Raw genomic sequence first — 52,302 nt, forward strand, 5'->3', positions numbered from 1 at the left:
CTGACTAACAATCTGCTCCTCCAAGATAACCTCTTCTTAACTGGGTGTGGTGTGGCTTTTCTTTGGCCAGTGGCTTTAGTTGTCACTTTGCAGCCTGACTGGAAAAGGGCCTAGAACCTCTTAATGAGCACTTGTCTAGGCTTCCTGTCTCCTCTGTCACAGAATGACTAATTAGTAATTTCCAGCTATGAATAATTTACATTACATCCTACTTCTTAACCCCAAGGGTATCCTTGAATTTATGTGCTTCTGATTTCTGCAGACACCTTCATGCTCCTGCAAAGGCTTCAGTGAACACCTGCCTGCAATAAACAGCAATTTTCCAAACAAGTACTTTTAAATATTTTACATTAGTCATCGAAAAAAAGAAATTTATCTCTGAGTGCTCTGCTGAACCTAATGTGTCAGGTTGTTCTTTTCCTTATATAGGATTCCAAAAATTCCTAGTTTCCCAAGTAGCTGCACAGCTACACTTCCCCACGCTCTAGTTCTTGCCTAATCCTCTAGACTTCCTCCCCAAAATCTCTGCAGAGCATGGATTATGCTTATTGCAATAGATGTTCTGGCTGCTACCAGACATCCTGGTTATTTCATTATGCTTTTTATCATAACCATTTCTAGTGATCTGGGCCGACCAGGAACACCCAAGGGGATGTTTTTCCAAACATGTAATTATTCCCAGTTTGCCACTTTAGTTGCCAGGACTGAACCCCTGGCTAGGCTGGCTCTGGATTAGTTAGAATTAGAGCCTGTGGCTCTGTGCTGTTGCTCTCACTTCCCTGCCTGACCTACATTCCATTGTACACCTGCCATTCTGCATTTGCTCAAATCTGGAATGAGTTCTGGGACTTGATGTACTGCCAGTCTCAGGTTTTGATGTGGGGAGCTGACTGGGTATGGGAATTTGTATCTGCATCAACTTGTGGACCTGCCACAGAACTACTGGGCACGTGTCCCTGAGCCAACCCAGCTCCCTGGGATGGAGGGCATGGCCAAGGGCAGCCTTTGACCGCCATCCTCACGTGTGCAGCCCCCAGAGCTGCTTCCAACAGGGCTCCTGGTGGGGCTGCCCCTGCTCTCAGCTGGCACTCCCTGAGCAGGGAGCACAAAGTGAGCACAGACCTCAGAGAGAAGCTGTGCATTAAACCAACAAACCAAGATTAGCTCAGTTGGTTAAAACTTGGTTGTAACAATGCCAAGGTCATGGGTTCAATCCCCTGTGTGGGCCATTGACTTAAGAGTTGGACTCAATGATCCTTGTGGGTCCCTCCCAACTCAGCATAGTCTGTGAATACACCACCGTGGAACAAACACCTTCTGTAGAATTCATATGTAAAAGGGACCTGTGTAGCTCAAAGCAAAAAAAGTTTCTAGGAGAAATATGCTCACTGGCTTGATATAGTTGTGCCTGCAAACCCTGGAAGGGATTGATATCTTCATTACAATTTTTTTTCTAATGTATGATGCAATCAGTATTTTACTCTTATAAATAATAACTTAAACATTATTCTCTAAGATAAAAATAATCACATAAACCTTAATCTATAGATGGTGCTATGAAGGAGTGATGCACAGTTCTCACCACCTTCAGGTGAAGCTCTAGAAAGGTGGCTTTTCCTCTGATCTATCATTAGAGAAATTGGTCAGAAATCTGACACACCCAAAAAATTAGTGAACAGCAGGACATTTTGGTCCACAGAACTTTGCCAGAGCAATAACTGGAATTCAGCTGGAGAAGTCCACAGTGTACACCAGTCCTATCCAGGGTAACATAGACACTTTTGTTCTCTGAAACAGGATCTTCTGGCATGTTCTTGTAGCTCTACCACAGCTGATGGTGCATCACTGCTCCCAAGAAGGACAGAGCTCTACCCTTCATTGTCAACAGGATCAAAATAAAGAGCCAGATGCCAAAGTGTAAATAACTCTGGACACCTGGAAGTCCTTGAGAAAGGTGGAATATCCTATTCTTGAAATAATGCCAAAATCTCATTTGGAAGTCTAATCCTTGAGTGGATCTAACCAAGTTGAATGTGATCATCTGAGATGTCTAGAATTTAAAGACTTCTTTTATTCTTGGAATACCTTAAGCTCATCTCCTTTTCCCTTTCTGGTAAGAAATATCCAGATGATCTCCAGTATGAGATTTTATTTTAACAAAATCTACTGAAAGGTAAAAAATGGAACAGTTTAATTAAAATCAGGACAATGGGAAGATTTTCCAAGTAACTAGAAATTTTCATGGCTCAGACTGTATGAAACACATAGTAATTATTGCTGCAACATGTAAGGCCAAATAATAATCCAACCAGAAAGAAAAGTATTGACAGAAAAAATTAAGAAAAGTTATTAGGACAGATGGCAAAAAGAATTTTCGTGTCAGTGTGACATCAGTAGTTTCTCAGATGATTATAAATCTAAAATGCTTCCTTGTGCTTCATGAGGGTAGAATTAAACTGGGAAGTACATCTCGATACTGCTGACACTGGAGAATGGAATTAAATCCTCACTGTCTCCATTAGAATTTGTCACTGTTGTCAAAAGTACAGAGACAAGGAAATAAATTCTTTCCAGTTGTTTGCTCTTTGGGCAGGGAATTTATCTTTCTCCACGTGTGCACAGTGCAAAGCTCCTTTGGGGTGTGACTGTCCTTTAAAAGCTACAATGAACAATAAAGTAAACAAACTGTCAGCTATATTCTGAAGCAATTCTGTCCTAAGTTCTAGCTTTGGGCTCCTCACATCTCGGTAGCAATGCATGGATAAGACATTTTGAAAGACCTCCTGGTTTAGCTTATGCCATCTGAAGTATAAGAAGTGTCTGGGACTCATCTACTCTCCACAGAGGCACAGACTTTGGAGTAACTCACATCTGGGAAATTCTGGGATTAAACATTAGGCAGTAGGGGGATAATTGCCCCAGTGATAGATTTCCCCTTGTACATAATAGGAAGTGAAATCCTTTGACTACTATTTGGATACTCAACCATAAGGCTGTTTGGATTGGTTCCTTCTTTTGGATCTCTTTTACATTCTGTAAGTACTGACTTATGGAACAAAAGTCCCTCACCTTCATGACGAAACCAGGGGTAGTGTTGATTATTCTGCTATCTGTCACCACTAGTCAAAATCTCTACCCTGAGCTAAACATCCTTTTTATTCTCAGAAGAAGGTCCTCAAAAAACTTGTTTTTCATCCTCAAAATTTGAAAATTCCAAAATAGCTTTAAAATCCAGAAAGAATCATCAGCTAAATTACTGCAATGTTTGCAAACCTCAACCAGGGCACAAGGAGTCTAGACTGGATAAAAGATCTGTCCCACTGTTTTGGTTAATCCTGGTGCAAATTAAATACTAACAGTTGTTCCATTTGAGACTGTATTTTCCAGAGCAGCACAACATTCCTGCTGATGGTTGTTAGAAGAGTTTGACAATGTCCAAGTGTCCCTATTCCCACAGCTCAGGAGCACAGCAGGACTCATGAACAGCATCATGGCTCACCACAAGCTCTCTTAGACCTTTACAATCAGCCATGAAGTCCTTATGGCAAAATCTACATGAGATGAATGTAAATGTCAGGTTTTGCAAAGGAGATGAAGGGATTAGAGGAAGGTGGTGCCTCCAGCCCTTTATGGAAATCCCAGAAAACCAGATTTCTGCAAAATGACAAGCAGAATTAGGTTCTCCTCAGTGCTGGTCTTTCCAGTCAAGTACCCAACTGCTCTGGGACCTTTCAGCATTGTAGCCTTGGAGACAACTAGGAAAAAATCAATTACTGAATCAATGCCAAGTGGGAAAACAAGACAAAGAGCCTACCAAGAGCACAGAGAACTAAGATAAGACAGAAAAAAATAAAGGAGAATGATAGTCCTATTTCATTCTGAAGTGGTGCTTAGATAAAATAAGTGGTGATGAGATTGCTAAAATAAATGGTGATGAGATTGCTTTCCAAGTGGAACATGGGAGGGAGCAAGAGAGATTGCAAAAGAAACAGCATTATACACTAAATATCTGGAGGGAGCACTTTCAGTTGTGCTGGAAACTCCGAAATTTCCAAAGCATCTTGCAGTAGGCTGCACAAATGCCTAAGAAAGAGTAAAGGTGTCTTGGATCAGGCAGCACCCAATATGTTTTTGCAGCCTTGATGGGAAGGGACATGCTTATTCAAGCTGCCAGCCAAAGTTACATGTGCTGGAGGCTGTTAAGGAAGGGAAAGAATTTATTATTTGTAACAGTGCTATGTTATATATATAAGAAAACCCACTTAAGAAAAATGGATTCTAGGAAATTTCAAACTGGGCTTTCAAAAACTGGAGAAGGAATAGGGGAGAGGAAAAACAGGGTGGGGGACAGGGAAATACTTATAGTTGGACTTTTACTTCACAGAAAGTCTTCAGTGACTCAGTGTGAGCCATCAGTGAGGCACCACAGCACCCTGTGCTCCATGGAGGTGACACCACATCCCACCCTCCCTCTCCTCCCAACACTACCAGTACCTCCAGTCAAAACCTTAAATGTGCAGCAGGGATCAGAAATCCAGCCTAGCTGGACTCCAGGTATTGTTTCTGATCAATTAGATTTCACCCAGGTGAATTCCTTGAATCAACCAACCACAAGCTTGGAGGTGTTATGGAAAATAACATCCATTTCATTCAATTCCTCTAATGGAATAATACTTATATAACCCCATTTCTCTTAGAATGTGGCATCTCATCATTAAATCCAAAAAATACATAAGTGAAAACTCCGTGATCACCCATGTTTGAACAGTTGCAGAGCAATCCTTCTAGATTCTGCACACCCTGAAACCTACATTTTGCAGTCAGAGCCTCCTTGCTCTAAACACTGGAGCTGTATCTCCTCACTAGACCGAGTTGTATTTCACTATTGAAGTGTAACTCATGTACAAGGGCCTCAAATAACCTGCCTCAAGGAATTATTACTGTACTTAAAGTAAATTGCTTTGCAAGAGCTGGTTTGTAATAGATCTCATTTCTCTGTCTTGCTTTATTTTGTTGCAGTGCACAACATTCACTCACTGGCTTTTCTGCCCCAGATATTTGAATAATTATTATTCTTTTCAAAGCAAGAGGTTTTGTGTGGTTAAGTATAAATGCACTTGTATAAATTTGCATACCTCAAAATACACACAAAGGGAGGTGAGACAGCAAAGAGAAAATGAGGGCAGCAGATTAAAGGAGAAAAAAAGGGAAAATAAAAGTTTTCCCTCTTTGAGTCACTGCACCTCTTCAACTCGTATTTGTGATGTTTTCAAGGGAGCTTGAGGGTTCTCCAATTGTACTTGGGAAGATCCAGTTATGTAGCAGATGATTTTGTGGATACACCACCTGCCTCCCTCTGTCTCCCTCACCTGGTCACAGCCAGAGGCAAGCACAGAGGTAAAGTTTTGCAGAGTTAGCTGAGTTTGTTCTATCTTTTAATTAAGTAAGTGTGTAAATTCCCTTGGATATTGTTTTAACATAAAGAAGAAATCAAGCTTTTAACAGGAGCATTTATGTCACCTTATTGTCAAGCCAAACTAGGAAGGGAGGGAGTGATGAGAAAATCAATAATCCCGGCCAAAACCAGGACAAGGGGATAATTTTCTTTTGCCATTTTCCTAGGAATTCTCTCACAGGGTGATCCTAAACTGTTTGCTTATGTACCAGGGTCTGGATCCTTACCAGCTGTGCTGGTTTAAAGGTAAACCAGCAGGAGAAATTAACCCAACACCAAAGAGATTATAAGTCAGAGTTACAATTGAAAAACAATATTACAAGAAATGCAATGGCACAAAGAGAAATTCATTTTAACCCACAAAACCCAGACATGTAACCCAGCCCCCTGGGGCACAAACACAATGGGGTTTCTTGGCCCCTGTGCTGAGCCCCACATGGTTCCCTTGAGTCCAAAGTAAAAGGAAGTAAAAAACCTGTTGGTGCAGCTGACGGTTGCAGTCTGGTGAAGAGTGGTGGTGTCCTCCTGTCAAGGTTCTGATCCTCCTCTAGATCCAATGAGTGGTTCCCCAAGACCACAAACCCCTCAAGATTATATCCCCTCAGGTCCAGGTGGCAGCACCTGGTACCTCCCCCAGGGTGGGGAGTTACACAATGGGTGATCTGACTCTGTGAGTCATGGGGTATTTGGAATCATTGATGGCCCATTAGCAGACTTGACCCCTCAGGTGGGTGTGAAGGTGCCAACGACTCCCTGGAGGGGAGTTATCACAGCTCTTATCTCACAGGTGTCTTTCCCACCCAGCTCACACCCTGAGGGGTTGGGTGTGCCCTGGGCAGCTGCTGCAAATGGTCCATTGTTAACAGTTGATGGGAAATGAACAGAGGGTGTAGAATACACAGCTTTGGTCACACCCACACAGTGATAAACTGGTGCCACCTGCTGAACTAGGACATCAGCCTCATCCAGCCATATGATGGGAAAGCAACGTTCATGTTGGCCAAAGGGCTTTGGTTGCGCTCCCGTTGATGGAGGCTGAGGGTACCACAGTGAATGGCTATTCAGCAGGTATCAGCAATGTGAAGAAGCAAAGATTTTGATGCGGGCTGTGTCCAGATGTGCAGCTGTGGTGTGGGGAGTAGGTTGCTTCACACAGCAGTTTGCACTTTATCATATGGAAGCTGAATTCTTCAGGGGTTTTCCTTAGGCAAACCAAATATTGCTGTGCTATTAAACCAGCAGTTCCTCCCACTGGAAAAGCTCAGGCACCTCAGCTTTAATTCTTGTGATCTAACCACTTGGCTTCCCCACTCAAGCAATGCATTTGTTTGATACTGTGACTCAGTGAAAACAGAAATTGCATTAAAATCTTCAAAGTATTTGACAGAGTGGATCTTGGAGTTCTATAGACAGAGATCTAGGGAGTTCTTTACCCTGTGGCTTCATTGGAATACTTTGAAACCGAAAAAACTTTAAAACTGATCAATGAAAGGATTTGGTCTTCCATTATTTAAGCTTAAAGAACATTCAGCATTTATTATCTCTGTCCTTTGTGTAAGTGCATTAGCTGTTGCCAATCTGTAATCTGTATCTGCATTACCTTGTATTTACCATCTGTTCCTTGAATGCAACTGCTGTACTAGATTATGTTCAACATTAAATTAATGAAGAAAAATGGACTAGCAATTATGTTTCATACCAAACTGTTGTCTCAGCTCTATCCTTAGTGTCATTTACAGCAGGTGGGCAATGGCAAGGGATTTGGTGATGGCGCCTCAGCAAAGTGGGTCATGGTTAGGCCCTCTGGAAGGTCACCCTGAACTTGTCAGGGTCATCCAGGGCACTGTTGGGGGCAGCTGCTTCTACTTCCACTGTGAGGAAAATTCAGTAGAATAGGGCATACTGGAATGTGGAATAGTCATTCTGAAAACATCAAATATACTGGTAAGTCAGCATTTTCAGGTGATGCATTTATTAAGATTTTTCAGCTTGCAATAGTTGTCTTGGAAAGGTTTTGGCAAAGAAAGTGCTAAAGACGTGAATAGTTGATGTGCCATTTGTATGGAATGGGACACCCCTAACTCATGACCCCTGAGTCTGTGGCTGCTTCCAAGGAATGCCAGCTTAGGAGTACAGTCCCAAGTGCACAGAGATGAGAGTCCTTTAAAGACCAGCATGTCACATTTAGAAGGAAAAGCCTGGTTCTTACACTGTTTGGAAGTTTCTTCCGTACCTCCTAGAGAGCATACAAACAAAAAGAAAGTAAAAATATACAAAGAATCTTCCAAGAAAATGTTGCAATGAAAGAAAATTACAAAGAATTTCCTTTGTTTGGAACAGCAAATATAAAGAAAATCTCTACAAACAAACTTCTTTCAGTAACGATATGAGTTGAGTTCACAGTGCAGGTCATGAGGTCCTGAACCGTTACTTCCATTTCAGGAGGAATTACTGGAAGAAGTTCTTCATAGCCCTGGTGAAGTCTGTTGTGTTTGATATCATGGCCAGGCCTCCAGCTGACTGGAGGACTAACACACACCACCACTATATCTGTTTGTTGTAGTTTCTTCAGGAGAAAACAAGCTCAACACAGAGGATGAATGGGAAGTCTGTGTTATTGCAGATACTGCCCCTGCTACATGGACACTGCCACCTCCAGGTCACCAGTTTAACACCAGATCATGAGCTGGATCTGCTGCTTGTTGTGCAACCAACTGAGGGTCATCTCCCCGTGTCCAGCAGTGGCCTCAGCAGGAGGTTCAGCCCACAGCTGGGAAGGTCAAGTCCATCTGGAAGATTCCTTTATGCCCACAGTAGTTTTTTCCTATGCTTCAATATCCTCCAGTTCACTGATTTAATCTTGGAACTCTGGCCAAGAGCACATGATTATTAAACACCCTTTTCATGAATTTGTTGAAGCAGGATCTAGCAGAAAAACAGTTTTCTCTCAGCCTTTTATCTGTGATAAGTAGGGTTGATATCGATAAGGATGATGGATGTGAAAAGGAGCTCCCTGGAAGGAGCAGGCACTGCTGCAGTGCCTGTGCCAAGGTGCCAAGGTGCCTGCTGTGGGAACCAGCACAGCAATTAACAGGCAGAGGAGATTCCCCCCTCCAAAATACCTGCAGAGAAAGGCACCCTGTACTTAATGCCTCAGCTGAAAAATGAAACCCAACATCTAAACCCTGATTTTAACAAAAAGGGCACAGGAAGTGACTTTCAGTGCCTTCTGTGCAAACCTGTGAACATTTTCTATACAAAGGTGTCCTAACAATGATTTGATTTCTTTGCACATGTAATTGGAAGTGCTTTGCTTTTTCCAGCCCTTTCTTTGAGTCCCGCAGCTGTAGCCCTGCTGATGTGCTACCCATTTATTCTTTGTGGCTGGTATTTCACTATGGCACTGTGAAGAGAAGACTGGAAACCCAGGGAGTACATGGCAAATGTCAAAAGAGGGAATTAACCTGCTAAAAATGCCCAGAACTGCTTATTTTAATTTCTCTCCCCCTCTTTTGGTTTTTTTTTAGTCATTTAGGGAAGATCCAAACCCCACCACTATTAAGAGGAACATGCAAAGGGCCCTTTGAACCTGGAGCTTTTTTAATCTTCATATTTTGTTATATAAAATGAAATGTTTGAGTGTTTACTTTCTCACCTGTTTGTTTATTTTCTTAACTTATTTAAAATTAAAGGTATCACCATGTTCTTTCCCTTGAGTTTCCATGAGGGGATCTGGTACCACAGGCACTGTGAGCACTGAATAAAAGAGGTGAAAATAATAAACAAAGTTGCTTTAGAAGCAGTTTCAACTGGTTAGCTTCAAATCCTGGGCCTGCTAGCCAAGAACATGGATGCTTTTTGAATTTAGTGGAAATATCTAATTTTAACAGATGAAATAAATGGAACTAAGGATGTAATAAGGGGACTATTCAGTATAAATGCAGCAGAGATGGTCCAATAAATATTACCTAATGAGCATCAGCTTGGCCTGCACTAGTTATGAACTGAAAACAAACAGCTCCCAACATTCTGCATGAGTAAGAGGCCCTCAGGAAATGCCCAAACCCAAACATCAATCTCCAGTGCAGAAAATTTAATCTTTTATTTACTAGCAATGATGCTACTTGGTCTTCCTTGTCTGAATCTCAAGAAATCATACAGCCTAATTTTTCACTGTCCTGAAAGCAAGTGAAGACAGCCACGAGAGTACTTCCAGATGTTAAATGAACCCACCACATTTCACAGATTCAGGGCTTTCTTTTTAAGACCATTTATAGAATTTTGGAAAGAGCACAGGGTATCGTTATTAAATGCTAGGGAGGAATATTTTATTTTTACAACAAATTAAAGACATGACTTAAAGGGGTTTTTTGCAATCACTATTAACATCTGTTTACCAAAAAGGAATTAGCTTTAGGTACCTAAAACTAAATAAGTTTTTACCATTTATTAATGGATTTGTAGCAAAGAATGTGTCCTAAACTTGGATACAGAAAGGCATCCAAATGTCCAAAGTGGGTCTGATGTTACTGTGAAGTTCATAGTTAGGTTGCCATGTTCAGTGCAATGAAAATTGTGATCCTTTTAATTGCCAAACAGCAGTAAGAATAAAATAATTACTTCTCAGCAGCATTTCAGAGGAGGGAATCCCTGTGCAGTTTTGGGGAAACACACTGAGATCACACAACTTGTTTGGAGCAGGTTTTGTTATGATGCTTTGTACATCATAACAGCATTCCTGTCTCACACAGAATGGAAGACTACATACAAATGATAAAAGGGAGAGGGGAATATTAGGAATACCAACACAATAAAATAGGAGTATCTTCTGTTAAGATGAAGTTGAATTAATTCCTTTACTCCAACTGAAGTTGAATTTAGTTTGATGAGAATTGGAAAGAATGACTGGTATATTTAACAATTAACATGGTCTGCATTTTGCATTAGCAGGCTGTCAATAAGCCAAGTCAGCCTGGTAGCCTTGAGCTTGCCTAGTTCTGACTAATTTATATCTTTTATGCAAACAGTAACTCACCCCTGGCATGTGCTTCTCTGGCAAATACTATCATGCCATAGATTAGATGAATGTGACAGAGCTTTAGCATATCGAGTTCTGCTAAATCTGTAGGTGTGCAGGCAGCAGCAAAGCACTTGCCAAAGGCAACAGACCAGGGAAAACAGGGCAAACAAACCCTGGTCTGCTGAGTTGCACAGCACCACAGTCCCACTGTGGGGCAAAGAACCTCTGGGGCAACTGGGAAGGGATCAGGAGCTGTATGATCCCTCTGGGAGAAGGTTCCATGGAATGATGATGGTTATTCGAAGCAGGTTTTGCTTCCTGTAGCTGATGACTCTATAATAAAATCATCTACAGATCCTGATCTATAAATTAGTCTTGTTAGGTGATGAAAGCAGCTGCATTGTTTATGCACATCTTGGTTCTGCTGTGCAGGAGCAGGGGATAGTGCAGGTGCTTACAGTGAGGTCAGTAAATTATGCTTTTCAAAGCCTCACAAGCAGCAGGTTGAAGATGCATCTGAAGCTGAGCTTTAGTTCTCTTTTTTTAGCCATGATAACTTTAAAAAAAGAGCCTTCTGTCAACCCATCTGGCCACAAGCCCAATCTTACAGCTTCCACAGTTGCACTGCCTTCATGAGTCCCTCCTGAAACTTTACATAATTGTGACCTTTGGGAAGCTCTGAAACAACCCAGAACACAAGGATAGGAATCTATCATTCTAGTTATTAATAGCTGTGCAAAAAATATTAAATTGTGCTAAGGAAAAATGATAACACCTGTTCTTACCTTCCAGGTGTTTGAAACAACAACGTTGCTGAGCTTCAGGGATTAAGAGAAGAAATTGGTTTTGCCTGATGCAGTTAGATAGAGACTCTTCAGGGATTCCAAAACCTGCACAAGAACATGGAGGGAAGAGGAAAGAAATAACTTTTAAGGAAATAAAATCAGACGGACCATCTTTATTGTTTTCTACTCAAACAAGACAGCATGTGAGTTCAGGTTTTTTCATACAGAATATTACCAGTAGAGGTGATTTTTCAGCCAAGTATTAATATTGTTTTAAGAGACAGAAATCAACATGATTTACAGGATAGAACCCAGGGATCTTTATTGTATAATTTCTGACAGATAGAAGGGCAGCTGGTGCTGGGAAGGGCAGTGCAGGACTCGAAGGAATCTCTCATACCTCCTCAAAAGTTGCAAAATCTAGCCATTCGTGTTGATCATAACAAAATGAATTTTATCACCTATTTTTATCCTGTTCATCAGTGATCATGACAGTTCACCTGAGCAGTGAACATGTTAACAGTCTCTGCACTGGAGAGTTGTTACCTAAAGTGAGTGAAATCCTTCACTGAGACACAAGAACCCTTCGTGAATGGGAAAGGTTATTTTCTCAGCAGAGCAGTGGGAATTTGGCATGCTACTCCCTTAAACAATATGAAAACTCTCAACCAGAAATTAGCTCAGATATAAATCAAACAGCACCCAAACCTTTCTCATGGTGGAAAGCCTTTGAGATCCCAGCATGGACAGTGGCAGAGGAAGCAGATGGACTATCATTGTAACCAGTCAGTGACATGGGCACAAAAGTCTTGCATTTACACAATGCTTTAATCAAGAGAAGTTTTACACCACGAAGTTGTGCACAAAGAAAGGCTGTGTGTTTTCCTTCTGCAAAGGGAAAACAGCTCAGGAGTTAAATAGATAGCCTTAGGCTTCTTGCCACAGTAAATCTCTCCTAAATCTTTTCACCCCACTCCAAGGGTGGGAGTGGGAGGTGCAGGACACAGTAGGGTTAGCCAAGACTTCCATTGCTCCCAAGAGAACTGGGATTGCTACAGCTGCTAAAACGAGGAGCAGGATTTATGCTGCATGTTTGGAATAGTGCTTGTGTTAAGTAATATATACTACTTAAACTATATATTTTTTTTCTTTAGTATATATGACATGGCTTTTTCCTTACTATTTCTGGAGTAAGGAAAAAAAACCCTCTACACTTTGAGTTGTTTAAGATAAAGTCACCCAAAATTTCTGTATCGTGTCCATGATGCTGTTCCACTAAATTTACAGAGTTAGTTGTGTCTGGCTGATTCCTTGTTTTCCCTTTTGATAACAATGCCAGGCACTTCCTACAGTTACACTGCATCAAGAAAGGAATCAATGGGAATCTGTTGATTGGCACCAGCTGTGAAATCAGGCAGGAACTTAGTGGAAATATTACATGTTTCTTGTAGTGGAAAAAATAACCTCAGCATTGAAATTTATCTGTATTATTCAGGTAGTCTGTCTGTGCATGGAGTAACTGTTGCTTTTTACAGTTTTAAGAAATTAAGAGGTGGCTTCAAGGGCAAAAAGTCCTTTCTGCCCCTTCAAAAAAGCCATGGTTAGTCAACTGGTGTGTTCTCCCTAGAAACACCTTTAGACTAATGGATCAAGTGATACAGAATCCATAGGTGAATTCAAGTTTGCAGCCATTTTGATGTAAGTCAGGTGATTTAGATCAAGTTTAATATAGCCACAGTTTCAGTCACTGTTATTTTAACATATCAATTTAAAAATTAAAGAATGCCTTAGGTTGCCTGCCAGCTGTATCACAGCCACATCAGTGATCAGTCTTTTCAATTCAGTGCATGACAAAGTGTAGGAGATGGAAATATTCCCACAAATGCAAACATTATGAGGAAAGTGCTTTCTATGTTGTAAGCCACAAAGTCAGCTGGTTGTTTTAACTGAGACATTCACTTCTCTCTCCATGTTTATAAATAGCATTATGAAGGGTGTATTATATGCTCTAAACTACCCCATGAACATAATTTTAATATTCCACGACTCATATGTTCGTTTACACATGGTGAGAGAATATAATCTTAACCTTCAGATTTGGAAGCCTCTAAACCCCACATTGTCTTGATGGAAACAATTATGATGGAAGCAAAGCAACAGCAAAACCGATTCCCAGAATGGTGGGTGACACAGGAAGCCACTGAGCTCCAGCCTGCACCAAACAACAAACTTTATCCTGTTTGCTCCACTTGCTCAGGAAGGTTTGTGTGTGCAGAATGAACTCATACCTTAGTTCCTGTGACAGGTCACTTTGGTTTTAGTGTGAGACTGCTGGGGAGTTGCTGTTCAGGCAGATCAGGGGAGACAGGAGGAAATGGTGAGAGAGACTAAGGAGACACAATCCAATTAGTCAGGAGGGAGGTGATGTCAAAGGCAAGTTCCAATTACAGCAAGATTATGAACTGGGACCATGTTAGCCTAAGATAAACACAGTCTAATTCCAGACATGCAAATACACTCAGTCTAAGCCTAGACATGCTAATTTAAGCCTGGTGAGGAGTCACTGCAGCAAAGTGTTAGGGACACAGTGCCCAGAGGAAGCAATTGGAGCTGTTGGCTGTGGCTGAGATGCTCATGGTAGAGAGCAGTGAAGCCAACACAGTTTTGGCCTCTTCCACAGCCCTGGGGGCGTCACTCCAGGGATGAGCCAGGAGCCAACCAGTCCTTTTTGGCCTGGCAATGATTCCTATGCATTAAAAAAGAGTGGGCACAAGGCTGTGGTCTGTCTAGAAACAGAATCATGGAATGGGTTGGGTTGGAAAGGACCTTGAAGATCATCTCATTCCAACCCCTTGACATGGGCAGGGACACTTTCCACCAGCCCAAGTTGCTCCAAGCCCCATCCAGCATGGCCTTGGACACTTCTGGGGATGGGGCAGTCACAGCTTCTCTGGGCACCCTGTGCCAGGGCCTGCCCACCCTCACAGGAAGGATTTCAGTCTCACAAAACACAGGCAAAGTTTTGACTGAAGGAATCCAGAAAGCTGAAAACACTGCCAACAAAAGTGGATCCACTGACATAAACTATGGCTATCTGTTTTTCTCATTGCTTCTTGAAATGTATTTATTCTCTATTTGACAAAATCTGATCATCTGAGGAAATTGTCATTAACCAAACATCCAGTTATTTTCTGGAGACTTCATGATTCTTCCTTTTTGCTGATCCCTAAGAATTCCATTTTGTCTGCACAGAACTTGAACCTAAAAGTCTGTAATTCCTTGTGTATCCCAGAACTAATCATTGCAAAACCAAAGTAGTTATTTGAGAAATACAGAGTGTTAAAAGGTTCTTTGAGAAATACTGTGTGTTCAAAAGACACAAAGAGTTATTTAGAGCAAGAAGGTTCCCCTCACATGTTAAGGGCTATTGTTGTACAAAATTATATATAAAACCAGGTGAAGGTCTAAAGAACTGACATTACCAGTTTTGGTAAACTGGTTGAAAAGGACATTTGTGAGACTGAGACACATAAAAAAATGTTGACATCCTTCAACTGAAATATGTGTCTTGGACCCTGTCTAAAATGTAGGAATTTCACTGATATAATTTTATTGGTTCAGAGGACAGAAAAGAAATCCACACCTAACCAGCAAAGCTTAGTTGAGTAACAACCTGAAACCAGTGTAATAATTGCATAAAAGCCACACTTCTGACACTTTAATTTATATCCTTTTAGTATTAACAGAGGTTCTCTTTGTTTTAGGGATGTCTCCATTTTACTATTTGTATCTGTTTCAGACTTCTAAACAAACAGCAGCACGTCACATAAATTAAGAAGGTTAAATAGAGGCATCACTAGAAAGGCAAGACAGGCTTAACCCTGGTGTAAAGGATGAATTGAGTGCCATGACATCAAACAGGAACAGGAAACTTGGAGAACCAGTAGGTGATTACTGTCTCCTAATTTATGAGAAGGATTAGAGTGTAAAGGCTGGAGGAGAGCACACAGAATAGAATAGGTGCTTTTCACTGCAGAATAATTATGCAGTGTAAGACAAGGACATCCTCTACCTGCTCATCTTACTGCAAAGCTCTCCTCTCTAGCCATAGAAAGCCTAAAAACTTCTGCATTGAATAGTAATGAGAAATTCAGCCTTCTCAATAAATCACATCACCCTACCCCTTTTGTTCAGCACTGCGTCCCCTTGTCCCTCTCTTGATTATTAACTTCTACTCCACAGGGCATCACCATGTTTGACACCAAGGACTCCCACCCTGTGCTCCATCACCCCCAGAGCTGCCAAGGGAAAGCTGGGCATGGCTGGTGCCAGCCCTTGGTGATTGTCCTCTGTAGGTTAAAGCTGGAACCAGTGATGGTTGGGATCCAGCCTGTCTGAGCAGCTTCCCTCTTGGTGTGGCCCCTCTGGCACTTCTTGCTTTAAATACTTAGACTGTTTTCTCTTCCCTCTCTCAAAAAGATTAAAGCATGACTGAGGGGAGAATGATCATTTATAGGCATATCTGTGATGTTTTGAGACACACCAGAACATTAGAAAATCACTAGGAATTTGAGATTATCATTGCAGAGCTTTCCACAGTCAGGAATTTCCAAAGGACCCACCACAAGAGCTGTTGCAAAAAGCAGCCATAGCCCTATCACTGGGAACACACTTTTTAAAATCCTTTTTAAAAAAAAAATAAATGTATATCCACCTTTGAGAAACAAGCTGCCTTGAAACTTTCCATAGGATCTTGGAGGTCCCAAACTAAACTTTCTGGTAACTGCTAGCAGAAAATTCTGAAGGCAGAAGGTATAACATCTTGATTTGTCTGTGGCTGTAGTTGGCCCCAAACTAAAGTTTCTCCTGTGAGAAAATGACAAGTGTCATAGAAATTCTTTGTCTTGATCAAAAATGCTGATAGCTGCTTTAATTCTATTCTGGGAATGTATTATATTGTATTAAAATCACTTTTCTACCTATTAATTGCAAAGAACATTTCCTTTTCTTCTATTTTTTTTTCGGATTGTCCTTCTTGAGGCTTCTGGGAGTACTTCAAGAAATAAAGAGAATTTGATTTTTCACTTTACTTATATCAGCCTTCAGTTTTCAAGAACACATTTAGACCAGTAACTGCAATGGGGTTTTTTGACCACACCAAGTTCATGCATTCTGATAAAGTACTGCACATATCTTGCTCTTGTCTCAGCATGCCTGGAACAGTGTGTGTAAAGATACCCTTAAAAGAGGGAAAGTCTCAGCAAGAGGCAAAAAAAGGAAGACAGAAGTGACACATTAAGAATGAAAAATGCTACTAAAAAGAAATATATCTTTTCTTGGCACAAATCAGAGGCTTGTTTTTCATTGCCAAAGTCGAGTCAGATTACTTTTCAGAGTTATGCAAACCTCAAAGTTTTGCCTGGAGGAGATCCTGAAAGAGAATTTGAGGAAGGTTCATTCCAATTCCTGCTATTTGATCCCCAAAGGAGAAATGCTGCTGGCATTAGCTCAGCACAGCCTGGGCTTGCTGGTGGGGAGGGGCAGGTGGTCCCCATGCAGGGCTTCAGGGAGCCCCAGACACAGGTTTTTACAGAACTGGCCTTCACCAAACAGGATTCAAAACGCAGTGGGAAGTTATTTGGCTATTTTACATCAGTGCTGTTGTCATCTTCAGGGTTTTGTTTGTATTCCAGCTCTAGTTCCTCATCAGGGTCCTTTTATACATTTGATAAACATAACAAACCCATCAGTTGCTGTGGAAAAGGATTGAAATGACCTTTTCTTTCATAGTCCCACATGATGTTACCAGCATGACAGGCTTTTGACTGCAATGGGATGTGTTTTGTTTGTTTGGCATTCCAGTGTGTGACACCAAGAAAGATGGAAAAGATGCTTTTGGCACTTTGCATACTTGTATCGTGCTACAACTTGCCAGCAGGAAAGGAGCAAAACCTGAGCCTGCAGGGACCTCCTGGAGTAATGGGCCATTAATCCAAAAAGAGTAATCATTTACCTGTCAGACTAAAGGAATTTAGAAAACATTTTAAATAGCTTCTCTGCTCATCAGTAGCATAATGAGCACAAATCTGCCATTTTCTGCAGTCTCCTAAACCAAGTTAAATTCACTGCACTTATAGATGAGAGCAGCTCCTACACTTTGAGGAACACTTTGATTAAGCAAAGGATTTCCCCGGAGCAAGTCTCCTGAAACATTTTCTCCTCCCTGACAGAGCAGATCTTTATCATCTCACTGACCTCAACTTGAGAACAATTTGCAGAGTGTAAAAAGACAAAGAAGTTGTTGAATATTCTTATTTATTTTTCATTTTATTTCAGAATTGTAATTCTTTTCTGCTCTGCCTCTGCTGTGGTGCACAGCACCAACTGTGGTCACGTCATCCCAGGAGCAACAGCAGGACCAGAGTAACGTCCTGTTACTGTTGGGATGTTTGATTTGGCTCTGCCAGCTGAGAGATTGGACCTTGGACTGCAAATTCAATGGTGTTTTACAGGACACAGAGAATAGAATTACACACCTTTCTGCAGTATAACAGAAGGATACCTGAGAGGCAACTTTGAAAAGAAAAATTCCCTGACTCCTGTAGGACACTGAAAATACTTGAACAGATCACAAAAGATGACCTGAACCCAACTCTCAGAATAGGAGACAGACCCATACCCCATCTTTTCTCTCCTACAATGAAATATCAATATTGACCTACATAAAGCCATTTTCTCAAGTCAAAGAAAACTTCAAATGACCAGACATTAGATCTTCATTTTTTAAACTTGTCAAAATCCCACGAATTGTAAATGCCTCCTCAGCCTCAGATTATCTCTTTAGAATTTTTAATTTTGTATTATTGATGTTATTCAATTTTTTTCTGAGAAAACAGAGGTAAAACAGCAGAGGCTTGATGATGTGTGTCACAATGCTCTTCTGCAAAAAGCAAACTTGCAAAAATTGCATCCTGGGATAACCTATTTATTACCTTGCAATTATTTCTTGATCAATTCTACCCAGTTCAGCACTGGGAGGATGAGTTTGCTCCTTCCTGACACTGAGAGCTCAGTAAAGGTAAAGCCTGATATTTTCTGGGTCATGCTCTCTGAAAAGACCTTAAAAAAGAATGTTGAAAACTCTCACTCACAGTATGTGAGCCAGAACCCCAGTTACCTTCCACTTCTACAGGACTGAGAAAGTCCCCTAAAGAGCAGCCATAGGTTATTTAAAGACCAAAGGAAATAGATCTGAGTGTAAGTAGATATAGGAAACAAATCCAGATGTCTCTTGATTGTACCAGGGCAGATTTAGGTTGAATATTGGGAGAAATTCTTCAGGGAAAGGGTTGCCAAGCACTGGAACAGTTGCCCAGGGTTTTGGAGATGTGTAGATGTGACGTTTGGGAACATGGTTTTGTGGTGGCCTTGGCAGTTGGACTTGACAATCTTAGAAGTATTTTCTAACCTTTAACAATTCTAAGAGTCTCTGAAGATGAAATCTGGACAGGAAGCTTTTGACAATAGCCCCAAATTGGTGTCTTCCAACTATTCTTTCCCACAGGTGTTTGTTTAGTCCTATAAAGATGTAGGTTACCTTCAGCCAACACAGGATAATGATGTCTCTTTTATATCCTATAAGCTTTTACTGTTGGGGGACACGACTACACAGTGTGTTTGTAGGCAAATAAAACCCAGTACCACACCCATCCCGGGCTCTGCATTCTTTTTTCCCCTGGAATTACTCCCCTACCAACCAAGCCTCCAGTTTGCTTGGCTCATGGGGAGAGAGGGGCCAGTAAAATATGACTCAAATACGTTTTAGATCCTGCAGCTAGAATCCAGGAAAAGCCTTTTGACAAAAATAACACACTCTGTGGTCTGAGACCTCCACAGCTCCAAGCTGAATCCCTGCCATGAGCTGAGGCCACTGTTGGGATGGGTTTTATAGGGGTGCAGTGACATTAACTAGTCCTGGACGTAACTGTGGTATTTTCCTAAGTTGTTACAGATGCAGATGAATGAATTCCAACCTTCTCACAGCACTGAACCCCCTCTGTGGGCACAGGGCTCCCCCAGTGCAATGCTATTTATTCTAATTTACTGTACTCTTGGCTGTGTTCGTGAGGATCAGGACACCCAGGGAGAAGGGGCTGTTTGCCTTTCATCTCTCCTGGAGCCTGGGGCTGCAGCAGTAGCTCCTGTGCCTCACCAAGTGTGCTGCTCCTCATGGCAGCTCCTCAGCTGGGAAGGTGTCAACCATGCTACCACCAAAGAAATGTAGAGGGAAGGAGAAATTAAAAGACCTAATCTGGAAGAAATGTATGTACTGTCTGTTACTGAAACGCTGCAGACAGGCCAAAACACAGATGAAAGAATAATATGAGCCCTAGAGAATTCAGAATAATTTTAGAGGCTGGATCTCTTTAAGCTTCCGAAGGTGACTTGCCACTATTTTGACCCTAATCTAGAGTGAAATGTACCCAAAAAATCTGATAGTAGAGGATTTTAAAAATACATATCAAACAAAGACATACTAAAACTGAAAGACTGGAAGCTGAAGCTACGTAAATTCAGAGTGGAAAAAGGGTGATGCCTTTTAATTAGTAGCTGTTGGTCACTGCAGGAACTTCTCACGCATGGTTTTTCCATCAGTTAAAATTTTTAAACAAAAGTGAATGTCTCTAAAATATATCCTTTTGTGGAAAAGTGCAATCTGCTCTGTATTACATAGGAAGTCCAATATTCCCTTCTGGCCTTAATCTACAAAAGGTTATATACATGTTATAGGAAGTTACTTGTTCCCATAGGACAAGCTTTTCTCTCGCCACTCAAGGTGATGATATTTTCAAGACATCAAATGAAATTAGCCAAGAAAAGATGTGTTTGACAAACAAATGCTGTTAGCTGTGACTCACAGCAGTACCTGCAGGTTATCAGCAAGCACATCTTGAGAGCAAGATCTCAAAACACACCAGATAAACAGCCAGTGCAGTGTCCCACCCCGGGATGCAGGTGTGCCATCTTGGGTTATGCTGGATGGGACAACCACCCTCTTTGCCCTCTCTCTACCCTGCTAATGTTGGGGAGGGTATTTTCACTCACATTCACAGTGATTGGTGTGGGCACGGGTTCATTTCCACAAATAAAACACGCCCCAATAAAGAGGTGCATTTTTTTTCCTGCCTTACAGATGTTGTTGCAACAGCTCTGCAGAGGAGTTGCAGGTGGGCTTTGGGCTCCCTTTGGGTCCCACCGTGGAGACTCCCATGAAGCAAAGGCTTGCAGGTGTTTCCCACATCTTTGTGGTTATTCCCTTTGAGAGGCATCTTGCCTACTGCTAAAAACACATTGCTTGGCAAAGCAGGTTGTTTGCCTTGGGATTAACTGCCCACCCACACCGAACCAGAGTGAGTTCTGTGTTATTGAGAGAGGCCAAGGGTATACAATGCAAGGCTTTGAACAGTGAGGCTTCCCTGCAGAGTGGGAGGCTCGGAGGGGAAAGGGGACCCAGGGATGTGATAACATCTTTCACCTCACCTTCACTCTCCAGAGCAGTACTGTAATGGTTGGCATCAGCTGCTGTGCCACCTGCTGCCTCCTCAGCATCCCAGCAGAGCTGCACAAACCCCAGCCTGTCCTCAGGCAATTGCACTTGGAAATAGAAGCAGGTCACTCCAACATTACTTATTAAGCACCTCTTGATATCCAAAATCAAGGCAAATGAAAGAAAATTTCCTGAAACCCTTGAGTGATCACAGGCTGTGTAAATGATTGGAATTTGGTGAGGTTTACCAGTCTAGGAGTCCACACTTCCTATAACTTGCTAGAAAAACTTTGACTTGTTTTCATTGCACTTCCCTAATAATTATGGATATCCCATGAAGTCAAAATAAAAGCAGCAATCAAAGCAGGGCACAGGAAAACAGATCCAAAATACACCTGGCCTAATATAGATGGAGGTTGCACCCAATTTTCTTCAGAATTCTTAAAAATTAAATTGAACTTTCAAAGTGTTCTGAAAGTCAGAGGATTCTATTGGACAGTACTATCAACTCGACTCTGTTTAATTTTATCATAGTAGTAGCATAGGGTTGCTTTTTTTCTTCAAGATAGGGTTTAGAAACCACAGAGAGGTATTTGGACACTGCCTTGCAAAATTTATACTTCTATTTGTTAGTATAGTCATTCAGTGACTAGGCCAGCACTTGCCAAATTCTAGCCAATACCTTTAGAAGCAGTGCCCAAACCAGACAGGACCTCACTCACACCTAATTGCTTTTGGAAAATAAACATTTTACTTCATGTTTCCAAAGTTCTGTCTGACAGCATGGTGGGTCCTCTGCTCCTCAAGCATGAAGAGAGAATAATGAGGACTTGAGCACCCACTCCCTGATTGGGCATCCAGATACAGACCCACTGGAAGAGCTACCAGTTGTCTCTGCCTGAACTAGACAATCACCTTGGGATGGGATCCTGACTTTTAAACAGCTAATGATTAGAGAAATAAATCCTACCTCTCCTGTGAAGCTTGCAGTGTTTTTTCCCAGCAAAGTTTTGCCCAGATGGTAACTGTAGAACACGACCAGAGTGCTCCTGACCTTCAGCAATCCTCTGAAGTTTTCACAGGACACCAATCTGCACGTTTTTTTCCACCTTGCCTGCTAAAGGAAGGAAAGTCTTTACGGTTTTGGTACAATAGATTCCTTGAAGTGCACATCTTTGTAGCCAAATACTCTGTAGAGCACATTCCTGCTATTCTGTGCAAAAATGGGATGTCATTCGCTTCCAGTTGGGTAAATTCTAAGCAGCAGTGAGAGCTAAGAATGATGAATTTTAGTGTACTGATGTGTTACACATAAGAGCCCTGAATTCCCCAAGTCTTTTATGATTTCCAGCATTGTAGTGGCAATAATAGAAGTTTCAGAAGAGTTGCATATGATCAACTCAGAGCAGACAAAATCCTTCCAGTCATGTTAAATTGATCAAGCTGCTGAGTCTAGTCCATATTCTTGAAATTAGGCTACTAACTAAATATATTTACTTAATTACATTATGTACCTGAAAGGCAAACATTTCTATCTATTTTAGTATTTTGTGTCTCCTCAGAAAATTTAAGTAATTTGAGTCAAAAAAAAAGGACATCTGGTGACCCATTAATGAGTAACTATTTTCAAATCCCTCTTGTTCATTTTTCCCCTTGGATCCCTTGGTCTTCATACCACAGGTACCCAAGCAGTTTTCATCTTTCTTCTATTTTTTTTTAATCTCACGTGGCAGGTGTTTTAATGATCAAATACACTGTTCTAATACCTTATTTAGATTTTTTTAAACATGCACTTTTACCCACAAAGCAGAGGTGAACCACATTTGAAATAATTGCCTTTAAACAAATCCAGCCATTCCACTTCCTTCACAAAGATGTTTTGTATCCCTGTTAAGGAAATTCTGGAGGGGCAGCGAGAAATAAAGAACTCCATAAAATGCTGAGCTACAGAACCACAGACCTGATGCCTCCACCCATAAACATGTCACCTCAATTCTGACAAGGGGTGACACCAAACGCTGTGTGGGGCCCTTGGGTGCCTGTTCCAGCAAATCAAAGGTGCTGCTCTTGACCTGGTGATGAACCTCTCCCTCTACTTAAGAGACTTCTGTGAGGAAAAAACCCACACCAGAGAGGTTGCTTGGGTAGTTTTCAGCGGAGAGGCAATCTTGTTAACCTGGAAAGGCATTTACTGATTTTAAGAAAGGCTTTTGTATTTAAACAAACCAGAACAGCTTACAAATGCCCGCACAGTCGTTTATGTACAATTAGGATGCACTAAAAATGTGGGGTGGCTCTTTCTACAGCATGAAAGCAAACATAACGCTGAGGAGGTGAAGGTGAACAGAGAAACTCTTGGAACAATATAACCTTGGTGTTACCTCAGCCATCTGAAATATTTCAAAATGTCCTTTTGATGTCAGTAGTCAGAAAAAAGAGCAGGAGAGAGAGAGTCTAAAGAACTACCAGTGGGAAGGCTAACCCGGGTAACAACAAATTTAGTAGGAGAAGATGGAAGTGACTTCATTCTAAAGCCTGAGGATTTAAATCTCCTGCTTTAAACTCCAGATGTAACTGGTGGAACAACAAATAAAAGGCATGAAAAAGCTGAATGGGGAATTGACAAGCTAATGCTGTTCAAATAGAAAGTGAAATCAGGTGTCCAAAGGTGGTGGTGTCCTTGAAAAGAGCGTTTCTACACACATGTCACCTCAGAGGAAATCCTGTTGTTATTGCTGCCTGAGGCACCCACGATTTGCTCCACAGGATGAACATGGACCTTGTAGAAACCCTGGAAACAGAGCAAAGTGCCCCACCAAAGGTGCCCCAGCTGAGGACCACCATACACAAAGCAGCTTCTGCTCTGGGCTGTGCCACACTGACCCATCTGCACTCAGGAGCCACTTGGGCTGATTGGTTTTGTCTGAGATTTAAAGTTTGATTGATGGGCTCCACAAACAGGAGGTCTATAGTAAGGAAAGTGGGAGATGGAAAAGCAATGAAGCAAAAATGTAAGAACATTATGGGTATACAGTAAAGATATAGTACATGAAAGGTGGGGGTGAACAGAAAGACAAGAAACCACCTTAATACATTAAAACATATCAAAGTATCTACATAAAAAAATGTGGAGCCATTGGATGGCTTATAAGTTGGCACTGTGTTCCAGCTTTGGTAAAAATTATATTGCTTAAATAATATAAAAACTATATTCTCTAATGCTATTGGAATTAGCCCAGATGAAACTTCATGTTCAGGTTTGAGAAACTGTGAATGAAGTTATAGAGATATAAATAACAACAGAACTGGACTTTGGGTTCATGCTTATCACTACAAGAGAATAACATAATTTGGAGGTTATTAGCTTGAAATAAATTTATTCCATGCAATTTCACTTCAGACAACTTTGTTGTCTTTTAATTGGGCTTAAATTTCATGGACATCTCTGGTATAGACATCAAATTTGTCTCCAAAATGCTAAAATCATTAATAGAGTACTTTGAAAGCAGTTTTTTTAAAGAGTAGGGACAGGAAAAGATGATTTTTAATCAGATAGTACAAAACCCAAATAGAATAGGTAGCATCATCTCCCTTTTCCCAAAGAGCTTTTAATTAGTTCTCCCTGTAGCATTACTGCCTAGTCACCCAATCAATGCCAACTTTGATAACCAACTAATTAACAAATCAAAGCCCTTTGACTTTGTGAAGAATCCATTTCACATTAAGTCCTCTGTTCCAATTCTGTTGCATTGGAACTGGAGCAGCACTTTGCCTTCTCTCCATTCCTCACCTCTGGATCTGCAGCCTCCCACCCTCCCACAAGCTCTGGCCTCCTCAGCAAATTCCTGCTGCTGTCTGGTCTGCAGGGAAAGCCTCAGATGTACAGGCTTATCTCAGTGATTTAAACACAGCTACCTAAGGAGGTGATGGATTTCCTCTCTTTGCAGCCTCCCAGTCAAGCCTAGATGGATATCTTGGCGACATGTTGGAGCTCAAACAGAGGCAGAGGTGCCTGATGCAGAAATTACAGGGTCAGACTCAGACCTGTGTTGTGTAGGAGGTCAGGCAAGGTGAGCTTGTGCTTCAGACCAGCTCTGCACTATAAATTGCAAAGATGTCTGTAGAAGTATGACATGCACAAGGAACTAATGGAAAGCATTTACCTTTTCCTTTTGTCTGAGCTATAACCCAAGGCTTTGCCTTTCCACCACATACTTTGAAAGGAAATTAATTTCCCTGCTCACCAGTTTTACTGAAATTATTTAAAGTAATTTCTCAGCCACCACTTACTTGAGCATAAAAACTTTCTTAACCCCAAGGGTCTCTCATTTCAACACTTCCCTCCAACAAGAGCTCAAAAATAATTTCTCTCTCTACCTTTCAACTCAGGACTCCCTGTTCAGCTTTAAATGTAACTGTAGGGAAGAGGATTTCCCTCTCATTTTTCTTCATATTAGATATTTACTCACTTAACTGTTTTCATCTAGTTTTTCCTCAGACCCTGATCTTGACAGGAGCTGAGGACACTCACAGAGCATCAGTGACAGATAAGAAGGGTCTACCTGTGGGGAAGCTCCTTCAAAGGTAGGTCTCCATCAAGACTTGACATATTCAAAGGTGATAACCAAAGGCTGAATTAACTTGTCTGTCACTGTCCCCACCTAGAGCCAAAGGCTGCATTTGGTCACTTCTTTCCTCATCTAGAACCAGTCTTTGCTCTACAAGCAAGAGTGCCAGCCCAGGGGTAACACTGCCAGTGTCCCATTAACCCAAGAGTTTCTTATGCCCCAACATCTTCTGCAGATCAGGCAAGGACAGCATGTGGCACATTTAACTTCTGCACAGGATTCTGGGAGGGAAGAGTAGGGATGGAGCAGGCTGGAACTCTCTGTGAGGTCATTTCTGGAACTTGGGGAAGCTCAAAAAGAGAGGGAAACAACTAAAAAAACAGGTCTCCTGCTTTATAACAAAACAAGGCAAGGAAGTGCCAGGATATCATGGTACGGAAACAGCTGGAAAATAGTCAAAGAAATGATACTTGCAGCATGGAGAAAAGAGCTCACCCTAAATACAGTGCTGGGGGGAGACTGAAGTCATGTAACTCTAAACTGAAATGGGATCATGTTGGCTACCTGCAAAATTACAACTGCAATGCAGGTCTGGAGAGTGGGAGTTGTGAGCTGAGAGAGCCTCAGTGGGGTGGCAGCAGCTGCCCAGATTTCTTAGCACTGGGCCTTTATGAGCTGAGCACTCTAATGACCAAGTTTTCTTTAATATTTATTTTCACAGTCAGACTGATCTCATGTTCCAAAAATGAAATCCTGGCATGGAAGTGGCATATCTGCTTGTTAATGTCAACAGTTGATGTGCAATCAAAGAGCAAACAGGATTGTGGTAAAAGCCTAGTTACTACTTGCTTTAATTCTATTTTCTTTGTGTCAGATACATTCAGAGTCTTGTAAAATAGTAAGAGAATTTCACTCTTACTTAGGAAAAAGAAAAAACCCTCTAAATCTACAAGTTCAAGAAAAATGTTATACTATCCATCTAGCAATGAATAGCTTCAAAGATGCTTTGCAGAAAATATCATAATAAAAGGCCCTAGTGATTTGCACTATTAAGGAGGGAAAGAACACACTTAACTGTGAATGAACTACCCTGCAGTGGAATGAAAATCCTCCCTGACTTAAATATAGGCAAGGCCAGATTAGGTTATCACCCTGAGTGGGTACAGCGAGCTGCCTAAATGTCACCAGCTACAGAAACTACTCCCTGTGTGAACAACCCAATCCATCCATGGGCTTGATCGAGGGGTGACCACAGGAGATCATGTTTCAAACCATGGGGTCCTGAGTTGGGAAGAACTGGGCTGTTGGGACTCCCATACTATAAGGTGGTGGTGCTCAGAACTCCCAGGATTTAGTCTTAGGTCACAAACACAGTAATTAATGACACTTGTGTACATCTTAGAGCTGAAACAGCTGTCACACATCCCACCCTGGCAGGGAAGTGGAGCCCGTGATCCAACAGCCTTTTCCACCTCTCACTGCTGGGGTTTTATGGATTGTCACTCACACCTAAGGGTGATATGGCTATAAAACCTCAGCCATGTAAGAAAACTGGCAAAAGCCTTTGGCTGTGCAGCTCTGTGGTTTTATGCTTAACTGTGTCTGAAAGAGTGAAAGGAGGTAGAAGACTTATAAAGATCAGTGTTGACAGTTGCTTTCAAGGATATGCAAAGACACAAAATCCAGTTTCATAGATGGCAAACTCACCTGCAGGTTGGGCTGGAGAACAAATGCAACTGAAAAAAAGCCAATAAAAGATAAAGAAAAATCAAGAAAATTCCCTTTAACCACCATCTGTATGGAGGAGAGACTGATACAAAGAGAGTTCAAAAGGTTGGCAAAGGCTTCTCTGTGTTGCAGGAGGTCCCCAGGGTAAGGCAAGGGAGCTTAGGCAGATCCTACACCCTCTGATGGCTCTCAGTTCAGTGGAAGTCATTGAACATGGGTTGTCCACCTGACACTGGGACAGAGGTCACTCTTTAGTGCATTTTTCTGCATGAGAAACCTGTTTTGCTTCAAGCAACAACAATGTGTATGAAACAGAGAGGCAGAACTGGTTTCATCTCTCTCTCCAAAATCCTGTAACGGGAAAGGAAAATGCTGGAAACCAGGACTTCAAATTATACACCAATGCCCTAAACCTCTTACTGTCCTTCACATGTATAACCACCAAACAGATTTGGCATGTTGCCTTTATGTACATGCCACCTGTATTGTCCCTGAATTTGGAAGTGGTTGTTCCACAGCATGTTTTAAATCACGGTGTAGACAAGGGCCTCTCAAAATGCAGAGCTGGGAAGCGGAGCTGCTGAGACATCTGAAGTACTTTAAATGAGATTTCAGTCCAGGTCCCTCTTCACCATGTCCTCATGCTGGGAAAGCATATTCAGAGCTGACATGGCTTTGCCAGGTGTTTTCTACTGGGACAGAGTGTGGAGTGTGCAGTTAATCATGAGTGCAGTCGAGTGTCCTGAGGTCTTTGGGTGAAAGCTGTTCCAGACATTGAAAGAGTGTTTAATAACCAGAGCCCCCTGTCCTGAGCACAGAGCTGAGTTCACAGGAGTTCACACACCTCTGAAGGGGTTTGGACCAAAATGTGAAGAGGCCAGAGTGAAGCTGCACGTTCAGATGGCAGCAGGGAATGCACAGTGCTGGGACTCCCTCCCAGGAAAAATCATGACAAGCATGTCCAAACTGCCCTTTGAGTGACCCACACACTGCGCTTGAGAAGAAAACAGGTCTCAGAAGGTGCCCACAGTTGACAAAATAAGACTTTTGACTTTTGACCACAACTAATTCACATTTAAATAATTTTCTTTGAGAATACACACAATGACCATCCTCATGAGAAGGCAGCTTAGGGGCTTTCATCTCTCTGGCAACGGACTGGCAAAGTCAAAATACCTTTTTCTCCCTCATTTGCAGTATGCTCTCATAAAAGGAAACTGGACATATGAAGGCATTTTTCCAGTGGAGGAGGAGTGAAGATGAAGAGTTTGCCTCTATTTTAATCTGAGAGGGGAACATACTCAGCAGGTTCTTCTCACAAAGACAGATTGGGTTTGGGTTGGAAGGGACCTGAAAGATCACCCAGTTCCAACACCCAGGCCATGGGCAGGGACAACTTCCACTAGCCCAGGCTGCTCCAAGCCCCATCCAGCCTGGTCTTGGACACTTCCAGGAATGGGAAAGCCACATTTTGTCTGGGTAACCTGTGTCAGGGCCTCCTCATCCTCATAGGTAAGGATTTCTTCACAATAGCTTATCTAAACTTTCCTCTTTCAGACTACACCTTCATTTCAGTGATGGTATTTCAGTGATGATCTGCCTCCACTGCTCTCTCCTGCAGGCTGGAGGCTCCCTGCTGCACTCCTCATCCGCCTGTTTTAAAGGCTTTAGAGTATTACTTGCATGTTGGGGTTTTTTTTTAAGTCTACCATATAATCTTGCCCACCTGTCCACAGGTTTCATACCACTTTAGACAGTGCAGCAAACTCCTTCACACAACACTGAACCACACTGTGGCACTGGGCTTGGTGGGTTTTTCTTGCCATAAACCTATTAAGTATTAGGAGAAGTTAATCATTAGCTGGCTGGTTGTACATTAAGACAGCCTCCCTTTTTTGTCTCTCAGCATTATTAAATCCCTTCTTCTTTGAAATGCCACATAAAAGTGATAGATGCTCTTTCTTTAAAAGCCAGGAATCCAGTCAGGTTATGTTTTCTATTAGTTCAACGACAAAGAGCCCTCCTTGTTTAAATATAGAAGCTCCAAGCAGATAAGGTTAAGCAATCTGGCTGCTGTGCCAGTGCCAGGGCTGTGCCCAGCTGCCCTGAGCAGCTGCAGGGACAGGGGAGTGTTCCCATCCCACCAGGTGAGTTATGGCACTGGGCGAGCACACAGGAATCCGAGGCCAAAGATGCAAATGGGCAAAGATAATCTGGGATAACACCATGGAAGGCTGTTGGCATTTCCTAAGGGTATCGAAATGGATTTTGAAAGATAGTTTAGCCTGCAAGCTGCTTCTTAAAGCAGCTTCTGGAACAGCAAACTCCACCTGAGTAGACTGAACAGGGGTGTGAGTGTGGATGTGTGAGGGGTTTATCCTTCTTGCTGAGTTTATCCTTCTAGTTAACATTTGTGTTCAGAGAGCTCCAGGAGTGCTTGCAGAAGTAATGCCACCTCCTCAAAACACACACACCTGGCCCTGAACAAGAACTGAATGAACAGTGAGGCAGGAGAGCAAGCAAAGCCCCTTCCCAAATCACCACGAAAAATGTTTCTCCCTAGTGAAATGATAAATTATATTTTTGCCTACCAGATTTTACAAGGTGAAACTGTTGCTCAGGAGGATAAATGCCTGTTTTGTGTGGCCCCCATAGAACCAGGGGTAAGTCAAGTCTGGGCTCAGCTAATGTATAATCTATATTTACATGTCAAAATCCCCCCTTATTTAGGTCCTTGATTTACAATCCCTAGTTTTCATAAAAGTCAGTCATTCCTAGTAGAAGAATGCAGAGTAGATTTATAGGATCTACATTATGCCTTAAGTCTTAACAGCATTTTTAAAGCATTGTTATGATTCATCCTAAGTAATGTTTTCCCTCTTTTTTTTCCCTCATGTTTTTTTTTCAGGGCATTGCTATGTAAAACCAAACACAAATCTTTACCTTAAAACCAAAATCATTTTAACCAACCACGCTGGCATCAACTCTACTGCAACACCAAACTCTGTCAGCAATGTCCTTATAAGCCTCTGTTTTCCAGCATTCACAGCTTGAATGCAAAATGTGCTTTGCACTAAAGTTTGTCTGATAAGATCTCAACCTGCATGTGCAGTGAATGGTTTCACCAGCACAGTCAAAATAAAATAAATCTCTGGAGCATTCTGTGAGGTGGGTGGAGGTGAAGGGTCTGATCCTGAGCCTCTCCCCCACTCCAGGCTCCTCTTTGCTTTGATAAGTCTGCTTGATATATATATGTCAGCTCAGGTTCAGTCTAGTTTAGAGCAGAAATATCCCAAGCACATTAATCACATTTATAGACAAAAACATACTGGCTGGACATGTGTTTGCATTCGTGCATGGACCCAGCACTGTGCTGCTCTCTCAAGAACCATTGAGCTTTAGAGAGAATTTTAAATATTACCAATGAAAGAATAGTTCAGTGAAGCATCTTAAAATGGGTTTGTAAGGAAGGAGTTTCTTAAACAATTTTTTTATGAAGACAAGCACCAAGTAGGTTGCGTTAATATGCTATTAGAAAATATAAATATATAGGTTTTACTCACCAATAAGACCTTTCAGTGGGACTGCCGAGGACAAGCACAATGTTTAGGAGCTACATCTGCAGAAATGAGTGTCTTAGTTAGTGATTGCAGAGCACAGAGATCTCCATATTGTACCTAAACTGTTGTTACCAAAATCACCTAATTCACAAATCACCTATTGGTTGCATCTTTTGGAAGAATCCTGGGAGAGCTGACATGGACCTCCTGGAGCAAATCCACAGGAGACCACAAAGATGATCATAGGGTTGAAGCATCTTTGCTATGGAGTTTGGATGGGACAGCTGGGGGTGTTCAGCCTGGAGAAGAGAAGGTTTTGGGGAGACCTGAGAGCCCCTTCCAGTGCCTAAAGGTGTTCCAGGAGAGCTGGAGAGGGACTTGGGACAAGGGCCTGGAGTGACAGGACAAGAGGGAATGGCTTCAAACAAAAAGAGGGTCAATTTAGATTAGATATTAGGAAAAAATTCTTCCCTGTGAGTGTGGGCAGGCCCTGGCACAGGTGCCCAGAGGAACTGTGGCTGCCCCATCGCTGGAAGTGTCCAAGGCCAGGTTGGACAGGGCTTGGAGCAACCTGGGCCGGTGCAAGGTGTCCCTGCCCATGGCTAGGGTGGAATAAGATGATCTTTAAGTTCTCTTCCAACCCAAATCATTCTGTGATTCCAAGGCTTCACCTGACAGAAACAACCGTGATGGGCACCAAACAAGAATCCTCAAAGTCTCACTGCCCACAGCCCCAACTGCCTCCCCCTTTCAGCTGTATGAGGTTTGTGTTCCTGGCTGCACAATAACTCACCTTCCACAAGGGAGATGGGTGATACCTCAGCACAGGAAAGTCAGGAGCCTGGAGTGATCTGCACAGTTCTGGGACAACTGGGAACTGTGGAGGAAAGAAATCCTGGTTCACCTCCCTCTCAGCTGGAGCAGTGATGATGAGTCAGCCATGGAGAGCTGAGCATTGGTGACTGTTCCCAGCTTTAGGAGACATTGTGCCATCCCAGAAGGAGGTCAGAGCTCCATGGAGGCAGCCTGGAAGGAGCTGGGCAGTTAATTTTCAAAACCTGGGCAAGCAGCATAGACAGAAACATGCTCTCCTACCCCTCTCTTGGCACAGGTGTCTAGTTTCCAGTGACATGCCATTTCCCCCCAGAGAGCCTTCAGGAGGCTTCAGAATGACTGCTTGGAAACACAGTCACAAACATATTAGAACCCATTCCATGGCTCAGACTACACTTCAGTATTTTTTATTTTACATTTCAGCTTGAGATCTTAGCCTTCTCTTTAGGATCAAAGAAACTGAAAAAGTTTGGGGTTTGTTTCCATTTTTATTTTTTTATAAAAAGAATATATTCTAACCTATGGCTACTTAAGCTGACAGTGTTCAAAGGAAATGGAAAATACCTGTTCTACAGCTGGAGTAAGTATACCTCAAATACTACCAAGAGAGAAAGAAAAATAAGCTGAGAACAGCAAACATTTCCAGTAAATTATAAATATACTTTAGGATATCTTGAATAACATTTCAAAGCACTCAGAATACTCTGATGCTAAATCAAGTATTTACTCTGGATCCAGTCTTGCAACCTTCAGTCATAGGAAAGGTCTCATCCATAGTAACTGGAATGGGAAGGTAAAGACCACTCAGTTGAATAAACATTTTTTGAGAACCTGCTGTTATTTCCTTAAAAGCTTTAAAATTAAATTTTTCCATTTACAATAGCATTTCATATGGAAAACAGGTTCTAAAACATCAGTCTCCATTCCTACCTGGTCAAACTTGACAGAGAAAAATCAATCAGAAATCCAGCTTTTAGCTTGATAAGTATTTAGATTTTTCAACAGACTTTTTCAAAGCATTTGAAAAAAAAATCAGTTTTTGTATAATCAGTCATTAAAATCAGTTTATATGTATAGAAAAGAGCATCAAAATAAACCATCATATTGTGACCCTTTATGTTAAGAATACCTCCTCAAAGAATTTATTTAATGGCCATAAAATCTAATGACTGGTAGGTATTAAAAAGAAAATATATGCTGCTTCTAAAGCCCCAAGACATCAGTATCAACAAGTAAATAAATTCAAAATTCCTACCTCCTACATTCCCATGGACAAGTAAACATTGATATTTGTATACAATCTGTTAAGCTGAATTCTAAGAGAGGCATAAATAAATAGAGAAAAAAAAAGAAAACCCTGGGGGACTTATCAACACAGCTCAAGTTACGTCCAGATATCAGGATTAATAACACACACACACGTATTTTAACAGGTATCAGCATGAGATGTGATTATACAATATTCTGAGTTCTTGGCTTTGGTCAGCCAAATGGTTACACAGATGCTTAAACTGGAGTGTGTGAGGAGTTGTGCTGGAACACCCTGTAACTGAGTTGTGTTGGAACACCCTGTGACTGTGTCAGGAGTTGTGCTGGAACACCCTATAACTGTGTGCCAAAGACTTGAGATTGCTACTCCATAATTTTCCTGCTCTTCAGCTCTTTTCTGTGTTTAACTTGAAAACTGGGTGCAGGTTCTGAGCTTTGCTGTATTCTTGTAGTGTGGGAGGTGAAACAAATAGGGAATGTCTTCTCTGCTGTGCCCTGTAAGGTCCAGCACTCAGCTAGAAAACTCCCAGCTCATGGAAGGCCCAGATCTAAAGCCTCTGACAGGCTGATCAGCTGCTCTGTGGTGGTGAAGGCACCTGAAACCCCTCAGAAAGCTCCTTGAGTCTAGACAGGGACTAGACTGAAAAAGCTCCATCTGGCACTCTGAGCCAGCTCCTGTTTCTCCCTTCCCTACCTGGTGGACTCCATCTCACAGGCAGTAGCACCCCTGCCAGCTCAGACACCACATGACATACTGCAAAGAAAACCACCAGTGAGAATTCCTGTCTGCAGTCTTCCCGCAAGGGTCCAATCAACACAATCCCTCCTGCTTTGCCTCCCAGAGATATCCTACATTAGCTGGAGTAGCTCCCTCAGGACAGGTCAGATAAATTCTCTCCCAAAACACAGTGGTCTGGTGACAAAGTTTTGCTCCCAAAACCCAAAGGTGTATCTTCCTCTCTCTTACCTGAAAGAGAATTGTCTCAAAGAGTGGTCACATTGTCCAGTGGTTTCAAATATCTGGAGTCAAGTGGCTTAACATGCTGACAGGAATCTTTCCCTCATAAAGCCAATGGAGCAGGTTGCCCCAAGAGGCTGTGAGCCTCCATCCTTTGTGGTTTCCAGCCCAGCCCAGGAAGCCCTGCACAACCCGGTGTGATCCCAGAGCTGACCTTCTCAAAGAAGAAGGTTGGAGTAGAGCTCTCCTGAGGTCCCTTCCAGCCCCAATACTCTGGAAATCATTCTCCCTCCCTCCCTTGTACTCCTTCTGTCCCAAAATCAATTTTTATCCAGACATATTTTCATTTGTGCCTTAATATTTTCTTCAGAAAGTCCGCTGACACCAAATTAAAGCTCACTTTAAGGGAGAACCACATCTTTATGAACACTGTCAGCTCTCTCACATGTTCATTCACTGCTACTTCACTACTGTCAAAGCCACAACCATTTTTCCTCCAAGGTGAGAGCTGCCAGCTGCAGCTTCCAAATGACCATTGTAATGAAACACTTGATTTTCAGACGTGTCGTTTATAGAAGAAGGAAATGTTTTTCACCTCCTGAACTTTCCAATGGCTCAGGAGCATACTTTTTTCCCCTTTTAACAAAAGCTTTTAATAGTTCAGACGTGTGATCTGTGTGGAGGAGTTTATGGCTGAACATGTTGGAATACCTGGATGCCAATTGAAACTCAAAAGGCAATGTCTCTTAAGATAAACTAGAGAGTGTAATTTATACAGGCAGTGAAAATATATTTTGCAGACACAAAACTAGAGTGTAAGAGACCATGAGATGCCAGTCATTTTAACCTCTGCCCTTGGATGATCGACCTGTGCTGTTCCTTGCATAAATGTACCTTGGTTTCCTTAAAAATAAAACTTCTCTGGTATAGGTTCAAAAACCTCCTTTAGAAATTCTTGGTTCAAGATATTAAGGGACAAGGACATTATAACATGCTTTGATGGTTTTGGTGCTTGCTATTTGAAATGTGTCTTGCTTCTGCTCTAATTTTGTTTTTTTTCTGTCACATGTACACTCTCCAACAGGAGCTTGGACACCAACCAACCCTGTGTGTTTACATGCCACCTCCCTGGCCCATGGGTGTAAGGAAACCTATTCTCTGACAAGTTCAGTTGGTTAAATCTTGGTTGTAATAACACCAAGGTCATGGGTTCAATCCCCTGTGTGGGCCATTGACTTAAGAGTTGGACTCGATGACCCTTGTGGGTCCCTCCCAACTCAGAATGGTGTGTGATTCTGTAAACTTGGGAATTGTCCATTGAACTGTTGAATATCTTGACCACTAAGAGCTGAACATTCATTTAGCAGGAGATCATTAGCATTGACAAGCAGGGGCAAGGAATCAGCCACAGCCCCAAAAATGCACCTAACTTGTTGAAGCCTGAGTTACTGTTGCTCTAGGCCTGCATTAGCTCACACATTCCTCTCTTGAAAGCCTCTCTTTAATGAGTACACACTGTGTATGCCTTCAAGCCAGCACTCCCTTTTGGCTTCCTCTGATCTGGAGTGAGAATAAACCACTTCAGAGAAAATGTTTTTGGAGCTGATGGCAGTGGTATTGGCCAGTGCCTTGTGCTCCCTCCCTTACCTTGCTGGCCCAAGGCTGGCTCGGGGTCTGGTGAGTGGTTACCTTGTTGCACAACCAGGCACTGCAAAGGTCTTGGGTGAGATGCTGCGTCAGCAAAGATGTAGCAGGGCTTGAGCCTGAGTCACGTCCCAGCTGCAGAGAGGCTGTTGGGGAAATGGGAGAGAGGGGTCAGGGAGGAATTTTGAGTTGGGAGTGACAAGACAACAGGAATTAATTCTGCAATAGCTTGGAAAAACAAAAGGTTACCTGGAGATTTTTGCCCTCCCAAATGCAATGGGAAAGCAAATACTTCTGCAGATTTAACAGCTTGGTGGCCAGTGGCCCACAGGTACGTGTTACCTTCAGGCTCCTGACTTGAGTCTGATGTCCTTGTTGACCAAGTTCCTTCCCAGAAAAGACAATGTTAACTGTAAGACTGGGTTTTGGAATCAGATGCTGAAGGAAGCCTTCCGGAAAGACAGAGAGGGACTTTTTACAAGGGCATGTAGTGACAGGACCAGGGGGAATGGCTTCAAACTGAGAGACAGCAGGTTTAGATTGAATATCAGGGAAAAATTCTTCCTTGTGGAAGTGGTGAGGCCCTTGCACAGGTTGCCCAGAGAAGCTGTGGCTGCCCCATCCCTGGAAAGTGTCCAAGGCCAGGTTGGATGGGGCTTGGAGCACCCTGGGCTGGTGGGAGGTGTCCCTGCCCATGGCAGGGGGTGGAACAAGATGATCTTTCAGGTCCCTTCCAACCCAGGCTCTTCTATGATTCCATGAAAATTTCAGGAATTTCTAGGGAAAATAAAAACCTTTCTTCAGCTTTCACTTTCTCAGACTGACTCCAGGTGAGGTTTGGCTACAGGAAAGACACTTCTTTGTCTGGTCCACAGCATCAAACAAGCACCTGCCCACAGAATGCAGGCTCATGGACTGATGGGAGATTAGGAATATTTTCAGGACAGAGTGTAAGAGGTAAACTTCTTTTCAGAAGACGATAAATTTGCAGGACTTTCCAAACTGATAAGTCTCCTTTTGGTCAAACAGACCTCTACAAAACTCTCAGTGTGCTGTGGGCCAGAAACTGCTGAAGGTCATGCAACTTCTGTGCTACCTAAATGTAGAAGATGAAGTATAAAACAACACTGCAAATCAAACACCTGCAGAAGGCAACATCATTCCTCAGTATTGAAGCTCCCATAGTGAATGGAAACCAGGGGAGATTGTTTGTGTTTCCCCGTGTGACAGGGCAGGCTGGCACAACACAAAGTTTCACTCTCACTTCTACCATCAACCTGGGCAGCCAGTTCCAATGCCTGACCACTTTTTCAGTGAAGTAAATTTTCCTAATATCCAATCTAAACCTCCCATGGTGCAACTTGAGGCCATTTCTTCTAATTAATATTTTCTGCCTGTTAATTTTGTGCCACTGCTGTATATATGAATGGATTTATAAGGAAAAAAAGTTGCAGCATGGCTTCTTTTTTTTTCCTATTTTTTAATTATTTTTAATTCCAGTTTTTTACCTTTTTAGTCAAACAAAAAAGCAACAAAGAATTGAAATAGATGAACAGAATCTTTAAATTAGGCCTGGGTCTGCAGAAGGATCAAAAGGAATCTAAGGCAATCACCAGCTTAGTTAGCTCATGGTTTGATTTTGTTCAGAGGATTTTAAATTTGGGATCAAAATGCTACCAGAGGGAAATTATAAGCAGTAATCCCTAAATTCTATAAAGATCATCTATGACAATTGTAATATATTCTACTCACATTTTTTCTGTATGAGTACAGTTTCACATACAGCAGGCAAAATTGGAAGTTAATGGAGGAAACCACATTCTGTTCAGAACAAGGTGTTTTACTAAATGCAATCTCTGAGTTTCATCCATTTAAAAATAAATATCATTGCCCTGCTGTGCATTTGTGTATGTCTGAACCAGTGATGATGAGCACAGTCTGACTCCCTGCACTTAAACAAAACCCTCAAGGGTTTGAGAGGGGTAGTTCATCTCTGAATAGCAATGCTGACATTATTCACTGTAGTTATAAATCATCAGCACCAAAATACTCCCCAGGCCCTGCTGACCCACCTACCTGAATTTTTTTTCCTGGAAAATTGTTTTGCTTCTTTCACACCACAGAAAATTTTGGTGAATTTTGTGTATTTTTCTAACCAAGGTTGAGCCAGACAACACTGGAAGAATCGGGATGAGGACAGTTTTATGGGTACAAGTTCTTCCAACTACTTAACTTGCCTCGTCCTAAGATGATCCCTGTTGCTTATTTTTAGTGAAATCCTGTTTTTCAGGAAACCAGCCTACCTTATGTCTGTTTGGAAGAGCCTGTTCCCAGAAGATCTCTCCTGCTTTGGAAAGCTCATGCGAGCTGCTTTGGGCACTTGAGGCACAGGAACCTTCTCTGCCATTAATGAGTCGTATATTTGGAGACTGTTGATATTTGTTATTATGTTATTAAGTTACAGTCTGTTATGAAACCTGAATTCCTTCCCCTTGGGATGTTTCAGGCAGAATGAAGTGTCTACTTTGCCACTTGTGAGTGAATCACTGGCAGCAAACACATCATGTCCACAAGAGATGTCACTGAAGGATTCAACAAAGGTTCTCTAAGTGCAACCACTTCTCATTGCATGATATTGCAATAATACAAACTGAATATACAATAAAATACATTATATGGTTTTCCACCTGCTTGGTGTGTCTTTTCAGTGCTGAATCTGCACTAGGATTCTGTAAACTCTGAGTCTGTTATGCAGCACTTTTTAACCCACTGGCTTCAGACAATTTGTTACAGGAAGACAGAAATCATCTTCACTTTTTTCTCTTGCACAGCAGGAAAGAAAACAAGTGACCTGCCCACAGGGGAGCTCAGGGGCAGAGAAAGGTGTGGGATCCAAACCTCCTGCCAGCAAAGGCTGGGGCATCCCTTTTGAGATTATACAGTCAACAGTCCTAAGGAGAAGCCTTCCTATGGTAAATTTTTTATTCTTATTGGCTCAATTTCCCCTTACTTTAAGTCCTCTACTCTTACACATAATGCAGTGAGGTCAGACCAGCTTTCAGGTGAAATTGTTCTGTGCTGTGGCAGGAACCAAGCACTGCACCAGGAGTGTTCCTCTCCTCTCAGAGCTTCATATCTGACTGACTTAAACCACGTGTTACAACTTTCCTGTAATAATCAAGTTTAATTTGCAAAATGGTCACGGTAAAAAGATTTTGCTGGGCACATAATGGGAAAATATGATAGCTAATAAAAGTGGCTGATTTACCAGCTAGAAAAGATGACAGCTTCTGCTTTAAAATAAACAAACAAACCAACCAACCGAGCAAATCCATCAACAAACACTAATGATCATACAATGTGTCCACTCAATTTGAATTCATGCCTGGATTTCACTTGACAGTGTGGGACAAAGTGAGTCCTTGCAGCATCACACCAAATATGCTTTATACTCTGTAAACAATATTTAACATGAATCATATTCCTTATGGATATCAGTCACAGCTGCCACTGGGAGTTTTGTTTTATTCTGTGACCCAGTGGTGTTGAATATCATATTTGTTGCCTCATAGAAGGGAGTAGTGAAAGTTGCTGTTCCTAAACATCGTTCTAGGAGACCATGCAGAAACAGCAACATTATAGACAAGAATTTAGCTTAATTATAAGCACTGATACCCATTAAAGAACAGCTCAATCTATTATTTTTGTATAGAAATGTCACTGGAACATGTGACTAGGGATCCATTAGCAGCATGGGAAATAATTTTAGCACATCCATGTCTGGGTTTTATCTACCTTGGGAAGGTAACTTGCCTGGTATTGCAAACGACTGCTTGATGAAAGTCTTTACTGAAGGAGTCATTACCACTGGGAAGTTCAGAAGGGGTTTTTCAGACACTGAAATGTCATCACAAGAAGCCCTGTGCTCAGCTCACATACAGGCAGCAGGGAAAGGATGCCTTGGGAAGGCACTTCCAAGCGGGAAGGAGCCCAGGAAGCCGCTTGGCAGAGCTCCCACGCAGCTCTCCAGCAGGATCTGCAAAGAAATGGGAATAACTGGGACAAAGGCACCACAAATGCTGCATTTCACTGCCTCTGCAAACAGCTCTTTGAAAAGAGCTGCAGTGGCAAATGATTAAACTGTGTAAGCAGGGGGAGAGCAGAGAAAACCTTGGGGGAGGATCCATCCCGCTGTGCCCACACGATCCGCAGGTCTGCTCAGAGTCAGGAGCTGGGGGACCCTGGCAGTGCCAGGCACTGTCCCAGTCAATGCTCCTGGCCCAGGGGTCAGACCTGGCTGGCACCCAGCAGCTCTCCCCTGGCTTTGGCACACAGAAACATCCCTCATGATGAATGGCTGAAAGCAGAATTCAGGCCAGTTCAGTGTGCAAATACAGCACACAGGTTTCTAGCAGGAGCTGGAATTTGAAATGAGCCTCAGAATCTGGAGAGGGCATCTAAGAGCTGACCTCCTGCCTCGCCAGAAACCGTGGGGCACATCACATGGCACTCTGGGAGACAAGCTGGCTTCTCTGCCTTAAGAATTCATGTATATCAAATAGGAACTTCATTTTTATCCTCTCCCACTGTCCAGAGATGTCAAAAATCAGTATAATTGCAGAGACTGTCAAGACTCCCTGGGAATTATGTGTATTTTCTCTCTCTCTCATAGAGAATCCATCTCTCCTCTGAATAATTACTGCCAGAGCTGAATCAGAACCTGCTAAACGTACAGAAAAGAATCCAACCCCTTTCTAAAAACTTTCAAAGCAAATATGACTTCTCTTTGCTGATCTTATTATTATTTTTTTCTTCCATCCACTGTCATTTGATTCTCTTTGATAACTTGAATGAATTTAGTGAAGGCGTGGTAGATGAGGAATCTTTGGGCAGACCCTCAGCTGGTGTGCAATTGGCTTCAGAAAAGCTCTGCTCAGTTACATCCTGAAGATGCATCACAGCGAATTTGAAAAGCTCTCTTGGAGATTATTCACCTCATGTGAATGCAACTGTTCCCATCAGCCATGTCATTTTAAGGATTTTAGCTATTAAGTCAGAGGACAGACAATAGGATGGGATAGAGCCCAAGCAATTAACTCTTCACTCAGTTTTATTACTGAATCCTGAACTGGACTCTCACAGGGAACCTGCAACACTGTTAGTCAAAGAGAACAGAGCAAAACTTTAAAGAATTAAAAGTTTGGAAGACAGAATTAAACAGCGGCCCATGATTTGCACACAGAAACTTAAAAAAACCCAACCAAACAAAAGCCAACAAACAAAAATCCAAAAGGACATTAATTGAAATCTTATTCATTCTGAGCTAATTATTGCCATAAAACCCTCTGCCACAGAGACACTGACAAGAAAACTGCTTTCCAAAGTTCCACACATAAGCAGCATGGAACTGGAGAGAAGAGCTGGCAAGGATGAAATCCTACAGGGAGGTGAAAAGAAGGAGAGATGTTGGAGGGAATTGAGGCTTTCAGTGTAAGTCATTCCTCTGTGAAAACAGTTATCATTTATAAGGGACTGAAAGAGGAAAAGGATGGGGAAGATTTGCTAGAGGAAAGCCAGTTCCTCTTATAAATAAGAAAACAGTAGGTAAAAAAAGTTAATAGTGACAAACTGGATCTTGAAAAGCAGCTGAGGCATTGTCAGCAATACAGGTGGTTAAATCACACCATTTGTTGCTCACAGTGCATGGAGTGCTGTCATCTAAAACCCTCCTGTTGAGGTTCCTCCATTCTTCCCAGCCACCAGAGTTTCTGGGATGTACCACAGGAAAACTGTCACTGTCCCTTGCTCCAGCCATGCTTATTTTGGCCCTTGCCCAAGGACGACAGCAGCTCTTGGAGCACAGCAGTGCTCAGCCCCTGCCATAGCTGTGCTCCAGAAGTGCTGGCTTTGGTTTGTGTTAGTGGGGAAACAACACGTGCTTTTAATACAAACAAGGTCGGCCAATATCGTCAATCACTTTCTCACCCTCTATACACTGGCTAAGAAGCTTGAGGCTGACAAATAAATACACTTGCAGGAATTCCAAGTCTCTTTTCCTCACTAGAAATATTGTGACAGGCCCCCCCCGAGTGGTGTCCATCAGTTCTGTGTGTTGAGCCAACAGCTGTCCCAGGAAAACACTGCAGTCCATGCTCTATGCTCCTTCCCTGCTGATGAGTTACTCCTATATGTGTTCAGATAAAGATGGCTTGGACGTGTGTTTACTGAAGATTCTATATGGCACAAGGATATTCTCATCAAGGATCATTTTGTTGATATATTTGTAAATGTTTTTAAGAGCTGTTTAGTTAGTCAAACATCTCTATAACAAATGCAATTGTTGAAAAATTGAAATAAAAAAATTTGGATCCCCCCCCCCCCCTTTTTTCTCATTTAGTTACTCTGGAAAATATTCGTACTCTACTAAGGCAAAACTTACATACAATAGAGACAAGATAGATGATTTTTTTTTCATTTTGTTAACCTCTAGAAGGTTATCTCAAGGTATAATTTGGGAGTCATTCCCACGATTTCAGTGCCATGCACCACATGATTGCACTGCACATTGTAACAAAGAAATTGCACACATCTTCCATGCACAGACTCTTTCTGAAACTTCCCTACAGAAACAGGATGTTTGACTATCAGCATGTCCCATCCCTGGAAGTGTCCAAGGCCAGGCTGGATGGGGCTTGGAGTCACCTGGAAGGAGCTGCAGTCCCACCTGGTGTGTTCATGCCTCAGACACTGTTCTAGCAGTGCCCATGCATCAAAGCATTAGATACATTGTTCAAGCTTGGTTTAATTAGTTTGTGGAAGTGTCAGTAGCTGATTTCAATCAGGCTGCTTGTCTTTATAAGCCTTCTGGCCTTTCCATCAGTCAAGGCTGAACCATGGCATTTTTGCTTACCTGTTAAGGAATCTACCATAAGGTCTCTTTAGGAGTTCCTACCAACAGAGCAAGAAGCCCTGAGAAACTGATATTTTAAAAAGAAAATGGAATGGACCATTTCAGAGCAGATATTCCTGATTCACGAGAGGGAGGATAAATGACCAAACCTCAGAAACAGCCAGACCTGTAAGCACAGACCAGGGGAACTGGTGTAGCCCTGCCTGCAGTGGCTCAACTTTGCTGCTGGGAGAGGGAGATCCACTTCTCAGGCTTTTATAACAGGAGAGCTAAGCAAAGCCTGCATCAGTGACCTCAGAATTGCTTTTGGGTGGGAGCTCCCCTGGCATTGCCAGTGCTTGCATCATCTTCATTTCTGTAAGCAATTTATCCTGGGGTGCAGCTCTGTCAGTCTGAGCTGGCTCCAAGGCAGACCTGCAAGTGAGACTCAGGAACACTCATTATTCAGAGCACTTCACTCCCTGCTCAGACTCCTGGAGAACAAGCCCAAAGGGAGAACAGCTCCCAAGAGCCAAGACAAAGCAGCCCCCACACCCACGGGGATGGGAGCACCTTTTGGTGCCACAGAAGGCAGCCCTTCACCCACCACCACCCACTGCCAACCCTCAGTGCTTGGGCAGACACCAAACAGGAGCCCAGAGCCTGTTAAGAATTGGGAGGGGGCCAATTCCATAAGGACTAAGAGCTCCTTATATATAATCACTTTTTAAATCCCTAGATTCTGAGTCTGAGCATGAGCAGGTTTGTGCTTTAAAACTAAATTACTTGCTTCATAAAATACATCATCTATGCTTGAAGAAAGAATCAGCCAGTACTTACCTTTTTGTTTGTCACAAACCCTCCTTTTGTAAAGACATTGCACAGTACCTGTCCTGAGGATTTTTGGTGCATTTTCTTTCCTTTTTTTTGTGAGAAATGGTGTAAATAATGTGCAAGGTACAAATACACCTACCTGGTCCTCAAGCTCTTATAATTCATAAGCCTGCAATACATAAAGGGTAAGGAAATGAGGAGGTTCTGAAGAGGTAGGAGGATCATAGGATCATGGAATGGTTTGGGTTGGAAGAGACCCTAAAAACCACACTGTTCCACCCTCTGCCACAGCAGAGACACCTTTCACTAGCCCTGGTTGCTCTAAGTCCCATCCAACCTGGTCTTGGACACTTCCAGGGATGGGGCACCCACAGATTCTCTGGGCAAAATGTTCCAATGTCTCACTCCTTGGAGGTGCTATCAGAGTAAAAGTCAGGGTCCTTTTAATATCAGATCCACTGCTCTGCCATTTCTGCTGTTCTGACCATGCTGGCTGAAGAACTGGATGCAGCAAGTGAGATGCTTTCTGTAAGCACCAGATCAAACCTCCTTGTCCCTGTCCTCCACTTAAAGCTCCACAGGGAGACACAAACAGTTTGAATAAAACCAGAGCTGGACCTCAGAACTGGGACCACTCTGGACTCTTGTCTCTAGTTGCAAATATTAGATGCTTCTAATAAAAACATGAAACATTTTCTGTGTTTGTTTTCCAGATGGAAATGCAGAGATTGCTTCATGCAGAACTGAAACTGCTCTAGGCTCAGAGGTATCTCATGTAGCACTTTAAGCACCATGACAAGTACAAGAAAGAGAAATTATTCGGTTTGGTATCCCCTCAGAGGGGATGCTGTGAAGCTGATATAGGAGAGTTTAGTGTCAATCAAGAGCTACAAGCTTTAAGAACAATAATAAAGATTATTCCAGCATATCTGTTGCCCAAAACACACTGGTGTCTTCGGCCTGTTGTGCTCCCAGTACTTTTTAGTTTACTTAAATATGCCAAATTCATACTGAAATTCACAAACCACCTGCTGCTCACCATAAACACCCATACCAGAACTTGAAAACCATCAGAGAGAATCATAGAATCGATTGGGTTGGAAAAGACCTCCGAGATCATCAAGTCCAACCCTTGGTCCAACTCCAGTCCCTTTACCAGATAATGGCACTCAGTGCCACGGCCAAGCTCAGTTGAAAACCCTCCAGGGATGGGGAATCCATCCCCTCTCTGGGCAGCCCATTCCAATGCCTGAGCACTCTCTCTGGAAAGAATTTTTTTCTCCTGACATAAATTTGCTCTGCTCCTTTCTTCTTCCTACACAGACACAAAGAAGAAGGCACTGTGGTCTCTGCTGGCTCACAGCAATGCTGCCAGCAGCTTACTGGGCATCTTGGCACAGGCATGCCCTGACCCTCCAGGTAAATGCAGGAACAGTTTACTTCTGCTGATGGCACATAGGACACACTTTGCAATTTCTGTGTGCATTAGATCTACTCTCAACACTTTTTAGGAATCAAATCTCCCCTTCACTGTAAATAATGAAGAGGAAATCCTTCAGGACAGAAATAAACTGAACTACACCTGACCACAACCAGACACCAAGTTCTAAAGCAATCCCTGCCCTTCCAGCATTAGATGCAAAATAATGTTTTAAATCATACTTATTAATGCATTTTCAAGCACTTTTCACTTGCTAAATCAGAACAGATTTTGAATTATTGTGTTTAATAATGACCTGAGCTCCTACTTGTAAGAAAACAGAACAGCCTCAATGCCCTTCTTTCCTTTTCCACAACCTTGCAGCTATTTATAGCTGACTCCAAAATCCATATCTGAGACTGCTTCTGCTTGGCTGGTGCCTGGAAGATGCCACTCCTTAAGAACTTAAAATAAGGAAAGGGAAAACTCGAGCCCTTGGTTCAATGTGTTTCACAGTGCAAGTGGTGGTGCCCAAACCTCCCCATTTGCTGAGCTCTGCTGCCCTCTCCTGCAGGAGCTGCAAACTGCCAGGATTTTAATGAAATAACACCTTATTAAGGCTCTTCATGATAAGATGTTTAAACCTCAAAGGTTGGCACAAGAGTCTTAGGAAAAACTGAAGCTAAAAGGGAAGGTGCTCATGATAGATGACTGAGGGCAGTAACAGACAAAATAATGATAATAATAATTATAATGAAAATAATAAGGATAAGAAAGTAAATAATCGTATAATATCATTAAGGTTGAGAAAAGACCTCCAAGATCATCAAGTCCAGCCTTTGACCTGATACCACCATGCCCAATAAACCATATTGTGAAGTGCCACATCCACTAGTTTTTTGAACACTTCCAGGGACGGTGACTCCACCCCTTGACTGAGGAGACTGTTCCAATGCTTAACCATTCTTTCAGTGCAGAAATTTTTCTTCAAATCCAATCTGACCCTCCCCTGGTACAGCTTGAAGCTGATTGCCCTCGTCCTATCCCTTGCTACCTGGGAGCAGAGCTAGACCTCACCTGGCCACAACCTCCTGGCAGGGAGTTGTAGGAGGTCACAAAGTCTCCCCTGAGCCTCCTTTTCTCGAGACTGAACAGCCCCAGCTCCCTCAGCTGCTCCTCACAGGACTTGTGTTCCTGAAGTCACATAAGATATTATCACCAACCACGGGAATTTTACAGAAACACAAACACTTTAAAAGTTCATCAAACATGAAAATGTGGTGGAACAGGAAAGAGGAAAAAGTACTTTAGAAATAATCCTCTGGCTGAGGAATTTGCCTGCAAAGCAGTTAGAAAGGATAAACAGATTATTTCAGTTAAGTTCAAAGAATGTGTCTTGGCTTTTTGATGGGATAGTTGTGGCACAGAATAATAATAAACTCCATGGACATTGGCGTAGTCCTACTGGGAGAAAAAGCTGCTACCAGAAAACATCACATCCAGGACCAGGTGAACCCTGACAAATTACCTTCCTGCTCTCTTTTCATATTAGCAAGGCTGCTTTTCCTTGCAAAGCATTAATCTGCCTTTCAGCTGGCTTTTAATCAAAGCCAGGCTTGACTTTGCAGTGGAAAAAGAAAGCAGATGCTGAGGGAAACCACAGAACAGAACTGGAAGAAACAGTCAGAAAGTCTCCTTGGCTTGATAAGTATTTAAGAACTATTTTTCTAGAGGGAAGAGAGAAAGAAAATACACCATTTTGTCCCAGTTTGGAGAGGCAGACTATGCCTGTCCTCTTTGCACAAATGTAGCTGGCTTGTATAGTATTTTGCATGCAGCAGTTCCTATTTAGGTGTGCAATAGAGAGAAAACAAAAAACCAGTGCTGATAATTTGCAAATCAATCCCCTCAGACTGTAGAAAAAGAATTTCTGGTCTGTCAGGTATTAAGAAACAAGCAAGCAAGTACTACAGACCCATCAGCTGTTCTGTGTGCCAGGGAGGGACTGCATGCAAGGGGCAGATGCCAAGATACAGCATTGCCATTACTGGAGGTATCAGTTAAAATTTCAGATGCAAGAAAAGTCTCAGAGATTTGCAAATTTGTACCCTTTTTTTGGTTGTTGTTTGGTTTGCTTTCTTGGTTGGTTTGTGTGTGTGTTTTGGGATTGTGTTTTTCCTTTTAATGATTTCCAGCTACTGGTGACACACACCATCTACCTTGTTAACTTCAAATACACATTCTGCAAGTCACATTTTGTAATTCCAAGTAAAACCCAACCCAAGCCCCTCACATATTTCTCTCTCCCCAGGTTTCAGGCCAAGAGTGTGGTTTTGTGGCTGCACAGGCAGCCTGAAGTTGGAGTGCCCACCTCCCTGTGCCTGGGGAAGCACGTGGGCAACCAGGCCAGAGAACTGAGCCAGCACAACCCACAAAGCCTTTAAAACACAGCCCAGCCTGTTCCAGCCAGGTCAGCCTCTCTCATGGCTCTGCCCTACAAGCACCAGCACAACGTGAGTTAGGATGTGTGGAGAGGACTGTGGGTGTAAAGGGAAGGAGTGAGGGCAGGAGAGCACATCCCACATGGATCCAGCTCCACAGGGGCTGGAGGAGCCCTGTGCCTGTGCCACCACATAGCTCCCAGCTCAGAGGGTGGACAGGACATGCTCCTTTATTTAAAAAAAGACATTAGATACAGCCAAAAAGCTAAAAAGATGTGCCAGGTGACTCAAAGAATTAAGAGCAGAAAAGGTATTTGGGCAAACTCTCCTATTAGTCAAGAGTAAAAAAATAATCAATAGTGTTCATATTTGAAAGAACTGGCTCATCTCAAGCTGTTCAGAAGAAACTGCAGAGTGATGACGGGGTGATCTTGGCTCAGCAGAGATGTGGATGCTCAGAGGAACCTTCCCTCAGCACGTGGCTTCGGCTTTAGGTTGAACCCCTTCCAAGCAGGGCAGTTCAGCCAAGTCTGCTCTCTCCAGCCAAAAACACATGTGCCAACAGCACAGCTCAGCCCTCTCTGTCTGCAGCCCCAAAACAGGGAGCAGAGCAGCAGATACACAGCAAGAGAAGCATCAAAAGCCACTGACCTCTTCAATTAGAAAAACCCCTGCCTGGTCATCCTGAGAGGCCAAGAAAAGGCTTTCTGATTTTGTTCTCAGTCAGCGAAGGCCAAAAATAATGCAGAAGTTCTAAGGGTCCTTCTGATTATGAGGAAAGATCAAATTATTCTTAAAATATGAACTTATGTTCATATGACTTTCAACATTCATAATTCTCTGGTTACAAAGACACTTTATCTGGCAGGAAAAGGAGTGGAATTCTTGTGCAACAAGGAGTCTCTAAACTGCTGCATTAATTGCTGCATACCAGGGGCCAGGATGCCCTTATCCCCCAGAAATTCATTTGGAATAGCTACTCTGCAAGGATTTCCTCAGGCAAAAGGAATTCTGTTAAAGAGGACAGTAATAACAACTACTACTACTATTACTGCTATTATCATCATTATTAAATAAACCGTATTTTCCACCCCCAAAGATCCCCAGTTGTTCTCCAAATATTCATTCCATTGCTTCAATACACATTATCTTGTTCCCAAGGCAATTTTATTCTGCAAAAGAAAAGCAGTTGGTTACCAAACCACCAAGTAGTACAACAGGAAAAGGTTCATGTAGGAGACAAGAAGATCAAAAGCTGGTCTTGGAAAACGACATCTGCAGCAGCAATCTTGCTTGTTTTCCCTAGCACAAGGAAATGCTAGAGCTGAAGCAACAGAAAAGAATGACACAATAAATTCAGATGAGACACAGAGCCTAGGGAAGATGCATTTATGGAAACTATCACCAAAACATTCTGATACAGCTTGGATATAAAGAATACATGCTAGTTCTTCAAGTTCCAGAATCATGCAATCACCTAGGTTGGAAAAGACCTCTGAGATCACGGAGTCCAACCTATGACCCAAACCCACCTCATATACTACACCATGGCACTCAGTGCCACATCCAGCCTTTCCTTAAACACCTTCAGGGATGGTGACTCCACCACCTCCCTGGGGAGCCCATTCCAATGGCCAACCACTCACTCTGTAAAGAATTTCCTCCTAATGTCCAACCTAAATCTTCCTCAGCACAGCCTAAGACTGTGCCCTCTTGTGCTGTCACTGGTTGCCTGGGAGAAAGAGCCCAACCCACCCCCTGGCTACACCCTCCTGTCAGGGGTTGTGGGGAGTGACAGGGTCACAGCTGAGCCTCCTCCTGCCCAGGCTGAGCACCCCCAGCTCCCTCAGCCGCTCCCCACAGCACTGGTGCTCCAGACCCTTCTCCAGCCTCACTGCCCTTCGCTGGACTTCAACCCCTCAATGTCCCTCCTGAAGTGTCAGCCTTGGTGCTGTGATATTTTCAAAGGGTCACCAAAATACACTATTACTCATGAGCCTGTGGTTGGATTCATGAAGCACTATCACAGCAAAAAAACCTTGACTCACGAGGGCCATAACTATGAAACAAGTGTTGGAAAAAAGTGACCACTCACAAAAAAAAAAAGAAGTACAAAGACGACCTTCTTGCAACTGAAATTTGTTGCCTGTAGCTTTTTATTAGTTGCAGCAAGTGAAATAGGAGCCAGACAAGTCCAATATAACTCTATTATCTCCTGCTACACTGCAGTGAAAAGTAATAACACTGCCTTTTTTTTTTAAACACCTGTTGGCATCTGGTTTGAACAATGTATAATATTATCACTCAATAACTCTCTGGAAAGCAGCCACTGAAATGGAGTTTGCCAGTGGGAACAGCTCTGATCTGGAGTCAGCGTTTGCTAAATGAAGGAACAGTGACAATGACATGGAAAAAAAGGATTTTCAACTTGGGGATCTGATTCCCAGAATGAAAACCATTAGGTTGGGCCAATGAAGTTGCACCGAAGAAGTATTTGACATCCCTCTGCCTTTACCACCTGCTGAGTTTGTCTGACAGACAACCCTCCCTTTCCTGCAGCATCTGCTGCCCTGTCCAGGAGCTGCTCCTCTCCATCAGCCCTGACCCCACATTCTGCTGCAGAATTCACAGGGAAGGAGGAGTAACAAGGAGGGTGGAGGGGGAAGTTTAGCCTATGAAAGGGGGCCACCAATTTCAGTGAATAGCATGGAAATAAACCCAGTATCACATAGTCGTAATTGTTTATCTAAAATTATCAAGACTGAAATCAGTGGAAACATAACACAGCAAGATGTGCCACAGTAAGGAAACTGTTACATGGCAGAACTCCCTAATCTCAGCTCTGCTTAACATTGCTGCCTTCAGATGAGATCCTTAGAAATTGAAACTCTCTCCTACCTTCACTTTTTAAGTAGAAACTGAACAACATACTACCAAGAAGTCCCAATTCAAAAATCCTAGTGGCTCTGTATAAGTCTCATTAAAGAAGTGTACGACATTACTTAGATCTATGGATACAAAATTTTTTACTCTGAACTTATTAATGAATATTCTCACCAGGTTCACATTAATATCAAAGCTGTGATGAATTATTCTGAGAAAGTAATAGAATAATTATTAAAAAACCCCCAAACCCTACACTATTCCAAGCTTTTATAATGCTGCTTCTCACCAGCAATTAAATTTTTAGCTCAGCATTTAAAATACAATTTTAGGCATCCAGTGAACCCTCAAACCAAACTGGTTTCCCATGAAAGAACCTGTGATTGTCCTTGTTTTCCATCTCTAGAGCCAACTACGGCAAAACAACACCTAAACCATCTCTCAGACACTGAACACATCCACATTCTGGGCCAGGTTTCTCGACGTGTAATACATGCCTGTATCTGGCTGCAGTGTCTCGAAACTGGCAGATTGCATCTTAATGTAAGAAATTATAAATAATTTGCAATACAGTACAATCATTTAGACACTGCAATAACTCCTGTTGTCATTTTCAATGGATTATTCCCCCTGAATCAATTACATGTGTTATGTAAATATACACATACACAGACATCATATACCCAAATTTTTTGAGAAGTACTTCAGAAACTGACCCAAGTTAGGCAATTTTAGACACTGTTCATTAATATGATTAATTTAGACTGCAATTGTGAAGCTCATCATGCTCCAGTTACAACTCCAATTTTTTTCACTGAAGCTAAGCTGATGGACTACTTTCTAGACATTGACAGCTAGAATAAGTAAATCCATTATAAAACTGAAACAATTTGGACCTACTTTCTTTAAGAATCACATCAGAAATTGAAAAGAAATAACCCCATTTTTAAAATTACATACTGCCCAAAGACTCCCATGATAATATTTACCATAAGCTTCTCTCAGGCTGTAAAAAAGAAATGTGAGTACAGAGATGCAGAAAGAAAACGTCTGCAGGACTGAAGGAGCTCCAGAGATGTACAAATTTCAGCTCCTCCACTGAACTTAAGACAACTTACACATCCAATAAATCCTATGCATTTTTTTTGTGGGTTATGGAAGTCCAAAACTGTTCATGTAATACAATAAAAGGGGTAACCATCACTAGTTATACTGCGAGATGTTCTCCAGCTAGAAGTTCTTAATCTAGACAAGCTAAATCCCCAAAAACCCTCCTTATTTACAGGTAAAGTCTTTCCCTTTTGCAACTCAATCTTCACTTACCAAACGCTCTGCTCTGATAATCAAGCATCACAGTCAATTAAGTTACAAAACTCATATTCAAAGACAAATGCATAAAGGATGTCCATACATTGGCTTGCAAACCCAGTTCCTCCATCATTTCCTCATTGCCCAGAATGGTCAAAAGTGGTTCCAGAATTATGGACTCATTACAGCCTTCAGTGCTGACAGCAGCTTCAAAATGCAAAACGTAGAAAATACAGATTAGAGATCTCTGTGGCTACGTGAGCCATTCACAGTGCTCTGAGGAAGGATTTAAAGGAGTTAAATTTATATTTTTTTGAAACTTAAAAAATTCAGTTCCCTCTCCAAGTTCCAAACTCTCAGGCTTGTCCTTCAAACATACAAGTGAGAGGCTTCCTACATTTGACTCTGTACAAGACAATTATAAACTAGACAGTTATGTGGCTTTTTCCAAAACAACTTCTGAGACAGAGTGACAAAACCATCCTAAGAGCCAAGAGAAAAGCCATGTGAATGAGGATGCAGAAAGGCAAGTCCTGGCTGCCATGGATCCCAGCACTGCTGGATGCATTCCTGTTTCTGAGGTGTTTCTGCCTCAGGGACAAAGCTCACAACCATCAGCCAGGAAGGAAAAGCCTTGTATCATCACCCTCTTGGAGAAAATCCTGGGGGGGGCCACTAAGGTGATCAGAGATGGAGCACCTCTGCTGTGAGAAAATACAAGAGAGAAATGAGATTGTCCAACCTGCAGAAGACGTTTTGAGATCACCTAATTGGGGCCTACAAGAAAGACTTTTTACAAGGGCACGTACTGACACAAGCGTGGAAATGGCTTTAAACTGAGAGTAGGGTTAGATCAGATATTAGGAAGAAATTCTTCCCTGTGAGGGTGGGCAGGCCCTGGCACAGGGTGCCCAGAGAAGCTGTGGCTGCCCCATCCCTGAGAGTGCCCAAGGCCAGGCTGGACAGGGCTTGGAGCAACCTGGGCTGGTGGGAGGTGTCCCTGCCCATGGCAGGGCACCAGAATGTATAAATCTTAAGGTCCTTTCCAGCCCAACCCATTCTTAACTCTGATTACTGTTTGTGGAGTAGCATAGAAACACAAAGGAAGGGTTTTTCTTTCATCACTTATTTTCGTGCCTTTCAAACATCAGGATGTCCA

At 42.3% G+C, this 52,302-nt stretch overlaps 1 long non-coding RNA gene across 2 annotated transcripts; it reads right to left on the reverse strand.

Moving 5' to 3' along the window:
- Positions 1-7,420: 7,420 nt before the first annotated feature.
- On the reverse strand, positions 7,421-35,747 carry LOC139675806 (uncharacterized). 2 transcript variants are annotated; one of them, XR_011698547.1, is made up of 8 exons: positions 35,618-35,747; positions 35,372-35,514; positions 31,457-31,540; positions 30,667-30,722; positions 21,778-21,924; positions 11,261-11,365; positions 9,111-9,211; positions 7,421-7,691 (listed from the first exon to the last, which is right to left on the reverse strand). It is a non-coding gene; the product is annotated as an uncharacterized lncRNA (long non-coding RNA). The 2 variants fall into 2 exon arrangements; XR_011698548.1 differs by lacking the exons at positions 35,372-35,514; positions 35,618-35,747 and adding an exon at positions 32,753-32,786.
- Between the last annotated feature and the right edge of the window lie 16,555 nt (positions 35,748-52,302).

This window comes from Pithys albifrons, chromosome 9 (genome assembly GCF_047495875.1).
Source record: "Pithys albifrons albifrons isolate INPA30051 chromosome 9, PitAlb_v1, whole genome shotgun sequence".
Lineage (NCBI taxonomy): Eukaryota > Metazoa > Chordata > Aves > Passeriformes > Thamnophilidae > Pithys > Pithys albifrons.